Raw genomic sequence first — 72,089 nt, 5'->3', positions numbered from 1 at the left:
GAAAAATCTAGGTCCTCGATTAGTACTTCTCATAAAGGTCTTTGAGCTGCTTTTTGTCTGATCCCTCACCTAGGACCTGTTTGTCTGGGAGACCCTACCAGGGGGCATAGAAGCCCAAGTACCGATGGATGGACGAGCGATAACCTGCTGCCACCTGTCCGCCGCAGCTAAAACCATCCTACTGGTGTGTTTTTGATAACAAGGTAATTTCCGTGCAATCAGAGTCACTTGTACCTTGATGTGTCATTTTCTGTTTGAATTGCTTTATATATATATTTATAAAGTCCGAAATTAAATAGCGTCACAGTCAGCATCACAGACACTATCGTTGACCACATGTACCGCCGCATGCTAGCTAGCTAAGTTTTCTTCATTTTTGTCATAGTCATCTCAAAAAGATGATAACTTGCAACATATGTGCTACGACTTGCAGCAATGTATTTGCGTATGTTAGACACATGCGAAGTCTCAGTTGAATGCCTAATGCATCGTTTAAGTGTGCTTTCCCTGAATGCACAAGAGTTTTTTCCAACTTCTCAGCCTTCAAAACTCACAGCCGTCACCATAAATATGGCAAGAGTAGGACTGATCTGTATAGCGCAGAAGGTTTACCTTGTAATATTGTCTCATGTAGAGCGAAGTGCGATGATATACGGGGCCTTCTCCTGCATTTGAAAAGTCATATTACCGAAGGTAGGACAGTTACGTGCCCCTTCAGTCAATGTGAAAAAAGACTAGGGTCTGGAAGGAAAAAGCACAAGATTGTCAACAAGCTGTCCCACCACTCTGGTCGCTTTGGTGTAGAACACATTAAAGCCTTCTACAGAAAGCTAGGAGTATCCAACAATGATTTCAAATTAGAAATTGTCACAGCTGATGAGGTGCTTAAAAAATTGAGCGCGCTCCACCCAAACAAGGCCACCGACCTTGATAATATTCCCTTCAGATTCCTCAGGGACTCTTCCTCCATCATCACGCACATAATAAACCTTTCAATTTCACACGGCCAAGTACGAAAATATTTTAAGACAACAAGAGTAACTCCCCTCTTTGAAAAAGGAAGCAAATTGGAACCTGGCAACTACCGACCTGTTTTTATTCTCAGTTCCATTTCGAAAGTAATGGAAACAATCGTTTATGAACAGGTTGATAGTTGCCTTGCCACTAATAAACTCATATACAAATTCCAATCCGGCTTCAGAACTAACCACTCCACTGACACATGCCTTCTCTATCTGACCGACCACATCAAACATGAGGTGGACGCGGGCAAACACTGCGGCATGGTCATGCTGGACCTTCAGAAGGCCTTTGACAGCGTTCACCAGGCTATACTGTTGGATAAGCTCAGAGCAATCGGATTCAACAAAACCTCATCGACCTGGATGCAATCTTACTTGAGGGGAGAGAACAGGTGGTAGAGGTGAACGGCACCATGCCCCCCCCCCCCCCCCCCCCCCCTCTCAGTGAGGTGTGGAGTCCCCCAAGGCAGAATATTGGGGCCTTCACTGTTCCTAATATACATAAACAACTTGTCATCGGCATGCAACTGTGAATTGTTTTTGTTTGCGGATGACTCGGCCTTGCTGGTATCAGACAAGGGACAAGTCACAGGTGGAGAAAATCCTCAGTGCTGAACTCTGCAGAACTTGCACCTGGCTCGCTGACAACAAGCTATCCATACACTTGGGTAAAACGGAATCCATCCTGTTTGGGTCCCACATCAACCATAAGAAAGTCAATGACTTCACTATAAAAGTGGGTGTCATTGTTATCACCAGGAAGGATGAGGTCACCTACCTAGGTTCCATTCTAGAGGCTAATCTTTCCTGCGATAAAATGGCAACCAAGCTAATCAAAAAGGTCAACCAATGAACGAGATTTCTCTGTAGAATCTCCTCTCTGGTCAACAAAAGCACCATGAGGATTCTGGCGGGAACTCTCGTTCAACCCTTTTTCGATAACGCATGCAACTCCTGGTACCCTAGCACCCCCAAAACCCTCAATTATAAACTCCAAACATCCCAGAACAAGCAAGTCAGATTACTTCTAGACCTCCACCCCAGATCCCACCTCAGCCCACTTCTCAAAAGTGGGCTGGCTCAGGGTGGAGGACAGAGTAAAACAACTTGCACTGAGCCTAGTCTATAAAATCCGCTACACTTCCCTGATACCGAAGTACATGTCAAACTACTTCCTTAACGTTAATGACCGCCATAACCGCAACACCAGGGGGAGCTCCACTAACCACATTAAACCCAGATTCCGATCTAATAAAGGTCTTAACTCATTCTCTTTCTATGCCACATCAATGTGGAATGCGCTCCCAACAGGTATAAAAGAAAGGGCATCTCTATCCTCCTTCAAAACCGCAATAAAAGTACACCTCCAGGCAGCTACAACCCTAAACTAACACCCTCCCGGATTGTTAATAATCAAATGTAAACAATCAAATGCAGATACTTTTGCTTATGCCTTCTGAGCTCTCTCTCTCTCTCTCTCTATGTCCACTACTTGCTGTACATATCCTACCAAGTCAGACCTACAATGTTCCAATATCCATTTCTCTGTTCTCAATTGTTGATGACTGATGATAACAACCAAACTTAACACCCCCCTCCCCCTCCACACCCTGGATTGTAAATAATGTAAATAATTCAATGTGATTATCTTGTGTGATGACTGTATTATGATAATAGTATATATATATGGTAGTGTATATCTGTATCATGAATCAATTTAAGTGGATCCCGACTTCAACAAGTTGAAAAACTTATTTGGGTGTTACCATTTAGTGGTCAATTGTACGGAATATGTACTTCACTGTGCAACCTACTAATAAAAGTCGCAATCAATCAATCAATCAAAGTCCGGCCTTCATGCCAAGAGCCTAAATCTCTAATGTGAGTGACTTCATTAGATACTTTGCTCGCCGGGAAATAGTAGCAACAGGACTACTGCAATTTAACGACAAGCCTCAAAATTTCAGAGCTTGGAAACGCTCCTTTAAAAATGCAATACATGGATTAGATTTAACAACAAGTGAGGAGATGGACTTGATGTTAAAGTGGCTTGGCAAAGAATCCTCTGAACACGTAGAACAAATTAGAGCCATACACATTAACAACCCAACCAAAGGTCTCAATATGATGTGGGACAGGCTTGAGCAATGTTATGGCTCAGTTGAAGAGATTGAGGATACACTCTTCAAAAGAATTGATATGTTCCCCAAAATCACATCCAAAGACTACACAAAACTAAGGAAGTTAGTGACCTGCTCATGGAAATGCAGAGTGCTAAAGCTGAATTGAGACCTTCCTGGTCTTGCGTTTTTGGATACCGCAAGAGGACTAAATCCAATTGTGCAGAAACTTCCCTTCAATTTGCAAGAAAGGTGGATCACAGTAGGAGCTAAATACAAATGCACACAACGTGTCCCCTTCCCACCATTCCAAGAAGCTAACTCAAGAAATTACCCAAGCTTTAACTTTACATCGTTCCCTGACGTACCCAAACTCGACAAACTGCCATGGAGAGCATATAAACAAAAATAAATGTCAATGCACAAAACTGATGTTGTCTCCAGTTACAATTTAGATACACAAAGAACGGCAAACAAAGCTGTTAACAGCGACAAGCTTTGCCCAATTCACATGAAACCTCATCCCCTCTCGAAGTGCAGATCATTTCGAATGAAAACACTCGATGATCGAAAAGCATTCTTAAAAGAGGACCACATTTGCTTCAAATGCTGTTCTTCATCTACACACAATGCAAAAAACTGTATGGTCAAGATACAGTGCTCTGAGTGTCTTGATGAAAAACACTGCACTGCTCTTCACCCAGGACCAGCACCCTGGTTTAAAGAAACTGAACCTGCAGCAGAGTATGGCGGGGAGAGTGACTCCGCTAAGTCGGAGGAGATCACGTCCAAGTGCACACAGGTTTGTGGCGTGAACGAAGCAGGCAGATCCTGCTCTAAAATTAGTCTTGTTAAAGTGTACCCAGCAGGCCATCCTGAACAAGCAGTAAGGCTCTATGCCATCCATGATGAACAAAGTAACAGGTCGTTAGTATGTCCTGAGTTTTTTGAATTGTTCAATGACCGTGGCCCTAGTTCCCCTTACTCACTAAGGACATGTGCTGGTACTAAAAAAGCAATGGACAGGAGAGCTACAGGATATGTAGTGGCAGCCTTGGATGGTTCAGTCCACATCCCATTGCCTAGCCTCATTGAATGTATAAATATCCCAAACGATAGAGATGAAATTCCCATACCCAGTGCAGCTATGCAACACAGTCACCTAAAGTCAGTAGCTCACCTTATCCCTGACCTGGACTGGATGTTATTAGAGTTCACAAAGTCCATAAACAGATAAGTGGCCTTAACAACGCACCCTATGCACGAAAATTGGACCTCGGGTGGATCATAGTAGGAAACGTGTGTTTAGGTGATGTCCACAAAACTCTCGCTGTGAAGACGCTTTTTCACAAATACAACTGAGAAGGGGCGTCCTACAATGTTTGAGCCATGTCCCAATGTATTTAATGTAATAGCGAGACATTGTGAGCTACAAGTTCCATTCAGCTTCAGCACTCAACTTGTGGATAGCGCTTGTGAACCTGATCATTTAGGATGTAATGTGTTCAAACAAACCAGGCATGACAATTACATCGCACCCTCCATTCAGGACAAAGCCTTCTTGAAAATAATGGAAGAAGGATACAGACAAGAGCTGGAAAGTTCCATTACAATTCAAGTCGCCACGTCAAAAACTCCTTAACAACAGAATTTCACCATTTAATTACAGTAACCGAATGGCAGCTAATGGTTCCAGTATAAAACTGTTTTTTTAAAAACTGCTATGCAGTATGAATACATTTGCATAGCCGTTTTTAAAAACAGTTGTATACTGGAACCATTAGCTGCCAGTAGGTTACTGTAATTAAATGGTGAAATTTCTTACAATGTGAGATAATGTGAAAAAAGCAATAAAAAATGATTCAAACAACTCCTAAACCAAACATGCAAAATGTCTAAAAATGCCTGTAATATTGAACATATGTGAGTTTCACTAGAATCAGTTGTTTTTGTAAGGTTTGCAAATACAAATATTAGATTTTAAACATAATGACAGTATAACTGCCACGCTCAATATGAAACCACACATGAAAATTGTCTAATAATTAATTAAGAAATGTATCTTTGTGAGTTTTACTAGAAACAATTTCTTTTGTAAGGGTTGCAAACACAAAAGTTATTTTTTTTTACTCAATATGACAGTAAAACTGCCACGCTCAATATATCAATTATTTAAACATAACTGCTAAACTACACATGAAAAATGGCTAATAATGCCTCAAATAATGCATTCTTGTGAGTTTTGCTCGAAACATATGCTTTTTTAAGGCTTGCAAACACAAAAAGTAGTTTTTTACTCAATATGACAATAATGTTCTTAGATTATCTGAGAAAATGCGAAAAAAGCAATAAAAATGTATTCCATCATTCCTAAACCAAACATGCGAAATGTCTACAAAAAAAATTAAGAAATGTGTCTTTGAGAGTTTTACTAGAAACAATTTATTTTGTAAGGTTTGCAAACACACAAGTTATTTTTTTTACTCAATATGACAGTGTAACTGCCACGCTCACTCAATATGTCAGTTATTTAAACATAACTCCTAAACTACACATTAAAAATGGCTAATAATGCCTCAAATAATGCATTCTTGTGAGTTTTAATCGAAACATATGCTTTTTTAAGGCTTGCAAACACAAAAAGTATTTTTTTACTCAATATGACAATAATGTTCTTAGAATCCTGAGATAATGCGAAAAAAGCAATAAAAATGTATTCAATCATAATTCCTAAACCAAACATGCAACTTGTCTAAAAATGCCTGTAATATTGAATCCATGTGAGTTTTACTAGAATCAGATAATTTTTTGTAAGGTTTGCAAATACAAAAATTAGGTTTTACTCACTATGACAGTATACTGTCACACTCAATATGACAGTTATTAAACATAACTAGTAAACCGCCCATGCAAAATGGCTATAAATGTCTGAAATAATGCATCATTGGGAGTTTTACTCCAAACACATGCTTTTTTAAGGCCTGCAAACACAAAAAGTAGTTTTTTACTCAATATGACTGTAATGTTCTTAGAATCCTGAGATAATGCGAAAAAAGCAATACAAATGTATTCAAGCATAACTCCTAAACAACAGATCCAAAAGGGCTAATAATACCTGGAGATATGTATCTTTGTCAGTTTTACTAGAAAAATAATGTTTTGTAAGGATTGCAAAGACACAAGTTAGTTTTTTTTATTCAATATGACAGTATAACTGTCATACTAAATATGAAAGTTATATAAAAATGACTCCAAAACCAAACATGCATTATGTCTAAAAATGCCTGTAATATGGAATATATGTGAGTTTTACCAGAATCGGGTATTTTGGTAAGGTTTACAAATAAAAAATTATGTTTTACTCATAATGACAGTATAACTGCCACAAACAATATGACAGTTTTTTCAAACATAACTCCTTAACCACAAATGCAAAATGGCTAATATTGCCTGGAGAAATGTAACTTTGTGAGTTTTACTGGAAAAAACATATTTTGTAAGGTTTGCAAAAACAGAAAGTAGTTTTTTACTCAATATGACAATTATGTTCTTAGAATCCTGAGATAATGCGAAAAAAGCAATAAAAATGTATTCCATCATAATTCCTAAACCAAACATGCAAGATGTCTAAAAATGAATTAAGAAATGTATCTTCGTGAGTTTTACTAGAAACATTTTCTTTTGTAAGGTTTGCAAACACACAAGTTAATTCTTTTTACTAATATGACAGTTTAACTGCCACGCTATATGTAAGTTATTTAAAAATAACTCCTAAACTACACATGAAAAATGGCTAATAATGCCTCAAATAATGCATTCTTGTGAGTTTTGCTCGAAACATATGCTTTTTTAAGGCTTGCAAACACAAAAAGTAGTTTTTTTACTCAATATGACAATAATGTTCTTAGAATCATGAGATAATGCGAAAAAAGCAATACAAAAGTATTCAATCATAATTCCTAAACCAAACATGCAACTTGTCTAAAAATGCCTGTAATATTGAATCCATGTGAGTTTTACTAGAATAAGTTGTTTTTGTTTTTTTTAAAAATACAAAACTTGGGTTTTACTCACTATGACAGTATACTGTCACACTCAATATGAAAGTTATTAAACATAACTAGTAAACCACACATGCAAAATGGCTAATAATGCCTGAAATAATGCATCATTGGGAGTTTTACTCTAAACATATGCTTTTTTAAGGCTTGCAAAAACAAAAAGTAGTTTTTTACTCAATATGATAGTAATGTTCTTGGAATCCTGAGATAATGCGAAAAAAGCAATAAAAATGTATTCAAACATATATCCTAAACAACACATGCAAAATGGCTATTAAAGCCTAGAGACATGTATCTTTGTTAGTTTTACTAGAAAAATTATCTTTTGTAAGGTTTGCAAGGACACAAATTAGTTTTTTTAATTCAATACGACAGTATAACTGTCATACAGAATATGAAAGTTATTTGAACATAACTCCAAAACCAACTATACTATCCTTCTAAAAAGGCCTTTAATACATGTGAGTTTTACTAGAAACAGTTTTTTTGTAAGGTTTGCAAATACAAAAATTAGGTTTTACTCACTATGACAGTATACTGTCACATTTAATATGACAGTTTTTAAACATAACTCCTAAACAACACATGCGAAATTGCTAATAATGACTGGAGAAATGTATCTTTGTTAGTTTTACTAGAATAATGATCTTTTGTAGAGTTTGCAAAGACAGAAGTTGGTCGTTTTACTCAATATGACTACATATGAAAGTTATATAAACATTACTCCAAAATTCAAACATGCAATATGTCTAAAAATGCCTGTAATATTGAATCTATGTGACTTTTTCCAGAATCAGGTATTTTGGTAAAGTTCACAAATACAAAAATTAGGTGTTAGTCATAATGACAATTTTACTGCCACATTCAATATGACAGTTATTTAAACATAACTCTTAAACCACACGTGTAAAATGGCTAATATTGCCTGGAAAATTTATCTTTGTGAGTTTTACTGAAAAAAATATTTTGTTAGGTTTGTAAAGACACAAGTTAGTTTTTTTTACTCAATATGACAGTATAACTGTCATACTAAATATGAAAGTTATATAAACATAACTCCAAAAGCAAACATGCATTATGTCTAAAAATGCCTGTAATATTGTATTCATGTGAGTTTAACTAGAATCAGTTGTTTTTGTAAGGTTTGCAAATACAATATATGGGTTTTTCTTAATATGACAGTATACTGTCACACTCAATCTGACAGTTATTTAAACATAACTCCTAAACCACACATACAAAACGGCTAATAATGCCTGGAGAAATGTATCTTTGTGAGTTTTACTAGAAAAATATATTTTGTAAGGTTTGCAAAGACACAAGTTAGTTGTTTCACTCAATATGACGGTATCATACTAAATCCAATTTGCTTCCGCTTATCCGAGGTCGGGTTGCGGGGGCAGCAGCATAGGCAGAGAAGCCCAGACTTCCCTCTCCCCAGCCAATTTGTCCAGCTCTTCTCGGGGGATCCCGAGGCATTCCCAGGCCAGCCGGGAGACATAGTCTTCCAAATGTGTCCTGGGTCTTCCCCGTGGCCTCCTGCCGGTCGGACTTGCCCTAAACACCTCCCGAGGGAGGCATTCGGGTGGCATCCTGAGCAGATGCCCGAACCACCTCATCTGGCTCCTCTCAATGTGGAGGAGCAGCAGATTTACTCTGAGTTCCTCCCGGATGACAGAGCTTCTCACCCTATCTCTAGGCAGAGACCCGCCACCCGGCGGAGGAAACTCATTTCGGCCGCTTGTACCCGTGATCTTGTCCTTTCGGTCATAACCCAAAGCTCATGACCATAGGTGAGGATGGGAACGTAGATCGACCGGTAAATTGAGAGCTTTGCCTTACGGCTCAGCTCCTTCTTCACCACAACGGATCGATACAGCGTCCTCATTACTGAAGATGCCGCACCGATCCGCCTGTGGATCTCACGATCCACTGTTCCCTCACTCGTGAACAAGACTCCTAGGTTCTTGAACTCTTCCACTTGGGGCAAGATCTCCTCCCCAACCTGTAGATGGCACTCCACCCTTTTCCGGGTGAGAACCATGGACTCAGACTTGGAGGTGCTGATTCTCATCCCAGTCGCTTCACACTCTGCTGCGAACCGATCCAATGAGAGCTGAAGATCCTGGCCAGTTGAAGCCATCAGGACCACATTATCTGCAAAAAGCAGAGACCTAATCCTGCAGCCAACAAACCGGATCCCCTCAACACCATGACTGCGCCTACAAATTCTGTCCATAAAAGTTATGAACAGTATCGGTGACAAAGGGCAGCCTTGGCGTAGTCCAACCCTCACTGGAAAGGGGTCCGACTTACTGCCGGCAAAGCGGACCAAGCTCTGACACTGATCATACAGGGAGCGACCCGCCACAATCAGACAGTCCGATACCCCATACTCTCTGAGCACTCCCCACAGGACTTCCCGGGATAGGGTCGAATGCCTTCTCAGTCCACAAAGCACATGTAGACTGGTTAGGCAAACTCCCATGCACACTCAACGACCCTGCCGAGAATACAGAGCTGGTCTAGAGTTCCACGACCAGGATTAAAACCACACTGTTTGTCCTGGATCCGAGGTTCGACTATCCGGCGTAGCCTCCTCTCCAGTACACATGAAAAGACCTTACCGGGAAGGCTGAGGAGTGTGTTCCACGATAGTTGGAACACACCCTCCGGTTCCCCTTCTTACAGAGAGGAACCACCACCCCGGTCTCCCAATCCAGAGGTACCGCCCCCAATGTCCACGCCATGTTGCAGAGTCTTGTCAACCAAGACAGCCCCACAGCATCCAGAGCCACCGAAGAGCTTTTTAACTACCTCAGCAACTTCAGCCCCAGAAATAGGAGAACCCACCACAGATTCCCTAGGCACTGCTTAATCATAGGAAGACATGTTGGTGGGATTGAGGAGGTCTTCGAAGTATTCCCTCCACCGATCCACAACAGCCGCAGTAGAGGTCAGCAGCACACATTACACGGTGTTGACAGTAAATAGGCTCTTTCTTCAGTTTGACGGCTTCCCTCACTGCTGGTGTCCACGACATGCACCAAACACCTTGAGGCCACAGCTCCAATCAGCCGCCTCGACAAGAGAGGCACGGAAAATGGTCCAGCACCTCCCTCGTGACATGTTCAAAGTTCTTCCGGAGGTGGGAATTGAAACTCTCTCTGACAGGAGACTCTGCGAGGCATTCCCAGCAGACCCTCACAATGCATTTGGGCCTGCCAGGTCTATCCGGCATCCTCCCCCACCATCGGAGCCAGCTCACCACCAGGTGGTGATCGGTAGAAAGCTCTGCCCCTCTCGTCACCCGAGTGTCCAAAACATGAGGCCGCAAATCCGATGACACAACTACAAAGTCAATCATGGAACTGCGGCCGAGGGTGTCCTGGTGCCAAGTTCACATATGGACACCCTTATGTTTGAACATTGTGTTTGTTATGTACAATCCGTGACGAGTACAAAAGTCCAATAACAAAGCACCACTTGGGTTCAGATCCGGGTGGCCATTTTTCCCAATCACGCCTCTCCAGGTTTCACTGTCGTTGCCAACATGAGCGTTGAAGCCCCCCAGCAGAACAAGGGAATCACCCGAGGGAGCACTCTCCAGTACTCCCTCAAGGCAATCCAAAGAAGTGGGTACTCTGAGCTGCTGTTTGGTGCGTAAACACAAACAACAGTCAGGACCCGTCCCCCAACCCGAAGGCGAAGGAAGCTACCATCTCGTCTACTGTGTTAAAGTCCAACGTGCAGGCTTTGAGCCGTTGGCAACAATAATTGCCTCCCCAGCCTGTCGCCTCTCATTGCTTGCAATGCCAGAGTGGAAGAGAGTCCGGCCCCTCTAGAGAGAACATGTTCCAGAGCCCTTGCTGTGCATAGAAGTGAGTCCAACAATATCTAGCCGGAACTTCTCCTTCCTTTCCAGCGAGGTGACGTTCCACGTCTCAAGAGCTAGCTTATGTCGCCGATGATTGGACCGCCAAGTGCCCTGCCTTCGGCTGCTGCCCAGCTCACACTGCACCCGATCTCTATGACCCAGCCCATGAGTGGTGAGCCCATTGGAGGGGGGACCCACATTGCCTCTTCGAGCTGAGCCTGAGTCCCATGGGGACAGGCCCGGCCACCAGGCGCTTGCCATCGTGCCCCACCTCTGGGCCTGGCTCCAGAGTGGAGCCCCGGTGACCCGCGTCAGGGCGAGGAAAAATCTAGGTCCTCGATTAGTACTTCTCATAAAGGTCTTTGAGCTGCTTTTTGTCTGATCCCTCACCTAGGACCTGTTTGTCTGGGAGACCCTACCAGGGGGCATAGAAGCCCAAGTACCGATGGATGGACGAGCGATAACCTGCTGCCACCTGTCCGCCGCAGCTAAAACCATCCTACTGGTGTGTTTTTGATAACAAGGTAATTTCCGTGCAATCAGAGTCACTTGTACCTTGATGTGTCATTTTCTGTTTGAATTGCTTTATATATATATTTATAAAGTCCGAAATTAAATAGCGTCACAGTCAGCATCACAGACACTATCGTTGACCACATGTACCGCCGCATGCTAGCTAGCTAAGTTTTCTTCATTTTTGTCATAGTCATCTCAAAAAGATGATAACTTGCAACATATGTGCTACGACTTGCAGCAATGTATTTGCGTATGTTAGACACATGCGAAGTCTCAGTTGAATGCCTAATGCATCGTTTAAGTGTGCTTTCCCTGAATGCACAAGAGTTTTTTCCAACTTCTCAGCCTTCAAAACTCACAGCCGTCACCATAAATATGGCAAGAGTAGGACTGATCTGTATAGCGCAGAAGGTTTACCTTGTAATATTGTCTCATGTAGAGCGAAGTGCGATGATATACGGGGCCTTCTCCTGCATTTGAAAAGTCATATTACCGAAGGTAGGACAGTTACGTGCCCCTTCAGTCAATGTGAAAAAAGACTAGGGTCTGGAAGGAAAAAGCACAAGATTGTCAACAAGCTGTCCCACCACTCTGGTCGCTTTGGTGTAGAACACATTAAAGCCTTCTACAGAAAGCTAGGAGTATCCAACAATGATTTCAAATTAGAAATTGTCACAGCTGATGAGGTGCTTAAAAAATTGAGCGCGCTCCACCCAAACAAGGCCACCGACCTTGATAATATTCCCTTCAGATTCCTCAGGGACTCTTCCTCCATCATCACGCACATAATAAACCTTTCAATTTCACACGGCCAAGTACGAAAATATTTTAAGACAACAAGAGTAACTCCCCTCTTTGAAAAAGGAAGCAAATTGGAACCTGGCAACTACCGACCTGTTTTTATTCTCAGTTCCATTTCGAAAGTAATGGAAACAATCGTTTATGAACAGGTTGATAGTTGCCTTGCCACTAATAAACTCATATACAAATTCCAATCCGGCTTCAGAACTAACCACTCCACTGACACATGCCTTCTCTATCTGACCGACCACATCAAACATGAGGTGGACGCGGGCAAACACTGCGGCATGGTCATGCTGGACCTTCAGAAGGCCTTTGACAGCGTTCACCAGGCTATACTGTTGGATAAGCTCAGAGCAATCGGATTTAACAAAACCTCATCGACCTGGATGCAATCTTACTTGAGGGGAGAGAACAGGTGGTAGAGGTGAACGGCACCATGCCCCCCCCCCCCCTCTCAGTGAGGTGTGGAGTCCCCCAGGGCAGAATATTGGGGCCTTCACTGTTCCTAATATACATAAACAACTTGTCATCGGCATGCAACTGTGAATTGTTCTTGTTTGCGGATGACTCGGCCTTGCTGGTATCAGACAAGGGACAAGTCACAGGTGGAGAAAATCCTCAGTGCTGAACTCTGCAGAACTTGCACCTGGCTCGCTGACAACAAGCTATCCATACACTTGGGTAAAACGGAATCCATCCTGTTTGGGTCCCACATCAACCATAAGAAAGTCAATGACTTCACTATAAAAGTGGGTGTCATTGTTATCACCAGGAAGGATGAGGTCACCTACCTAGGTTCCATTCTAGAGGCTAATCTTTCCTGCGATAAAATGGCAACCAAGCTAATCAAAAAGGTCAACCAATGAACGAGATTTCTCTGTAGAATCTCCTCTCTGGTCAACAAAAGCACCATGAGGATTCTGGCGGGAACTCTCGTTCAACCCTTTTTCGATAACGCATGCACCTCCTGGTACCCTAGCACCCCCAAAACCCTCAATTCTAAACTCCAAACATCCCAGAACAAGCAAGTCAGATTACTTCTAGACCTCCACCCCAGATCCCACCTCAGCCCACTTCTCAAAAGTGGGCTGGCTCAGGGTGGAGGAGAGAGTAAAACAACTTGCACTGAGCCTAGTCTATAAAATCCGCTACACTTCCCTGATACCGAAGTACATGTCAAACTACTTCCTTAACGTTAATGACCGCCATAACCGCAACACCAGGGGGAGCTCCACTAACCACATTAAACCCAGATTCCGATCTAATAAAGGTCTTAACTCATTCTCTTTCTATGCCACATCAATGTGGAATGCGCTCCCAACAGGTATAAAAGAAAGGGCATCTCTATCCTCCTTCAAAACCGCAATAAAAGTACACCTCCAGGCAGCTACAACCCTAAACTAACACCCTCCCGGATTGTTAATAATCAAATGTAAACAATCAAATGCAGATACTTTTGCTTATGCCTTCTGAGCTCTCTCTCTCTCTCTCTCCATGTCCACTACTTGCTGTACATATCCTACCAAGTCAGACCTACAATGTTCCAATATCCATTTCTCTGTTCTCAATTGTTGATGACTGATGATAACAACCAAACTTAACACCCCCCTCCCCCTCCACACCCCGGATTGTAAATAATGTAAATAATTCAATGTGATTATCTTGTGTGATGACTGTATTATGATAATAGTATATATATGGTAGTGTATATCTGTATCATGAATCAATTTAAGTGGATCCCGACTTCAACAAGTTGAAAAACTTATTTGGGTGTTACCATTTAGTGGTCAATTGTACGGAATATGTACTTCACTGTGCAACCTACTAATAAAAGTCGCAATCAATCAATCAATCAAAGTCCGGCCTTCATGCCAAGAGCCTAAATCTCTAATGTGAGTGACTTCATTAGATACTTTGCTCGCCGGGAAATAGTAGCAACAGGACTACTGCAATTTAACGACAAGCCTCAAAATTTCAGAGCTTGGAAACGCTCCTTTAAAAATGCAATACATGGATTAGATTTAACAACAAGTGAGGAGATGGACTTGATGTTAAAGTGGCTTGGCAAAGAATCCTCTGAACACGTAGAACAAATTAGAGCCATACACATTAACAACCCAACCAAAGGTCTCAATATGATGTGGGACAGGCTTGAGCAATGTTATGGCTCAGTTGAAGGGATTGAGGATACACTCTTCAAAAGAATTGATATGTTCCCCAAAATCACATCCAAAGACTACACAAAACTAAGGAAGTTAGTGACCTGTTCATGGAAATGCAGAGTGCTAAAGCTGAATTGAGACCTTCCTGGTCTTGCGTTTTTGGATACCGCAAGAGGACTAAATCCAATTGTGCAGAAACTTCCCTTCAATTTGCAAGAAAGGTGGATCACAGTAGGAGCTAAATACAAATGCACACAACGTGTCCCCTTCCCACCATTCCAAGAAGCTAACTCAAGAAATGACCCAAGCTTTAACTTTACATCGTTCCCTGACGTACCCAAACTCGACAAACTGCCTTGGAGAGCATATAAACAAAAATAAATGTCAATGCACAAAAATGATGTTGTCTCCAGTTACAATTTAGATACACAAAGAACGGCAAACAAAGCTGTTAACAGCGACAAGCTTTGCCCAATTCACATGAAACCTCATCCCCTCTCGAAGTGCAGATCATTTCGAATGAAAACACTCGATGATCGAAAAGCATTCTTAAAAGAGGACCACATTTGCTTCAAATGCTGTTCTTCATCTACACACAATGCAAAAAACTGTATGGTCAAGATACAGTGCTCTGAGTGTCTTGATGAAAAACACTGCACTGCTCTTCACCCAGGACCAGCACCCTGGTTTAAAGAAACTGAACCTGCAGCAGAGTATGGCGGGGAGAGTGACTCCGCTAAGTCGGAGGAGATCACGTCCAAGTGCACACAGGTTTGTGGCGTGAACGAAGCAGGCAGATCCTGCTCTAAAATTAGTCTTGTTAAAGTGTACCCAGCAGGCCATCCTGAACAAGCAGTAAGGCTCTATGCCATCCATGATGAACAAAGTAACAGGTCGTTAGTATGTCCTGAGTTTTTTGAATTGTTCAATGACCGTGGCCCTAGTTCCCCTTACTCACTAAGGACATGTGCTGGTACTAAAAAAGCAATGGACAGGAGAGCTACAGGATATGTAGTGGCAGCCTTGGATGGTTCAGTCCACATCCCATTGCCTAGCCTCATTGAATGTATAAATATCCCAAACGATAGAGATGAAATTCCCATACCCAGTGCAGCTATGCAACACAGTCACCTAAAGTCAGTAGCTCACCTTATCCCTGACCTGGACTGGATGTTATTAGAGTTCACAAAGTCCATAAACAGATAAGTGGCCTTAACAACGCACCCTATGCACAAAAATTGGTCCTCGGGTGGATCATAGTAGGAAACGTGTGTTTAGGTGATGTCCACAAAACTCTCGCTGTGAAGACGCTTTTTCACAAATACAACTGAGAAGGGGCGTCCTACAATGTTTGAGCCATGTCCCAATGTATTTAATGTAATAGCGAGACATTGTGAGCTACAAGTTCCATTCAGCTTCAGCACTCAACTTGTGGATAGCGCTTGTGAACCTGATCATTTAGGATGTAATGTGTTCAAACAAACCAGGCATGACAATTACATCGCACCCTCCATTCAGGACAAAGCCTTCTTGAAAATAATGGAAGAAGGATACAGACAAGAGCTGGACAGTTCCATTACAATTCAAGTCGCCACGTCAAAAACTCCTTAACAACAGAATTTCACCATTTAATTACAGTAACCTAATGGCAGCTAATGGTTCCAGTATAAAACTGTTTTTTTAAAAACTGCTATGCAGTATGAATACATTTGCATAGCCGTTTTTAAAAACAGTTGTATACTGGAACCATTAGCTGCCAGTAGGATACTGTAATTAAATGGTGAAATTTCTTACAATGTGAGATAATGTGAAAAAAGCAATAAAAAATGATTCAAACAACTCCTAAACCAAACATGCAAAATGTCTAAAAATGCCTGTAATATTGAACCTATGTGAGTTTCACTAGAATCAGTTGTTTTTGTAAGGTTTGCAAATACAAATATTAGATTTTAAACATAATGACAGTATAACTGCCACGCTCAATATGAAACCACACATGAAAATTGTCTAATAATTAATTAAGAAATGTATCTTTGTGAGTTTTACTAGAAACAATTTCTTTTGTAAGGGTTGCAAACACAAAAGTTATTTTTTTTTACTCAATATGACAGTAAAACTGCCACGCTCAATATGTCAGTTAATTAAACACAACTCCTAAACTACACATTAAAAATGGCTAATAATGCCTCAAATAATGCATTCTTGTGAGTTTTAATCGAAACATATGCTTTTTTAAGGCTTGCAAACACAAAAAGTAGTTTTTTACTCAATATGACAATAATGTTCTTAGAATCCTGAGATAATGCGAAAAAAGCAATAAAAATGTATTCAATCATAATTCCTAAACCAAACATGCAACTTGTCTAAAAATGCCTGTAATATTGAATCCATGTGAGTTTTACTAGAATCAGATAATTTTTTGTAAGGTTTGCAAATACAAAAATTAGGTTTTACTCACTATGACAGTATACTGTCACACGCAATATGAGAGTTATTAAACATAACTAATAAACCACCCATGCAAAATGGCTAAAAATGTCTGAAATTATGCATCATTGGGAGTTTTACTCCAAACATATGCTTTTTTACGGCCTGCACACACAAAAAGTAATTTTTTACTCAATATGACTGTAATTTTCTTAGAATCCTGAGATAATGCAAAAAAAGCAATACAAATTTATTCAAACATAACTCCTAAACTACACATTAAAAATGGCTAATAATATCTCAAATGATGCATTCTTGTGAATTTTGCTCGATACATATGCTTTTTTGAGGCTTGCAAACACAAAAAGTAGTTTTTTACTCAATATGACAATTATGTTCTTAGAATCCTGAGATAATGCGAAAAAAGTAATAAAAATGTATTCAATCATAATTCCTAAACCAAACATGCAAATTGTCTAAAAATGCCTGTAATATTGAATCCTTGTGAGTTTTACTAGAATCACTTGTTTTTGTAAGGTTTGCAAATACAAAAATTAGGTTTTACTCACTATGACAGTATACTGTCACACTCAATATGACAGTTATTAAACATAACTAGTAAACCGCCCATGCAAAATGGCTATAAATGTCTGAAATAATGCATCATTGGGAGTTTTACTCCAAACACATGCTTTTTTAAGGCCTGCAAACACAAAAAGTAGTTTTTTACTCAATATGACTGTAATGTTCTTAGAATCCTGAGATAATGCGAAAAAAGCAATACAAATGTATTCAAGCATAACTCCTAAACAACAGATCCAAAAGGGCTAATAATACCTGGAGATATGTATCTTTGTCAGTTTTACTAGAAAAATAATGTTTTGTAAGGATTGCAAAGACACAAGTTAGTTTTTTTTATTCAATATGACAGTATAACTGTCATACTAAATATGAAAGTTATATAAAAATGACTCCAAAACCAAACATGCATTATGTCTAAAAATGCCTGTAATATGGAATATATGTGAGTTTTACCAGAATCGGGTATTTTGGTAAGGTTTACAAATAAAAAATTATGTTTTACTCATAATGACAGTATAACTGCCACAAACAATATGACAGTTTTTTCAAACATAACTCCTTAACCACAAATGCAAAATGGCTAATATTGCCTGGAGAAATGTAACTTTGTGAGTTTTACTGGAAAAAACATATTTTGTAAGGTTTGCAAAAACAGAAAGTAGTTTTTTACTCAATATGACAATTATGTTCCTAGAATCCTGAGATAATGCGAAAAAAGCAATAAAAATGTATTCCATCATAATTCCTAAACCAAACATGCAAGATGTCTAAAAATGAATTAAGAAATGTATCTTCGTGAGTTTTACTAGAAATATTTTCTTTTGTAAGGTTTGCAAACACACAAGTTAATTCTTTTTACTAATATGACAGTTTAACTGCCACGCTATATGTAAGTTATTTAAACATAACTCCTAAACTACACATGAAAAAAGGCTAATAATGCCTCAAATAATGCATTCTTGTGAGTTTTGCTCGAAACATATGCTTTTTTAAGGCTTGCAAACACAAAAAGTAGTTTTTTACTCAATATGACAATAATGTTCTTAGAATCCTGAGATAATGCGAAAAAAGCAATACAAATGTATTCAATCATAATTCCTAAACCAAACATGCAACTTGTCTAAAAATGCCTGTAATATTGAATCCATGTGAGTTTTACTAGAATAAGTTGTTTTTGTAATGTTTACAAATACAAAAATTGGGTTTTACTCACTATGACAGTATACTGTCACACTCAATATGACAGTTATTAAACATAACTAGTAAACCACACATGCAAAATGGCTAATAATGCCTGAAATAATGCATCATTGGGAGTTTTACTCCAAACATATGCTTTTTTAAGGCTTGCAAAAACAAAAAGTAGTTTTTTACTCAATATGACAGTAATGTTCTTGGAATCCTGAGATAATGCGAAAAAAGCAATAAAAATGTATTCAAACATATATCCTAAACAACACATGCAAAATGGCTAATAAAGCCTAGAGACATGTATCTTTGTTAGTTTTACTAGAAAAACGATCTTTTGTAAGGTTTGCAAAGACACAAGTTAGTTTTTTTAATTCAATACGACAGTATAACTGTCATACAGAATATGAAAGTTATTTGAACATAACTCCAAAACCAACTATGCTATCCGTCTAAAAAGGCCTGTAATACATGTGAGTTTTACTAGAAACAGTTTTTTTGTAAGGTTTGCAAATACAAAAATTAGGTTTTACTCACTATGACAGTATACTGTCACATTTAATATGACAGTTTTTAAACATAACTCCTAAACAACACATGCGAAATTGCTAATAATGACTGGAGAAATGTATCTTTGTTAGTTTTACTAGAATAATGATATTTTGTAGAGTTTGCAAAGACAGAAGTTGGTCTTTTTACTCAATATGACTACATATGAAAGTTATATAAACATTACTCCAAAATTCAAACATGCAATATGTCTAAAAATGCCTGTAATATTGAATCTATGTGACTTTTTCCAGAATCGGGTATTTTGATAAAGTTCACAAATACAAAAATTAGGTGTTACTCATAATGACAAGTTTACTGCCACATTCAATATGACAGTTATTTAAACATAACTCTTAAACCACACGTGTAAAATGGCTAATATTGCCTGGAAAATTTATCTTTGTGAGTTTTACTGAAAAAAATATTTTGTTAGGTTTGTAAAGACACAAGTTAGTTTTTTTTACTCAATATGACAGTATATAACTGTCATACTAAATATGAAAGTTATATAAACATAACTCCAAAAGCAAACATGCATTATGTCTAAAAATGCCTGTGATATTGTATTCATGTGAGTTTAACTAGAATCAGTTGTTTTTGTAAGGTTTGCAAATACAATATATGGGTTTTTCTTAATATGACAGTATACTGTCACACTCAATCTGACAGTTATTTAAACATAACTCCTAAACCACACATGCAAAACGGCTAATAATGCCTGGAGAAATGTATCTTTGTGAGTTTTACTAGAAAAAATATATTTTGTAAGGTTTGCAAAGACACAAGTTAGTTGTTTTACTCAATATGACAGTATAACTGTCATACTAAATCCATCCATCCATCCATTTTCTTCCGCTTATCCGAGGTCGGGTTGCAGGGTCAGCAGCCTAAGCAGAGAAGCCCAGACTTCCCTCTCCCCAGCCACTTTGTCCAGCTCTTCTCGGGGGATCCCGAGGCATTCCCAGGCCAGCCGGGAGACATAGTCTTCCAAATGTGTCCTGGGTCTTCCCCGTGGCCTCCTGCCGGTCGGACTTGCCCTAAACACCTCCCGAGGGAGGCGTTTGGGTGGCATCCTGAGCAGATGTCCGAACCACCTCATCTGGCTCCTCTCAATGTGGAGGAGCAGCAGCTTTACTCTGAGTTCCTCCCGGATGACGGAGCTTCTCACCCTATCTCTAGGGAGAGACCCGCCACCCGGCGGAGGAAACTCATTTCGGCCGCTTGTACCCGTGATCTTGTCCTTTCGGTCATAACCCAAAGCTCATGACCATAGGTGAATTGGGAACGCAGATCGACCGGTAAATTGAGAGCTTTGCCTTACGGCTCAGCTCCTTCTTCACCACAACGGATCGATACAGCGTCCTCATTACTGAAGATGCCGCACCGATCCGCCTGTGGATCTCACGATCCACTGTTCCCTCACTCGTGAACAAGACTCCTAGGTTCTTGAACTCTTCCACTTGGGGCAAGATCTCCTCCCCAACCTGTAGATGGCACTCCACCCTTTTACGGGCGAGAACCATGGACTCAGACTTGGAGGGGCTGATTCTCATCCCAGTCGCTTCACACTCTGCTGCGAACCGATCCAATGAGAGCTGAAGATCCTGGCCAGTTGAAGCCATCAGGACCACATTATCTGCAAAAAGCAGAGACCTAATCCTGCAGCCAACAAACCGGATCCCCTCAACACCATGACTGCGCCAAGAAATTCTGTCCATAAAAGTTATGAACAGTATCGGTGACAAAGGGCAGCCTTGGCGGAGTCCAACCATCACTGGAAAGGGGTCCGACTTACTGCCGGCAAAGCGGAAACAAGCTCTGACACTGATCATACAGGGAGCGACCCGCCACAATCAGACAGTCCGATACCCCATACTCTCTGAGCACTCTCCACAGGACTTCCCGGGATAGGGTCGAATGCCTTCTCAGTCCACAAAGCACATGTAGACTGGTTAGGCAAACTCCCATGCACACTCAACGACCCTGTGGAGAATACAGAGCTGGTCTAGAGTTCCACGACCAGGACGAAAACCACACTGTTTGTCCTGGATCCCAGGTTCGACTATCCGGCGTAGCCTCCTCTCCAGTACACATGAAAAGACCTTACCGGGAAGGCTGAGGAGTGTGTTCCACGATAGTTGGAACACACCCTCCGGTTCCCCTTCTTACAGAGAGGAACCACCACCCAGGTCTCCCAATCCAGAGGTACCGCCCCCAATGTCCACGCCATGTTGCAGAGTCTTGTCAACCAAGACAGCCCCACAGCATCCAGAGCCACCGGGGAGCTTTTTAACTACCTCAGCAACCTCAGCCCCAGAAATAGGAGAACCCACCACAGATTGCCTAGGCACTGCTTAATCATAGGAAGACATGTTGGTGGGATTGAGGAGGTCTTCGAAGTATTCCCTCCACCGATCCACAACAGCCGCAGTAGAGGTCAGCAGCACACATTACACGGTGTTGACGGTAAATAGGCTCTTTCTTCAGTTTGACGGCTTCCCTCACTGCTGGTGTCCACCAGCGGGTTCTAAGATTACCGCCACGACATGCACCAAACACCTTGAGGCCACAGCTCCAATCAGCCGCCTCGACAAGAGAGGCACGGAAAATGGTCCAGCACCTCCCTCGTGACATGTTCAAAGTTCTTTCGGAGGTGGGAATTGAAACTCTCTCTGACAGGAGACTCTGCTAGGCGTTCCCAGCAGACCCTCACAATGCATTTGGGCCTGGATCCTCCCCCACCATCGGAGCCAGCTCACCACCAGGTGGTGATCGGTAGAAAGCTCTGCCCCTCTCGTCACCCGAGTGTCCAAAACATGAGGCCGCAAATCCGATGACACAACTACAAAGTAAATCATGGAACTGCGGCCGAGGGTGTCCTGGTGCCAAGTGCACATATGGACACCCTTATGTTTGAACATTGTGTTTGTTATGGACAATCCGTGACGAGTACAAAAGTCCAATAACAAAGCACCACTTGGGTACAGATCCGGGTGGCCATTTTTCCCAATCACGCCTCTCCAGGTTTCACTGTCGTTGCCAACATGAGCGTTGAAGCCCCCCAGCAGAACAAGGGAATCACCCGAGGGAGCACTCTCCAGTACTCCTTCAAGGGAATCCAAAGAAGCGGGTACTCTGAGCTGCTGTTTGGTGCGTAAACACAAACAACAGTCAGGACCCGTCCCCCAACCCGAAGGCGGAGAAAGCTACCATCTCGTCTACTGTGTTAAAGTCCAATGTGCAGGCTTTGAGCCGGGGCCTGTCGCTCTCATTGCTTGCAATGCCAGAGTGGAAGAGAGTACGGCCCCTCTAAGAGAACAGGTTCCAGATCCCTTGCTGTGCGTAGAAGTGAGTCCAACTATATCTACCTGGAACTTCTCCTTCCCTCCCAGCGAGGTGACGTTCCACGTCTCAAGAGCTAGCTTATGTCGCCGATGATTGGACCGCCAAGTGCCCTGCCTTCGGCTGCTGCCCAGCTCACACTGCACCCGACCTCTATGACCCAGCCCATGAGTGGTGAGCCCTTTGGAGGGGGGACCCACATTGCCTCTTCGAGCTGAGCCTGAGTCCCATTGGGACAGGCCCGGCCACCAGGCGCTCGCCATCGTGCCCCATCTCTGGGCCTGGCTCCAGAGGGGAGCCCCGATGACCCGCGTCAGGGCGAGGAAAAATCTAGGTCCTCGATTTGTACTTCTCATAAAAGTCTTTGAGCTGCTTTTTGTCTGATCCCTCACCTAGGACCTGTTTGTCTGGGAGACCCTACCAGGGGGCATAGAAGCCCAATACCGATGGATGGACGAGCGTAATATTGTATCTATGTGAGTTTTACTAGAATCCGTTTTTTTGTAAGGTTTGCAAATAGAAAAATTAGGTTTTACTCACTATGACAGTATACTGTCACACTCAATATGACAGTTTTTAAACATAACTCCTAAACAACACATGCGAAATTGCTAATAATGACTGGAGAAATGTATCTTTGTTAGTTTTACTAGAATAATGATATTTTGTACGGTTTGCAAAGACACAAGTTGGTTGTTTTACTCAATATGACTACATATGAAAGTTATATAAACATTACTCCAAAATTCAAACATGCAATATGTCTAAAAATGCCTGTAATATTGAATCTATGTGAGTTTTACCAGAATCGGGTATTTTGGTAAGGTTTACAAATACAAAAATTAGGTGTTACTCATAATGACAGTTTTACTGCCACATTCAATATGACAGTTATTTAAACATAACTCTTAAACCACACATGGGGCGGCGTGACGAAGTTGGTAGAGTGGCCGTGCCAGCAATCGGAGGGTTGCTGGTTACTGGGGTTCAATCCCCACCTTCTACCATCTTAGTCACGTCCGTTGTGTCCTTGGGCAAGACACTTCACCCTTGCTCCTGATGGCTGCTGGTTAGCGCCTTGCATGGCAGCTCCCGCCGCCAGTGTGTGAATGTGTGTGTGAATGGGTGAATGTGGAAATACTGTCAAAGCGCTTTGAGTACCTTGAAGGTAGAAAAGCGCTATACAAGTATAACCCATTTATCATTTATTATTTTACATGTAAAATGGCTAATATTGCCTGGAAAATTTATCTTTGTGAGTTTTACTGAAAAAAAAATATTTTGTAAGGTTTGTAAAGACACAAGTTAGTTTTTTTTACTCAATATGACAGTATAACTGTCATACTAAAAATGAAAGTTATATAAACATAACTCCAAAAGCAAACATGCATTATGTCTAAAAATGCCTGTAATATTGTATTCATGTGAGTTGAACTAGAATCAGTTGTTTTTGTAAGGTTTGCAAATACAAAATATGGGTTTTTCGCACTATGACAGTATACTGTCAAACTCAATCTGACAGTTATTTAAACATAACTCCTAAACCACACATGAAAATGACTAATAATGCCTGGAGAAATGTATCTTTGTGAGTTTTACTAGAAAAAATATATTTTGTAAGGTTTGCAAAGACACAAGTTAGTTGTTTTACTCAATATGACAGTATAACTGTCATACTAAATCCATCCATCCATCCATTTTCTTCCGCTTATCCGAGGTCGGGTTGCAGGGGCAGCAGCCTAAGCAGAGAAGCCCAGACTTCCCTCTCCCCAGCCACGTTGTCCAGCTCTTCTCGGGGGATCCCGAGGCATTCCCAGGCCAGCCGGGAGACATAGTCTTCCAAATGTGTCCTGGGTCTTCCCCGTGGCCTCCTGCCGGTCGGACTTGCCCTAAACACCTCCCGAGGGAGGCGTTCGGGTGGCATCCTGAGCAGATGCCCGAACCACCTCATCTGGCTCCTCTCAATGTGGAGGAGCAGCAGCTTTACTCTGAGTTCCTCCCGGATGACGGAGCTTCTCACCCTATCTCTAGGGAGAGACCCGCCACCCGGCGGAGGAAACTCATTTCGGCCGCTTGTACCCGTGATCTTGTCCTTTCGGTCATAACCCAAAGCTCATGACCATAGGTGAATTGGGAACGTAGATCGACCGGTAAATTGAGAGCTTTGCCTTACGGCTCAGCTCTTTATTCACCACAACGGATCGATACAGCGTCCTCATTACTGAAGATGCCGCACCGATCCGCCTGTGGATCTCACGATCCACTGTTCCCTCACTCGTGAACAAGACTCCTAGGTTCTTGAACTCTTCCACTTGGGGCAAGATTTCCTCCCCAAACTGTAGATGGCACTCCACCCTTTTCCGGGCGAGAACCATGGACTCAGACTTGGAGGTGCTGATTCTCATCCCAGTCGCTTCACACTCGGCTGCGAACCGATCCAATGAGAGCTGAAGATCCTGGCCAGTTGTAGCCATCAGGACCACATTATCTGCAAAAAGCAGAGACCTAATACTGCAGCCACCAAACCAGATCCCATCAACACCATGACTGCGCCTAGAAATTCTGTCCATAAAAGTTATGAACAGAATCGGTGACAAAGGGCAGCCTTGGCGGAGTCCAACCCTCACTGGAAAGGGGTCCGACTTACTGCCGGCAATGCGGACCAAGCTCTGACACTGATCATACAGGGAGCGACCCGCCACAATCAGACAGACCCATACTCTCTGAGCACTCCCCACAGGACTTCCCGGGATACGATCGAATGCCTTCTCAGTCCACAAAGCACATGTAGACTGGTTAGGCAAACTCCCATGCACACTCAAGGACCCTGCCGAGAATATAGAGCTGGTCTAGAGTTCCACGACCAGGACGAAAACCACACTGTTCGTCCTGGATCCGAGGTTCGACTATCCGGCGTAGCCTCCTCTCCAGTACACATGAAAAGACCTTACCGGGAAGGCTGAGGAGTGTGATCCACGATAGTTGGAACACACCCTCCGGTTCCCCTTCTTACAGAGAGTAACCACCACCCCGGTCTCCCAATCCAGAGGTACGGCCCCCAATGTCCACGCCATGTTGCAGAGTCTTGTCAACCAAGACAGCCCCACAGCATCCAGAGCCACCGAGGAGCTTTTTTGAACTACCTCAGCAACTTCAGCCCCAGAAATAGGAGAACCCACCACAGATTCCCCAGGCACTGCTTAATCATAGGAAGACATGTTGGTGGGATTGAGGAGGTCTTCGAAGTATTCCCTCCACCGATCCACAACAGCCGCAGTAGAGGTCAACAGCACACATTACACGGTGTTGACAGTAAATTGCTCTCCCCCAACCCCACCCCCCCAGATAGGCTCTTTCTCATTGCTGGTGTCCACCAGCGGGTTCTAAGATTACCGCCACGACATGCACCAAATACCTTGAGGCCACAGCTCCAATCAGCCGCCTCGACAAGAGAGGCACGGAAAATGGTCCAGCACCTCCCTCGTGACATGTTCAAAGTTCTTCCGGAGGTGGGAATTGAAACTTTCTCTGACAGGAGACTCTGCGAGGCGTTCCCAGCTGACCCTCACAATGCATTTGGGCCTGCCAGGTCTATCCGGCATCCTCCCCCACCATCGGAGCCAGCTCACCACCAGGTGGTGATCGGTAGAAAGCTCTGCCCCTCTCGTCACCCGAGTGTCCAAAACATGAGGCCGCAAATCCGATGACACAACTACAAAGTCAATCATGGAACTGCGGCCGAGGGTGTCCTGGTGCCAAGTTCACATATGGACACCCTTATGTTTGAACATTGTGTTTGTTATGTACAATCCGTGAGGAGTACAAAAGTCCAATAACAAAGCACCACTTGGGTTCAGATCCGGGTGGCCATTTTTCCCAATCACGCCTCTCCAGGTTTCACTGTCGTTGCCAACATGAGCGTTGAAGCCCCCCAGCAGAACAAGGGAATCACCCGAGGGAGCACTCTCCAGTACTCCCTCAAGGCAATCCAAAGAAGTGGGTACTCTGAGCTGCTGTTTGGTGCGTAAACACAAACAACAGTCAGGACCCGTCCCCCAACCCGAAGGCGGAGGAAGCTACCATCTCGTCTACTGTGTTAAAGTCCAACGTGCAGGCTTTGAGCCGTTGGCAACAATAATTGCCTCCCCAGCCTGTCGCCTCTCATTGCTTGCAATGCCAGAGTGGAAGAGAGTCCGGCCCCTCTAGAGAGAACATGTTCCAGAGCCCTTGCTGTGCATAGAAGTGAGTCCAACAATATCTAGCCGGAACTTCTCCTTCCTTTCCAGCGAGGTGACGTTCCACGTCTCAAGAGCTAGCTTATGTCGCCGATGATTGGACCGCCAAGTGCCCTGCCTTCGGCTGCTGCCCAGCTCACACTGCACCCGATCTCTATGACCCAGCCCATGAGTGGTGAGCCCATTGGAGGGGGGACCCACATTGCCTCTTCGAGCTGAGCCTGAGTCCCATGGGGACAGGCCCGGCCACCAGGCGCTTGCCATCGTGCCCCACCTCTGGGCCTGGCTCCAGAGTGGAGCCCCGGTGACCCGCGTCAGGGCGAGGAAAAATCTAGGTCCTCGATTAGTACTTCTCATAAAGGTCTTTGAGCTGCTTTTTGTCTGATCCCTCACCTAGGACCTGTTTGTCTGGGAGACCCTACCAGGGGGCATAGAAGCCCAAGTACCGATGGATGGACGAGCGATAACCTGCTGCCACCTGTCCGCCGCAGCTAAAACCATCCTACTGGTGTGTTTTTGATAACAAGGTAATTTCCGTGCAATCAGAGTCACTTGTACCTTGATGTGTCATTTTCTGTTTGAATTGCTTTATATATATATTTATAAAGTCCGAAATTAAATAGCGTCACAGTCAGCATCACAGACACTATCGTTGACCACATGTACCGCCGCATGTTAGCTAGCTAAGTTTTCTTCATTTTTGTCATAGTCATCTCAAAAAGATGATAACTTGCAACATATGTGCTACGACTTGCAGCAATGTATTTGCGTATGTTAGACACATGCGAAGTCTCAGTTGAATGCCTAATGCATCGTTTAAGTGTGCTTTCCCTGAATGCACAAGAGTTTTTTCCAACTTCTCAGCCTTCAAAACTCACAGCCGTCACCATAAATATGGCAAGAGTAGGACTGATCTGTATAGCGCAGAAGGTTTACCTTGTAATATTGTCTCATGTAGAGCGAAGTGCGATGATATACGGGGCCTTCTCCTGCATTTGAAAAGTCATATTACCGAAGGTAGGACAGTTACGTGCCCCTTCAGTCAATGTGAAAAAAGACTAGGGTCTGGAAGGAAAAAGCACAAGATTGTCAACAAGCTGTCCCACCACTCTGGTCGCTTTGGTGTAGAACACATTAAAGCCTTCTACAGAAAGCTAGGAGTATCCAACAATGATTTCAAATTAGAAATTGTCACAGCTGATGAGGTGCTTAAAAAATTGAGCGCGCTCCACCCAAACAAGGCCACCGACCTTGATAATATTCCCTTCAGATTCCTCAGGGACTCTTCCTCCATCATCACGCACATAATAAACCTTTCAATTTCACACGGCCAAGTACGAAAATATTTTAAGACAACAAGAGTAACTCCCCTCTTTGAAAAAGGAAGCAAATTGGAACCTGGCAACTACCGACCTGTTTTTATTCTCAGTTCCATTTCGAAAGTAATGGAAACAATCGTTTATGAACAGGTTGATAGTTGCCTTGCCACTAATAAACTCATATACAAATTCCAATCCGGCTTCAGAACTAACCACTCCACTGACACATGCCTTCTCTATCTGACCGACCACATCAAACATGAGGTGGACGCGGGCAAACACTGCGGCATGGTCATGCTGGACCTTCAGAAGGCCTTTGACAGCGTTCACCAGGCTATACTGTTGGATAAGCTCAGAGCAATCGGATTTAACAAAACCTCATCGACCTGGATGCAATCTTACTTGAGGGGAGAGAACAGGTGGTAGAGGTGAACGGCACCATGCCCCCCCCCCTCTCAGTGAGGTGTGGAGTCCCCCAAGGCAGAATATTGGGGCCTTCACTGTTCCTAATATACATAAACAACTTGTCATCGGCATGCAACTGTGAATTGTTCTTGTTTGCGGATGACTCGGCCTTGCTGGTATCAGACAAGGGACAAGTCACAGGTGGAGAAAATCCTCAGTGCTGAACTCTGCAGAACTTGCACCTGGCTCGCTGACAACAAGCTATCCATACACTTGGGTAAAACGGAATCCATCCTGTTTGGGTCCCACATCAACCATAAGAAAGTCAATGACTTCACTATAAAAGTGGGTGTCATTGTTATCACCAGGAAGGATGAGGTCACCTACCTAGGTTCCATTCTAGAGGCTAATCTTTCCTGCGATAAAATGGCAACCAAGCTAATCAAAAAGGTCAACCAATGAACGAGATTTCTCTGTAGAATCTCCTCTCTGGTCAACAAAAGCACCATGAGGATTCTGGCGGGAACTCTCGTTCAACCCTTTTTCGATAACGCATGCACCTCCTGGTACCCTAGCACCCCCAAAACCCTCAATTCTAAACTCCAAACATCCCAGAACAAGCAAGTCAGATTACTTCTAGACCTCCACCCCAGATCCCACCTCAGCCCACTTCTCAAAAGTGGGCTGGCTCAGGGTGGAGGACAGAGTAAAACAACTTGCACTGAGCCTAGTCTATAAAATCCGCTACACTTCCCTGATACCGAAGTACATGTCAAACTACTTCCTTAACGTTAATGACCGCCATAACCGCAACACCAGGGGGAGCTCCACTAACCACATTAAACCCAGATTCCGATCTAATAAAGGTCTTAACTCATTCTCTTTCTATGCCACATCAATGTGGAATGCGCTCCCAACAGGTATAAAAGAAAGGGCATCTCTATCCTCCTTCAAAACCGCAATAAAAGTACACCTCCAGGCAGCTACAACCCTAAACTAACACCCTCCCGGATTGTTAATAATCAAATGTAAACAATCAAATGCAGATACTTTTGCTTATGCCTTCTGAGCTCTCTCTCTCTCTCTCTCTATGTCCACTACTTGCTGTACATATCCTACCAAGTCAGACCTACAATGTTCCAATATCCATTTCTCTGTTCTCAATTGTTGATGACTGATGATAACAACCAAACTTAACACCCCCCTCCCCCTCCACACCCTGGATTGTAAATAATGTAAATAATTCAATGTGATTATCTTGTGTGATGACTGTATTATGATAATAGTATATATATGGTAGTGTATATCTGTATCATGAATCAATTTAAGTGGATCCCGACTTCAACAAGTTGAAAAACTTATTTGGGTGTTACCATTTAGTGGTCAATTGTACGGAATATGTACTTCACTGTGCAACCTACTAATAAAAGTCGCAATCAATCAATCAATCAAAGTCCGGCCTTCATGCCAAGAGCCTAAATCTCTAATGTGAGTGACTTCATTAGATACTTTGCTCGCCGGGAAATAGTAGCAACAGGACTACTGCAATTTAACGACAAGCCTCAAAATTTCAGAGCTTGGAAACGCTCCTTTAAAAATGCAATAAATGGATTAGATTTAACAACAAGTGAGGAGATGGACTTGATGTTAAAGTGGCTTGGCAAAGAATCCTCTGAACACGTAGAACAAATTAGAGCCATACACATTAACAACCCAACCAAAGGTCTCAATATGATGTGGGACAGGCTTGAGCAATGTTATGGCTCAGTTGAAGGGATTGAGGATACACTCTTCAAAAGAATTGATATGTTCCCCAAAATCACATCCAAAGACTACACAAAACTAAGGAAGTTAGTGACCTGCTCATGGAAATGCAGAGTGCTAAAGCTGAATTGAGACCTTCCTGGTCTTGCGTTTTTGGATACCGCAAGAGGACTAAATCCAATTGTGCCGAAACTTCCCTTCAATTTGCAAGAAAGGTGGATCACAGTAGGAGCTAAATACAAATGCACACAACGTGTCCCCTTCCCACCATTCCAAGAAGCTAACTCAAGAAATGACCCAAGCTTTAACTTTACATCGTTCCCTGACGTACCCAAACTCGACAAACTGCCATGGAGAGCATATAAACAAAAATAAATGTCAATGCACAAAACTGATGTTGTCTCCAGTTACAATTTAGATACACAAAGAACGGCAAACAAAGCTGTTAACAGCGACAAGCTTTGCCCAATTCACATGAAACCTCATCCCCTCTCGAAGTGCAGATCATTTCGAATGAAAACACTCGATGATCGAAAAGCATTCTTAAAAGAGGACCACATTTGCTTCAAATGCTGTTCTTCATCTACACACAATGCAAAAAACTGTATGGTCAAGATACAGTGCTCTGAGTGTCTTGATGAAAAACACTGCACTGCTCTTCACCCAGGACCAGCACCCTGGTTTAAAGAAACTGAACCTGCAGCAGAGTATGGCGGGGAGAGTGACTCCGCTAAGTCGGAGGAGATCACGTCCAAGTGCACACAGGTTTGTGGCGTGAACGAAGCAGGCAGATCCTGCTCTAAAATTAGTCTTGTTAAAGTGTACCCAGCAGGCCATCCTGAACAAGCAGTAAGGCTCTATGCCATCCATGATGAACAAAGTAACAGGTCGTTAGTATGTCCTGAGTTTTTTGAATTGTTCAATGACCGTGGCCCTAGTTCCCCTTACTCACTAAGGACATGTGCTGGTACTAAAAAAGCAATGGACAGGAGAGCTACAGGATATGTAGTGGCAGCCTTGGATGGTTCAGTCCACATCCCATTGCCTAGCCTCATTGAATGTATAAATATCCCAAACGATAGAGATGAAATTCCCATACCCAGTGCAGCTATGCAACACAGTCACCTAAAGTCAGTAGCTCACCTTATCCCCGACCTGGACTGGATGTTATTAGAGTTCACAAAGTCCATAAACAGATAAGTGGCCTTAACAACGCACCCTATGCACGAAAATTGGACCTCGGGTGGATCATAGTAGGAAACGTGTGTTTAGGTGATGTCCACAAAACTCTCGCTGTGAAGACGCTTTTTCACAAATACAACTGAGAAGGGGCGTCCTACAATGTTTGAGCCATGTCCCAATGTATTTAATGTAATAGCGAGACATTGTGAGCTACAAGTTCCATTCAGCTTCAGCACTCAACTTGTGGATAGCGCTTGTGAACCTGATCATTTAGGATGTAATGTGTTCAAACAAACCAGGCATGACAATTACATCGCACCCTCCATTCAGGACAAAGCCTTCTTGAAAATAATGGAAGAAGGATACAGACAAGAGCTGGAAAGTTCCATTACAATTAAAGTCGCCACGTCAAAAACTCCTTAACAACAGAATTTCACCATTTAATTACAGTAACCGAATGGCAGCTAATGGTTCCAGTATAAAACTGTTTTTTTTAAAAACTGCTATGCAGTATGAATACATTTGCATAGCCGTTTTTAAAAAACAGTTGTATACTGGAACCATTAGCTGCCAGTAGGTTACTGTAATTAAATGGTGAAATTTCTTACAATGTGAGATAATGTGAAAAAAGCAATAAAAAATGATTCAAACAACTCCTAAACCAAACATGCAAAATGTCTAAAAATGCCTGTAATATTGAACATATGTGAGTTTCACTAGAATCAGTTGTTTTTGTAAGGTTTGCAAATACAAATATTAGATTTTAAACATAATGACAGTATAACTGCCACGCTCAATATGAAACCACACATGAAAATTGTCTAATAATTAATTAAGAAATGTATCTTTGTGAGTTTTACTAGAAACATTTTCTTTTGTAAGGGTTGCAAACACAAAAGTTATTTTTTTTTACTCAATATGACAGTAAAACTGCCACGCTCAATATATCAATTATTTAAACATAACTGCTAAACTACACATGAAAAATGGCTAATAATGCCTCAAATAATGCATTCTTGTGAGTTTTGCTCGAAACATATGCTTTTTTAAGGCTTGCAAACACAAAAAGTAGTTTTTTACTCAATATGACAATAATGTTCTTAGATTATCTGAGAAAATGCGAAAAAAGCAATAAAAATGTATTCCATCATTCCTAAACCAAACATGCAAAATGTCTACAAAAAAAATTAAGAAATGTGTCTTTGAGAGTTTTACTAGAAACAATTTATTTTGTAAGGTTTGCAAACACACAAGTTATTTTTTTTACTCAATATGACAGTGTAACTGCCACGCTCACTCAATATGTCAGTTATTTAAACATAACTCCTAAACTACACATTAAAAATGGCTAATAATGCCTCAAATAATGCATTCTTGTGAGTTTTTATCGAAACATATGCTTTTTTAAGGCTTGCAAACACAAAAAGTATTTTTTTACTCAATATGACAATAATGTTCTTAGAATCCTGAGATAATGCGAAAAAAGCAATAAAAATGTATTCAATCATAATTCCTAAACCAAACATGCAACTTGTCTAAAAATGCCTGTAATATTGAATCCATGTGAGTTTTACTAGAATCAGATAATTTTTTGTAAGGTTTGCAAATACAAAAATTAGGTTTTACTCACTATGACAGTATACTGTCACACGCAATATGAGAGTAATTAAACATAACTAATAAACCACCCATGCAAAATGGCTAAAAATGTCTGAAATAATGCATCATTGGGAGTTTTACTCCAAACACATGCTTTTTTAAGGCCTGCAAACACAAAAAGTAGTTTTTTACTCAATATGACTGTAATGTTCTTAGAATCCTGAGATAATGCGAAAAAAGCAATACAAATGTATTCAAGCATAACTCCTAAACAACAGATCCAAAAGGGCTAATAATACCTGGAGATATGTATCTTTGTCAGTTTTACTAGAAAAATAATGTTTTGTAAGGATTGCAAAGACACAAGTTAGTTTTTTTTATTCAATATGACAGTATAACTGTCATACTAAATATGAAAGTTATATAAAAATGACTCCAAAACCAAACATGCATTATGTCTAAAAATGCCTGTTATATGGAATATATGTGAGTTTTACCAGAATCGGGTATTTTGGTAAGGTTTACAAATAAAACATTATGTTTTACTCATAATGACAGTATAACTGCCACAAACAATATGACAGTTTTTTCAAACATAACTCCTTAACCACAAATGCAAAATGGCTAATATTGCCTGGAGAAATGTAACTTTGTGAGTTTTACTGGAAAAAACATATTTTGTAAGGTTTGCAAAAACAGAAAGTAGTTTTTTACTCAATATGACAATTATGTTCTTAGAATCCTGAGATAATGCGAAAAAAGCAATAAAAATGTATTCCATCATAATTCCTAAACCAAACATGCAAGATGTCTAAAAATGAATTAAGAAATGTATCTTCGTGAGTTTTACTAGAAACATTTTCTTTTGTAAGGTTTGCAAACACACAAGTTAATTCTTTTTACTAATATGACAGTTTAACTGCCACGCTATATGTAAGTTATTTAAACATAACTCCTAAACTACACATGAAAAATGGCTAATAATGCCTCAAATAATGCATTCTTGTGAGTTTTGCTCGAAACATATGCTTTTTTAAGGCTTGCAAACACAAAAAGTAGTTTTTTTACTCAATATGACAATAATGTTCTTAGAATCCTGAGATAATGCGAAAAAAGCAATACAAATGTATTCAATCATAATTCCTAAACCAAACATGCAACTTGTCTAAAAATGCCTGTAATATTGAATCCATGTGAGTTTTACTAGAATAAGTTGTTTTTGTTTTTTTTAAAAATACAAAACTTGGGTTTTACTCACTATGACAGTATACTGTCACACTCAATATGAAAGTTATTAAACATAACTAGTAAACCACACATGCAAAATGGCTAATAATGCCTGAAATAATGCATCATTGGGAGTTTTACTCTAAACATATGCTTTTTTAAGGCTTGCAAAAACAAAAAGTAGTTTTTTACTCAATATGATAGTAATGTTCTTGGAATCCTGAGATAATGCGAAAAAAGCAATAAAAATGTATTCAAACATATATCCTAAACAACACATGCAAAATGGCTAATAAAGCCTAGAGACATGTATCTTTGTTAGTTTTACTAGAAAAATTATCTTTTGTAAGGTTTGCAAGGACACAAATTAGTTTTTTTAATTCAATACGACAGTATAACTGTCATACAGAATATGAAAGTTATTTGAACATAACTCCAAAACCAACTATACTATCCTTCTAAAAAGGCCTTTAATACATGTGAGTTTTACTAGAAACAGTTTTTTTGTAAGGTTTGCAAATACAAAAATTAGGTTTTACTCACTATGACAGTATACTGTCACATTTAATATGACAGTTTTTAAACATAACTCCTAAACAACACATGCGAAATTGCTAATAATGACTGGAGAAATGTATCTTTGTTAGTTTTACTAGAATAATGATCTTTTGTAGAGTTTGCAAAGACAGAAGTTGGTCGTTTTACTCAATATGACTACATATGAAAGTTATATAAACATTACTCCAAAATTCAAACATGCAATATGTCTAAAAATGCCTGTAATATTGAATCTATGTGACTTTTTCCAGAATCAGGTATTTTGGTAAAGTTCACAAATACAAAAATTAGGTGTTACTCATAATGACAATTTTACTGCCACATTCAATATGACAGTTATTTAAACATAACTCTTAAACCACACGTGTGAAATGGCTAATATTGCCTGGAAAATTTATCTTTGTGAGTTTTACTGAAAAAAATATTTTGTTAGGTTTGTAAAGACACAAGTTAGTTTTTTTTACTCAATATGACAGTATAACTGTCATACTAAATATGAAAGTTATATAAACATAACTCCAAAAGCAAACATGCATTATGTCTAAAAATGCCTGTAATATTGTATTCATGTGAGTTTAACTAGAATCAGTTGTTTTTGTAAGGTTTGCAAATACAATATATGGGTTTTTCTTAATATGACAGTATACTGTCACACTCAATCTGACAGTTATTTAAACATAACTCCTAAACCACACATACAAAACGGCTAATAATGCCTGGAGAAATGTATCTTTGTGAGTTTTACTAGAAAAATATATTTTGTAAGGTTTGCAAAGACACAAGTTAGTTGTTTCACTCAATATGACGGTATCATACTAAATCCAATTTGCTTCCGCTTATCCGAGGTCGGGTTGCGGGGGCAGCAGCATAGGCAGAGAAGCCCAGACTTCCCTCTCCCCAGCCAATTTGTCCAGCTCTTCTCGGGGGATCCCGAGGCATTCCCAGGCCAGCCGGGAGACATAGTCTTCCAAATGTGTCCTGGGTCTTCCCCGTGGCCTCCTGCCGGTCGGACTTGCCCTAAACACCTCCCGAGGGAGGCATTCGGGTGGCATCCTGAGCAGATGCCCGAACCACCTCATCTGGCTCCTCTCAATGTGGAGGAGCAGCAGATTTACTCTGAGTTCCTCCCGGATGACAGAGCTTCTCACCCTATCTCTAGGCAGAGACCCGCCACCCGGCGGAGGAAACTCATTTCGGCCGCTTGTACCCGTGATCTTGTCCTTTCGGTCATAACCCAAAGCTCATGACCATAGGTGAGGATGGGAACGTAGATCGACCGGTAAATTGAGAGCTTTGCCTTACGGCTCAGCTCCTTCTTCACCACAACGGATCGATACAGCGTCCTCATTACTGAAGATGCCGCACCGATCCGCCTGTGGATCTCACGATCCACTGTTCCCTCACTCGTGAACAAGACTCCTAGGTTCTTGAACTCTTCCACTTGGGGCAAGATCTCCTCCCCAACCTGTAGATGGCACTCCACCCTTTTCCGGGTGAGAACCATGGACTCAGACTTGGAGGTGCTGATTCTCATCCCAGTCGCTTCACACTCTGCTGCGAACCGATCCAATGAGAGCTGAAGATCCTGGCCAGTTGAAGCCATCAGGACCACATTATCTGCAAAAAGCAGAGACCTAATCCTGCAGCCAACAAACCGGATCCCCTCAACACCATGACTGCGCCTACAAATTCTGTCCATAAAAGTTATGAACAGTATCGGTGACAAAGGGCAGCCTTGGCGTAGTCCAACCCTCACTGGAAAGGGGTCCGACTTACTGCCGGCAAAGCGGACCAAGCTCTGACACTGATCATACAGGGAGCGACCCGCCACAATCAGACAGTCCGATACCCCATACTCTCTGAGCACTCCCCACAGGACTTCCCGGGATAGGGTCGAATGCCTTCTCAGTCCACAAAGCACATGTAGACTGGTTAGGCAAACTCCCATGCACACTCAACGACCCTGCCGAGAATACAGAGCTGGTCTAGAGTTCCACGACCAGGATTAAAACCACACTGTTTGTCCTGGATCCGAGGTTCGACTATCCGGCGTAGCCTCCTCTCCAGTACACATGAAAAGACCTTACCGGGAAGGCTGAGGAGTGTGTTCCACGATAGTTGGAACACACCCTCCGGTTCCCCTTCTTACAGAGAGGAACCACCACCCCGGTCTCCCAATCCAGAGGTACCGCCCCCAATGTCCACGCCATGTTGCAGAGTCTTGTCAACCAAGACAGCCCCACAGCATCCAGAGCCACCGAAGAGCTTTTTAACTACCTCAGCAACTTCAGCCCCAGAAATAGGAGAACCCACCACAGATTCCCTAGGCACTGCTTAATCATAGGAAGACATGTTGGTGGGATTGAGGAGGTCTTCGAAGTATTCCCTCCACCGATCCACAACAGCCGCAGTAGAGGTCAGCAGCACACATTACACGGTGTTGACAGTAAATAGGCTCTTTCTTCAGTTTGACGGCTTCCCTCACTGCTGGTGTCCACGACATGCACCAAACACCTTGAGGCCACAGCTCCAATCAGCCGCCTCGACAAGAGAGGCACGGAAAATGGTCCAGCACCTCCCTCGTGACATGTTCAAAGTTCTTCCGGAGGTGGGAATTGAAACTCTCTCTGACAGGAGACTCTGCTAGGCGTTCCCAGCAGATCCTCACAATGCATTTGGGCCTGCCAGGTCTGTCCGGCATCCACCACCACCATCGGAGCCAGCTCACTACCAGGTGGTGATCGGTAGAAAGCTCTGCCCCTTTCGTCACCCGAGTGTCCAAAACATGAGGCCGCAAATCCGATGACACAACTACAAAGTCAATCATGGAACTGCGGCCGAGGGTGTCCTGGTGCCAAGTGCACATATGGACACCCTTATGTTTGAACATTGTGTTTGTTATGGACAATCCGTGACGAGTACAAAAGTCCAATAACAAAGCACCACTTGGGTACAGATCCGGGTGGCCATTTTTCCCAATCACGCCTCTCCAGGTTTCACTGTCGTTGCCAACATGAGCGTTGAAGCCCCCCAGCAGAACAAGGGAATCACCCGAGGGAGCACTCTCCAGTACTCCCTCAAGGGAATCCAAAGAAGCGGGTACTCTGAGCTGCTGTTTGGTGCGTAAACACAAACAACAGTCAGGACCCGTCCCCCAACCCGAAGGCGGAGAAAGCTACCATCTCGTCTACTGTGTTAAAGTCCAATGTGCAGGCTTTGAGCCGGGGCCTGTCGCTCTCATTGCTTGCAATGCCAGAGTGGAAGAGAGTACGGCCCCTCTAAGAGAACAGGTTCCAGATCCCTTGCTGTGCGTAGAAGTGAGTCCAACTATATCTACCTGGAACTTCTCCTTCCCTCCCAGCGAGGTGACGTTCCACGTCTCAAGAGCTAGCTTATGTCGCCGATGATTGGACCGCCAAGTGCCCTGCCTTCGGCTGCTGCCCAGCTCACACTGCACCCGACCTCTATGACCCAGCCCATGAGTGGTGAGCCCTTTGGAGGGGGGACCCACATTGCCTCTTCGAGCTGAGCCTGAGTCCCATTGGGACAGGCCCGGCCACCAGGCGCTCGCCATCGTGCCCCATCTCTGGGCCTGGCTCCAGAGGGGAGCCCCGATGACCCGCGTCAGGGCGAGGAAAAATCTAGGTCCTCGATTTGTACTTCTCATAAAAGTCTTTGAGCTGCTTTTTGTCTGATCCCTCACCTAGGACCTGTTTGTCTGGGAGACCCTACCAGGGGGCATAGAAGCCCAATACCGATGGATGGACGTGCGTAATATTGTATCTATGTGAGTTTTACTAGAATCCGTTTTTTTGTAAGGTTTGCAAATAGAAAAATTAGGTTTTACTCACTATGACAGTATACTGTCACACTCAATATGACAGTTTTTAAACATAACTCCTAAACAACACATGCGAAATTGCTAATAATGACTGGAGAAATGTATCTTTGTTAGTTTTACTAGAATAATGATATTTTGTACGGTTTGCAAAGACACAAGTTGGTTGTTTTACTCAATATGACTACATATGAAAGTTATATAAACATTACTCCAAAATTCAAACATGCAATATGTCTAAAAATGCCTGTAATATTGAATCTATGTGAGTTTTACCAGAATCGGGTATTTTGGTAAGGTTTACAAATACAAAAATTAGGTGTTACTCATAATGACAGTTTTACTGCCACATTCAATATGACAGTTATTTAAACATAACTCTTAAACCACACATGGGGCGGCGTGACGAAGTTGGTAGAGTGGCCGTGCCAGCAATCGGAGGGTTGCTGGTTACTGGGGTTCAATCCCCACCTTCTACCATCTTAGTCACGTCCGTTGTGTCCTTGGGCAAGACACTTCACGCTTGCTCCTGATGGCTGCTGGTTAGCGCCTTGCATGGCAGCTCCCGCCATCAGTGTGTGAATGTGTGTGTGAATGGGTGAATGTGGAAATACTGTCAAAGCGCTTTGAGTACCTTGAAGGTAGAAAAGCGCTATACAAGTATAACCCATTTATCATTTATTATTTTACATGTAAAATGGCTAATATTGCCTGGAAAATTTATCTTTGTGAGTTTTACTGAAAAAAAAATATTTTGTAAGGTTTGGAAAGACACAAGTTAGTTTTTTTTACTCAATATGACAGTATAACTGTCATACTAAAAATGAAAGTTATATGAACATAACTCCAAAAGCAAACATGCATTATGTCTAAAAATGCCTGTAATATTGTATTCATGTGAGTTGAACTAGAATCAGTTGTTTTTGTAAGGTTTGCAAATACAAAATATGGGTTTTTCGCACTATGACAGTATACTGTCAAACTCAATCTGACAGTTATTTAAACATAACTCCTAAACCACACATGAAAATGACTAATAATGCCTGGAGAAATGTATCTTTGTGAGTTTTACTAGAAAAAATATATTTTGTAAGGTTTGCAAAGACACAAGTTAGTTGTTTTACTCAATATGACAGTATAACTGTCATACTAAATCCATCCATCCATCCATTTTCTTCCGCTTATCCGAGGTCGGGTTGCAGGGGCAGCAGCCTAAGCAGAGAAGCCCAGACTTCCCTCTCCCCAGCCACGTTGTCCAGCTCTTCTCGGGGGATCCCGAGGCATTCCCAGGCCAGCCGGGAGACATAGTCTTCCAAATGTGTCCTGGGTCTTCCCCGTGGCCTCCTGCCGGTCGGACTTGCCCTAAACACCTCCCGAGGGAGGCGTTCGGGTGGCATCCTGAGCAGATGCCCGAACCACCTCATCTGGCTCCTCTCAATGTGGAGGAGCAGCAGCTTTACTCTGAGTTCCTCCCGGATGACGGAGCTTCTCACCCTATCTCTAGGGAGAGACCCGCCACCCGGCGGAGGAAACTCATTTCGGCCGCTTGTACCCGTGATCTTGTCCTTTCGGTCATAACCCAAAGCTCATGACCATAGGTGAATTGGGAACGTAGATCGACCGGTAAATTGAGAGCTTTGCCTTACGGCTCAGCTCTTTATTCACCACAACGGATCGATACAGCGTCCTCATTACTGAAGATGCCGCACCGATCCGCCTGTGGATCTCACGATCCACTGTTCCCTCACTCGTGAACAAGACTCCTAGGTTCTTGAACTCTTCCACTTGGGGCAAGATCTCCTCCCCAAACTGTAGATGGCACTCCACCCTTTTCCGGGCGAGAACCATGGACTCAGACTTGGAGGTGCTGATTCTCATCCCAGTCTCTTCACACTCGGCTGCGAACCGATCCAATGAGAGCTGAAGATCCTGGCCAGTTGTAGCCATCAGGACCACATTATCTGCAAAAAGCAGAGACCTAATACTGCAGCCACCAAACCGGATCCCCTCAACACCATGACTGCGCCTAGAAATTCTGTCCATAAAAGTTATGAACAGAATCGGTGACAAAGGGCAGCCTTGGCGGAGTCCAACCCTCACTGGAAAGGGGTCCGACTTACTGCCGGCAATGCGGACCAAGCTCTGACACTGATCATACAGGGAGCGACCCGCCACAATCAGACAGACCCATACTCTCTGAGCACTCCCCACAGGACTTCCCGGGATACGGTCGAATGCCTTCTCAGTCCACAAAGCACATGTAGACTGGTTAGGCAAACTCTCATGCACACTCAAGGACCCTGCCGAGAATATAGAGCTGGTCTAGAGTTCCACGACCAGGACGAAAACCACACTGTTTGTCCTGGATCCGAGGTTCGACTATCCGGCGTAGCCTCCTCTCCAGTACACATGAAAAGACCTTACCGGGAAGGCTGAGGAGTGTGATCCACGATAGTTGGAACACACCCTCCGGGTCCCCTTCTTAAAGAGAGGAACCACCACCCCGGTCTCCCAATCCAGAGGTACTGCCCCCAATGTCCACGCCATGTTGCAGAGTCTTGTCAACCAAGACAGCCCCACAGCGTCCAGAGCCACCGAGGAGCTTTTTTGAACTACCTCAGCAACTTCAGCCCCAGAAATAGGAGAACCCACCACAGATTCCCTAGGCACTGCTTAATCATAGGAAGACATGTTGGTGGGATTGAGGAGGTCTTCGAAGTATTCCCTCCACCGATCCACAACAGCCGCAGTAGAGGTCAACAGCACACATTACACGGTGTTGACAGTAAATTGCTCTCCCCCAACCCCACCCCCCCAGATAGGCTCTTTCTCATTGCTGGTGTCCACCAGCGGGTTCTAAGATTACCGCCACGACATGCACCAAATACCTTGAGGCCACAGCTCCAATCAGCCGCCTCGACAAGAGAGGCACGGAAAATGGTCCAGCACCTCCCTCGTGACATGTTCAAAGTTCTTCCGGAGGTGGGAATTGAAACTCTCTCTGACAGGAGACTCTGCGAGGCATTCCCAGCAGACCCTCACAATGCATTTGGGCCTGCCAGGTCTATCCGGCATCCTCCCCCACCATCGGAGCCAGCTCACCACCAGGTGGTGATCGGTAGAAAGCTCTGCCCCTCTCGTCACCCGAGTGTCCAAAACATGAGGCCGCAAATCCGATGACACAACTACAAAGTCAATCATGGAACTGCGGCCGAGGGTGTCCTGGTGCCAAGTTCACATATGGACACCCTTATGTTTGAACATTGTGTTTGTTATGTACAATCCGTGACGAGTACAAAAGTCCAATAACAAAGCACCACTTGGGTTCAGATCCGGGTGGCCATTTTTCCCAATCACGCCTCTCCAGGTTTCACTGTCGTTGCCAACATGAGCGTTGAAGCCCCCCAGCAGAACAAGGGAATCACCCGAGGGAGCACTCTCCAGTACTCCCTCAAGGCAATCCAAAGAAGTGGGTACTCTGAGCTGCTGTTTGGTGCGTAAACACAAACAACAGTCAGGACCCGTCCCCCAACCCGAAGGCGGAGGAAGCTACCATCTCGTCTACTGTGTTAAAGTCCAACGTGCAGGCTTTGAGCCGTTGGCAACAATAATTGCCTCCCCAGCCTGTCGCCTCTCATTGCTTGCAATGCCAGAGTGGAAGAGAGTCCGGCCCCTCTAGAGAGAACATGTTCCAGAGCCCTTGCTGTGCATAGAAGTGAGTCCAACAATATCTAGCCGGAACTTCTCCTTCCTTTCCAGCGAGGTGACGTTCCACGTCTCAAGAGCTAGCTTATGTCGCCGATGATTGGACCGCCAAGTGCCCTGCCTTCGGCTGCTGCCCAGCTCACACTGCACCCGATCTCTATGACCCAGCCCATGAGTGGTGAGCCCATTGGAGGGGGGACCCACATTGCCTCTTCGAGCTGAGCCTGAGTCCCATGGGGACAGGCCCGGCCACCAGGCGCTTGCCATCGTGCCCCACCTCTGGGCCTGGCTCCAGAGTGGAGCCCCGGTGACCCGCGTCAGGGCGAGGAAAAATCTAGGTCCTCGATTAGTACTTCTCATAAAGGTCTTTGAGCTGCTTTTTGTCTGATCCCTCACCTAGGACCTGTTTGTCTGGGAGACCCTACCAGGGGGCATAGAAGCCCAAGTACCGATGGATGGACGAGCGATAACCTGCTGCCACCTGTCCGCCGCAGCTAAAACCATCCTACTGGTGTGTTTTTGATAACAAGGTAATTTCCGTGCAATCAGAGTCACTTGTACCTTGATGTGTCATTTTCTGTTTGAATTGCTTTATATATATATTTATAAAGTCCGAAATTAAATAGCGTCACAGTCAGCATCACAGACACTATCGTTGACCACATGTACCGCCGCATGCTAGCTAGCTAAGTTTTCTTCATTTTTGTCATAGTCATCTCAAAAAGATGATAACTTGCAACATATGTGCTACGACTTGCAGCAATGTATTTGCGTATGTTAGACACATGCGAAGTCTCAGTTGAATGCCTAATGCATCGTTTAAGTGTGCTTTCCCTGAATGCACAAGAGTTTTTTTCAACTTCTCAGCCTTCAAAACTCACAGCCGTCACCATAAATATGGCAAGAGTAGGACTGATCTGTATAGCGCAGAAGGTTTACCTTGTAATATTGTCTCATGTAGAGCGAAGTGCGATGATATACGGGGCCTTCTCCTGCATTTGAAAAGTCATATTACCGAAGGTATGACAGTTACGTGCCCCTTCAGTCAATGTGAAAAAAGACTAGGGTCTGGAAGGAAAAAGCACAAGATTGTCAACAAGCTGTCCCACCACTCTGGTCGCTTTGGTGTAGAACACATTAAAGCCTTCTACAGAAAGCTAGGAGTATCCAACAATGATTTCAAATTAGAAATTGTCACAGCTGATGAGGTGCTTAAAAAATTGAGCGCGCTCCACCCAAACAAGGCCACCGACCTTGATAATATTCCCTTCAGATTCCTCAGGGACTCTTCCTCCATCATCACGCACATAATAAACCTTTCAATTTCACACGGCCAAGTACGAAAATATTTTAAGACAACAAGAGTAACTCCCCTCTTTGAAAAAGGAAGCAAATTGGAACCTGGCAACTACCGACCTGTTTTTATTCTCAGTTCCATTTCGAAAGTAATGGAAACAATCGTTTATGAACAGGTTGATAGTTGCCTTGCCACTAATAAACTCATATACAAATTCCAATCCGGCTTCAGAACTAACCACTCCACTGACACATGCCTTCTCTATCTGACCGACCACATCAAACATGAGGTGGACGCGGGCAAACACTGCGGCATGGTCATGCTGGACCTTCAGAAGGCCTTTGACAGCGTTCACCAGGCTATACTGTTGGATAAGCTCAGAGCAATCGGATTTAACAAAACCTCATCGACCTGGATGCAATCTTACTTGAGGGGAGAGAACAGGTGGTAGAGGTGAACGGCACCATGCCCCCCCCCTCTCAGTGAGGTGTGGAGTCCCCCAAGGCAGAATATTGGGGCCTTCACTGTTCCTAATATACATAAACAACTTGTCATCGGCATGCAACTGTGAATTGTTCTTGTTTGCGGATGACTCGGCCTTGCTGGTATCAGACAAGGGACAAGTCACAGGTGGAGAAAATCCTCAGTGCTGAACTCTGCAGAACTTGCACCTGGCTCGCTGACAACAAGCTATCCATACACTTGGGTAAAACGGAATCCATCCTGTTTGGGTCCCACATCAACCATAAGAAAGTCAATGACTTCACTATAAAAGTGGGTGTCATTGTTATCACCAGGAAGGATGAGGTCACCTACCTAGGTTCCATTCTAGAGGCTAATCTTTCCTGCGATAAAATGGCAACCAAGCTAATCAAAAAGGTCAACCAATGAACGAGATTTCTCTGTAGAATCTCCTCTCTGGTCAACAAAAGCACCATGAGGATTCTGGCGGGAACTCTCGTTCAACCCTTTTTCGATAACGCATGCACCTCCTGGTACCCTAGCACCCCCAAAACCCTCAATTCTAAACTCCAAACATCCCAGAACAAGCAAGTCAGATTACTTCTAGACCTCCACCCCAGATCCCACCTCAGCCCACTTCTCAAAAGTGGGCTGGCTCAGGGTGGAGGACAGAGTAAAACAACTTGCACTGAGCCTAGTCTATAAAATCCGCTACACTTCCCTGATACCGAAGTACATGTCAAACTACTTCCTTAACGTTAATGACCGCCATAACCGCAACACCAGGGGGAGCTCCACTAACCACATTAAACCCAGATTCCGATCTAATAAAGGTCTTAACTCATTCTCTTTCTATGCCACATCAATGTGGAATGCGCTCCCAACAGGTATAAAAGAAAGGGCATCTCTATCCTCCTTCAAAACCGCAATAAAAGTACACCTCCAGGCAGCTACAACCCTAAACTAACACCCTCCCGGATTGTTAATAATCAAATGTAAACAATCAAATGCAGATACTTTTGCTTATGCCTTCTGAGCTCTCTCTCTCTCTCTCTATGTCCACTACTTGCTGTACATATCCTACCAAGTCAGACCTACAATGTTCCAATATCCATTTCTCTGTTCTCAATTGTTGATGACTGATGATAACAACCAAACTTAACACCCCCCTCCCCCTCCACACCCCGGATTGTAAATAATGTAAATAATTCAATGTGATTATCTTGTGTGATGACTGTATTATGATAATAGTATATATATGGTAGTGTATATCTGTATCATGAATCAATTTAAGTGGATCCCGACTTCAACAAGTTGAAAAACTTATTTGGGTGTTACCATTTAGTGGTCAATTGTACGGAATATGTACTTCACTGTGCAACCTACTAATAAAAGTCGCAATCAATCAATCAATCAAAGTCCGGCCTTCATGCCAAGAGCCTAAATCTCTAATGTGAGTGACTTCATTAGATACTTTGCTCGCCGGGAAATAGTAGCAACAGGACTACTGCAATTTAACGACAAGCCTCAAAATTTCAGAGCTTGGAAACGCTCCTTTAAAAATGCAATAAATGGATTAGATTTAACAACAAGTGAGGAGATGGACTTGATGTTAAAGTGGCTTGGCAAAGAATCCTCTGAACACGTAGAACAAATTAGAGCCATACACATTAACAACCCAACCAAAGGTCTCAATATGATGTGGGACAGGCTTGAGCAATGTTATGGCTCAGTTGAAGGGATTGAGGATACACTCTTCAAAAGAATTGATATGTTCCCCAAAATCACATCCAAAGACTACACAAAACTAAGGAAGTTAGTGACCTGCTCATGGAAATGCAGAGTGCTAAAGCTGAATTGAGACCTTCCTGGTCTTGCGTTTTTGGATACCGCAAGAGGACTAAATCCAATTGTGCCGAAACTTCCCTTCAATTTGCAAGAAAGGTGGATCACAGTAGGAGCTAAATACAAATGCACACAACGTGTCCCCTTCCCACCATTCCAAGAAGCTAACTCAAGAAACGACCCAAGCTTTAACTTTACATCGTTCCCTGACGTACCCAAACTCGACAAACTGCCATGGAGAGCATATAAACAAAAATAAATGTCAATGCACAAAACTGATGTTGTCTCCAGTTACAATTTAGATACACAAAGAACGGCAAACAAAGCTGTTAACAGCGACAAGCTTTGCCCAATTCACATGAAACCTCATCCCCTCTCAAAGTGCAGATCATTTCGAATGAAAACACTCGATGATCGAAAAGCATTCTTAAAAGAGGACCACATTTGCTTCAAATGCTGTTCTTCATCTACACACAATGCAAAAAACTGTATGGTCAAGATACAGTGCTCTGAGTGTCTTGATGAAAAACACTGCACTGCTCTTCACCCAGGACCAGCACCCTGGTTTAAAGAAACTGAACCTGCAGCAGAGTATGGCGGGGAGAGTGACTCCGCTAAGTCGGAGGAGATCACGTCCAAGTGCACACAGGTTTGTGGCGTGAACGAAGCAGGCAGATCCTGCTCTAAAATTAGTCTTGTTAAAGTGTACCCAGCAGGCCATCCTGAACAAGCAGTAAGGCTCTATGCCATCCATGATGAACAAAGTAACAGGTCGTTAGTATGTCCTGAGTTTTTTGAATTGTTCAATGACCGTGGCCCAAGTTCCCCTTACTCACTAAGGACATGTGCTGGTACTAAAAAAGCAATGGACAGGAGAGCTACAAGATATGTAGTGGCAGCCTTGGATGGTTCAGTCCACATCCCATTGCCTAGCCTCATTGAATGTATAAATATCCCAAACGATAGAGATGAAATTCCCACACCCAGTGCAGCTATGCAACACAGTCACCTTATCCCTGACCTGGACTGTAATGCCCCTATACTCATGCTTCTCGGACGGGATGTTATTAGAGTTCACAAAGTCCATAAACAGATAAGTGGCCTTAACAACGCACCCTATGCACAAAAATTGGACCTCGGGTGGGTCATAGTAGGAAACGTGTGTTTAGGTGATGTCCACAAAACTCTCGCTGTGAAGACGCTGTTCACAAATACAACTGAGAAGGGGCGTCCTACAATGTTTGAGCCATGTCCCAATGTATTTAATGTAATAGCGAGACATTGTGAGCTACAAGTTCCATTCAGCTTCAGCACTCAACTTGTGGATAGCGCTTGTGAACCTGATCATTTAGGATGTAATGTGTTCAAACAAACCAGGCATGACAATTACATCGCACCCTCCATTCAGGACAAAGCCTTCTTGAAAATAATGGAAGAAGGATACAGACAAGAGCTGGACAGTTCCATTACAATTCAAGTCGCCACGTCAAAAACTCCTTAACAACAGAATTTCACCATTTAATTACAGTAACCTAATGGCAGCTAATGGTTCCAGTATAAAACTGTTTTTTAAAAACTGCTATGCAGTATGAATACATTTGCATAGCAGTTTTTAAAAACAGTTGTATACTGGAACCATTAGCTGCCAGTAGGTTACTGTAATTAAATGGTGAAATTTCTTACAGTGTGAGATAATGTGAAACAAGCAATAAAAAATGATTCAAACAACTCCTAAACCAAACATGCAAAATGTCTAAAAATGCCTGTAATATTGAACATATGTGAGTTTCACTAAAATCAGTTGTTTTTGTAAGGTTTGCAAATACAAATATTAGATTTTAAACATAATGACAGTATAACTGCCACGCTCAATATGAAACCACACATGAAAATTGTCTAATAATTAATTAAGAAATTTATCTTTGTGAGTTTTACTAGAAACATTTTCTTTTGTAAGGGTTGCAAACACAAAAGTTATTTTTTTTTACTCAATATGACAGTAAAACTGCCACGCTCAATATGTCAGTTATTTAAACATAACTGCTAAACTACACATGAAAAATGGCTAATAATGCCTCAAATAATGGATTCTTGTGAGTTTTGCTCGAAACATATGCTTTTTTAAGGCTTGCAAACACAAAAAGTAGTTTTTTACTCAATATGACAATAATGTTCTTAGATTATCTGAGAAAATGCGAAAAAAGCAATAAAAATGTATTCCATCATAATTCCTAAACCAAACATGCAAAATGTCTACAAAAAAAATTAAGAAATGTGTCTTTGTGAGTTTTACTAGAAACAATTTATTTTGTAAGGTTTGCAAACACACATGTTTTTTTTTTTTACTGAATATGACAGTGTAACTGCCACGTTCAATATGTCAGTTATTTAAACATAACTCCTAAACTACACATTAAAAATGGCTAATAATGCCTCAAATGATGCATTCTTGTGAGTTTTGCTCGATCCATATGCTTTTTTGAGGCTTGCAAACACAAAAAGTAGTTATTTTTACTCAATATGACAATTATGTTCTTATAATCCTGGGATAATGCGAAAAAAGCAATAAAAATGTATTGAATCATAATTCCTAAACCAAACATGCAAAATGTCTAAAAATGCCTGTAATATTGAATCCTTGTGAGTTTTACTAGAATCAGTTGTTTTTGTAAGGTTTGCAAATACAACAATTAGGTTTTACTCACTATGACAGTATACTGTCACACTCAATATGACAGTTATTAAACATAACTAGTAAACCGCCCATGCAAAATGGCTATAAATGTCTGAAATAATGCATCATTGGGAGTTTTACTCCAAATATATGCTTTTTTAAGGCCTGCAAACACAAAAAGTAGTTTTTTACTCAATATGACTGTAATGTTCTTAGAATCCTGAGATAATGCAAAAAAAGCAATACAAATGTATTCAAACATAACTCCTAAACAACAGATGTAAAATGGCTAATAATACCTGGAGATATGTATCTTTGTTAGTTTTACTAGAAAAATAATGTTTTGTAAGGATTGCAAAGACACAAGTTAGTTTTTTTATTCAATATGACAGTATAACTGTCATACTAAATATGAAAGTTATATAAAAATAACTCCAAAACCAAACATTGATTATGTTTAAAAATGCCTGTAATATGGAATATATGTGAATTTTACCAGAATAAGGTATTTTGGTAAGGTTTACAAATACAAAAATTATGTTTTACTCATAATGACAGTATAACTGCCACAAACAATATGACACTTTTTTCAAACATAACCCCTTAACCACAAATGCAAAATGGCTAATATTGCCTGGAGAAATGTAACTTTGTGAGTTTTACTGGAAAAAACATATTTTGTAAGGTTTGCAAAAACAGAATGTAGTTTTTTACTCAATATGACAATTATGTTCTTAGAATCCTGAGATAATGCGAAAAAAGCAATAAAAATGTATTCAATCATAATTCCTAAACCAAACATGCAAAATGTCTAAAAATGCCTGTAATATTGAATCCTTGTGAGTTTTACTAGAATCAGTTGTTTTTGTAAGGTTTGCAAATACAAAAATTAGGTTTTACTCACTATGACAGTATACTGTCACACTCAATATGACAGTTATTAAACATAACTAGTAAACCGCACATGCAAAATGGCTATAAATGTCTGAAATAATGCATCATTGGGAGTTTTACTCCAAATATATGCTTTTTTAAGGCCTGCAAACACAAAAAGTAGTTTTTTACTCAATATGACTGTAATGTTCTTAGAATCCTGAGATAATGCAAAAAAAGCAATACAAATGTATTCAAACATAACTCCTAAACAACAGATGTAAAATGGCTAATAATACCTGGAGATATGTATCTTTGTTAGTTTTACTAGAAAAATAATGTTTTGTAAGGATTGCAAAGACACAAGTTAGTTTTTTTATTCAGTATGACAGTATAACTGTCATACTAAATATGAAAGTTATATAAAAATAACTCCAAAACCAAACATTGATTATGTTTAAAAATGCCTGTAATATGGAATATATGTGAATTTTACCAGAATAAGGTATTTTGGTAAGGTTTACAAATACAAAAATTATGTTTTACTCATAATGACAGTATAACTGCCACAAACAATATGACACTTTTTTCAAACATAACCCCTTAACCACAAATGCAAAATGGCTAATATTGCCTGGAGAAATGTAACTTTGTGAGTTTTACTGGAAAAAACATATTTTGTAAGGTTTGCAAAAACAGAATGTAGTTTTTTACTCAATATGACAATTATGTTCTTAGAATCCTGAGATAATGCGAAAAAAGCAATAAAAATGTATTCAATCATAATTCCTAAACCAAACATGCAAAATGTCTAAAAATGCCTGTAATATTGAATACTTGTGAGTTTTACTAGAATCAGTTGTTTTTGTAAGGTTTGCAAATACAAAAATTAGGTTTTACTCACTATGACAGTATACTGTCACACTCAATATGACAGTTATTAAACATAACTAATAAACCGCCCATGCAAAATGGCTATAAATGTCTGAAATAATGCATCATTGGGAGTTTTACTCCAAATATATGCTTTTTTAAGGCCTGCAAACACAAAAAGTAGTTTTTTACTCAATATGACTGTAATGTTCTTAGAATCCTGAGATAATGCAAAAAAAGCAATACAAATGTATTCAAACATAACTCCTAAACAACAGATGTAAAATGGCTAATAATACCTGGAGATATGTATCTTTGTTAGTTTTACTAGAAAAATAATGTTTTGTAAGGATTGCAAAGACACAAGTTAGTTTTTTTTATTCAATATGACAGTATAACTGTCATACTAAATATGAAAGTTATATAAAAATAACTCCAAAACCAAACATTGATTATGTTTAAAAATGCCTGTAATATGGAATATATGTGAATTTTACCAGAATAAGGTATTTTGGTAAGGTTTACAAATACAAAAATTATGTTTTACTCAAAATGACAGTATAACTGCCACAAACAATATGACACTTTTTTCAAACATAACCCCTTAACCACAAATGCAAAATGGCTAATATTGCCTGGAGAAATGTAACTTTGTGAGTTTTACTGGAAAAAACATATTTTGTAAGGTTTGCAAAAACAGAAAGTAGTTTTTTACTCAATATGACAATTATGTTCTTAGAATCCTGAGATAATGCGAAAAAAGCAATAAAAATGTATTCCATCATAATTCCTAAACCAAACATGCAAGATGTCTAAATGAATTAAGAAATGTATCTATGAGTTTTACTAGAAACATTTTCTTTTGTAAGGTTTGCAAACACACAAGTTAATTTTTTTTTTACTAATATGACAGTTTAACTGCCACGCTCAATATGTAAGTTATTAAACATAACTCCTAAACTACACATGAAAAATGGCTAATAATGCCTCAAATAATGCATTCTTGTGAGTTTTGCTCGAAACATATGCTTTTTTAAGGCTTGCAAACACAAAAAGTAGTTTTTTACTCAATATGACAATAATGTTCTTAGAATCCTGAGATAATGCGAAAAAAAGCAATACAAATGTATTCAATCATAATTCCTAAACCAAACATGCAACTTGTCTAAAAATGCCTGTAATATTGAATCCATGTGAGTTTTACTAGAATAAGTTGTTTTTGTAATGTTTACAAATACAAAAATTAGGTTTAACTCACTATGACAGTATACTGTCACACTCAATAAGACAGTTATTAAACATAACTAGTAAACCACACATGCAAAATGGCTAATAATGCCTGAAATAATGCATCATTGGGAGTTTTACTCTAAACATATGCTTTTTTAAGGCTTGCAAAAACAAAAAGTAGTTTTTTACTCAATATGACAGTAATGTTCTTGGAATCCTGAGATAATGCGAAAAAAGCAATAAAAATGTATTCAAACATATATCCTAAACAACACATGCAAAATGGCTAATAAAGCCTAGAGACATGTATCTTTGTTAGTTTTACTAGAAAAATGATCTTTTGTAAGGTTTGCAAAGACACAAGTTAGTTTTTTTAATTCAATACGACAGTATAACTGTCATACAGAATATGAAAGTTATTTGAACATAACTCCAAAACCAACTATGCTATCCGTCTAAAAAGGCCTGTAATACATGTGAGTTTTACTAGAAACAGTTTTTTTGTAAGGTTTGCAAATACAAAAATTAGGTTTTACTCACTATGACAGTATACTGTCACATTTAATATGACAGTTTTTAAACATAACTCCTAAACAACACATGCGAAATTGCTAATAATGACTGGAGAAATGTATCTTTGTTAGTTTTACTAGAATAATGATCTTTTGTAGAGTTTGCAAAGACAGAAGTTGGTCGTTTTACTCAATATGACTACATATGAAAGTTATATAAACATTACTCCAAAATTCAAACATGCAATATGTCTAAAAATGCCTGTAATATTGAATCTATGTGACTTTTTCCAGAATCAGGTATTTTGGTAAAGTTCACAAATACAAAAATTAGGTGTTACTCATAATGACAATTTTACTGCCACATTCAATATGACAGTTATTTAAACATAACTCTTAAACCACACGTGTAAAATGGCTAATATTGCCTGGAAAATTTATCTTTGTGAGTTTTACTGAAAAAAATATTTTGTTAGGTTTGTAAAGACACCAGTTAGTTTTTTTTACTCAATATGACAGTATAACTGTCATACTAAATATGAAAGTTATATAAACATAACTCCAAAAGCAAACATGCATTATGTCTAAAAATGCCTGTAATATTGTATTCATGTGAGTTTAACTAGAATCAGTTGTTTTTGTAAGGTTTGCAAATACAATATATGGGTTTTTCTTAATATGACAGTATACTGTCACACTCTATCTGACAGTTATTTAAACATAACTCCTAAACCACACATGCAAAACGGCTAATAATGCCTGGAGAAATGTATCTTTGTGAGTTTTACTAGAAATATATATTTTGTAAGGTTTGCAAAGACACAAGTTAGTTGTTTCACTCAAAATGACGGTATCATACTAAATCCTATTTGCTTCCGCTTATCCGAGGTCGGGTTGCGGGGGCAGCAGCCTAGGCAGAGAAGCCCAGACTTCCCTCTCCCCAGCCAATTTGTCCAGCTCTTCTCGGGGGATCCCGAGGCATTCCCAGGCCAGCCGGGAGACATAGTCTTCCAAATGTGTCCTGGGTCTTCCCCGTGGCCTTCTGCCGGTAGGACTTGCCCTAAACACCTCCCGAGGGAGGCATTCGGGTGGCATCCTGAGCAGATGCCCGAACCACCTCATCTGGCTCCTCTCAATGTGGAGGAGCAGCAGATTTACTCTGAGTTCCTCCCCGATGACAGAGCTTCTCACCCTATCTCTAGGCAGAGACCCGCCACCCGGCGGAGGAAACTCATTTCGGCCGCTTGTACCCGTGATCTTGTCCTTTCGGTCATAACCCAAAGCTCATTACCATAGGTGAATTGGGAACGTAGATCGACCGGTAAATTGAGAGCTTTGCCTTACGGCTCAGCTCCTTCTTCACCACAACGGATCGATACAGCGTCCTCATTACTGAAGATGCCGCACCGATCCGCCTGTGGATCTCACGATCCACTGTTCCCTCACTCGTGAACAAGACTCCTAGGTTCTTGAACTCTTCCACTTGGGGCAAGATCTCCTCCCCAAACTGTAGATGGCACTCCACCCTTTTCCGGGCGAGAACCATGGACTCAGACTTGGAGGTGCTGATTCTCATCCCAGTCGCTTCACACTCGGCTGCGAACCGATCCAATGAGAGCTGAAGATCCTGGCCAGTTGTAGCCATCAGGACCACATTATCTGCAAAAAGCCTAGACCTAATACTGCAGCCACCAAACCGGATCCCCTCAACACCATGACTGCGCCTAGAAATTCTGTCCATAAAAGTTATGAACAGAATCGGTGACAAAGGGCAGCCTTGGCGGAGTCCAACCCTCACTGGAAAGGGGTCCGACTTACTGCCGGCAATGCGGACCAAGCTCTGACACTGATCATACAGGTAGCGACCCGCCACAATCAGACAGACCCATACTCTCTGAGCACTCCCCACAGGACTTCCAGGGATACGGTCGAATGCCTTGTCAGTCCACAAAGCACATGTAGACTGGTTAGGCAAACTCCCATGCACACTCAAGGACCCTGCCGAGAATATAGAGCTGGTCTAGAGTTCCACGACCAGGACGAAAACCACACTGTTCGTCCTGGATCCGAGGTTCGACTATCCGGCGTAGCCTCCTCTCCAGTACACATGAAAAGACCTTACCGGGAAGGCTGAGGAGTGTGATCCACGATAGTTGGAACACACCCTCCGGTTCCCCTTCTTAAAGAGAGGAACCACCACCCCGGTCTCCCAATCCAGAGGTACTGCCCCCAATGTCCACGCCATGTTGCAGAGTCTTGTCAACCAAGACAGCCCCACAGCATCCAGAGCCACCGAGGAGCTTTTTTGAACTACCTCAGCAACTTCAGCCCCAGAAATAGGAGAACCCACCACAGATTCCCCAGGCACTGCTTAATCATAGGAAGACATGTTGGTGAGATTGAGGAGGTCTTCGAAGTATTCCCTCCACCGATCCACAACAGCCGCAGTAGAGGTCAACAGCACACATTACACGGTGTTGACAGTAAATTGCTCTCCCCCAACCCCACCCCCCCAGATAGGCTCTTTCTCATTGCTGGTGTCCACCAGCGGGTTCTAAGATTACCGCCACGACATGCACCAAATACCTTGAGGCCACAGCTCCAATCAGCCGCCTCGACAAGAGAGGCACGGAAAATGGTCCAGCACCTCCCTCGTGACATGTTCAAAGTTCTTCCGGAGGTGGGAAATGAAACTCTCTCTGACAGGAGACTCTGCGAGGCGTTCCCAGCAGACCCTCACAATGCATTTGGGCCTGCCAGGTCTATCCGGCATCCTCCCCCACCATCGGAGCCAGCTCACCACCAGGTGGTGATCGGTAGAAAGCTCTGCCCCTCTCGTCACCCGAGTGTCCAAAACATGACGCCGCAAATCCGATGACACAACTACAAAGTCAATCATGGAACTGCGGCCAAGGGTGTCCTGGTGCCAAGTGCACATATGGACACCCTTATGTTTGAACATTGTGTTTGTTATGTACAATCTGTGACGAGTACAACAGTCCAATAACAAAGCACCACTTGGGTTCAGATCCGGGTGGCCATTTTTCCCAATCACGCCTCTCCAGGTTTCACTGTCGTTGCCAACATGAGCGTTGAAGCCCCCCAGCAGAACAAGGGAATCACCCGAGGGAGCACTCTCCAGTACTCCCTCAAGGCAATCCAAAGAAGTGGGTACTCTGAGCTGCTGTTTGGTGCGTAAACACAAACAACAGTCAGGACCCGTCCCCCAACCCGAAGGCGGAGGAAGCTACCATCTCGTCTACTGTGTTAAAGTCCAACGTGCAGGCTTTGAGCCGGTGGCAACAAAAATTGCCTCCCCAGCCTGTCGCCTCTCATTGCTTGCAATGCCAGAGTGGAAGAGAGTCCGGCCCCTCTAGAGAGAACATGTTCCAGAGCCCTTGCTGTGCGTAGAAGTGAGTCCAACAATATCTAGCCGGAACTTCTCCTTCCTTTCCAGCGAGGTGACGTTCCACGTCTCAAGAGCTAGCTTATGTCGCCGATGATTGGACCGCCAAGTGCCCTGCCTTCGGCTGCTGCCCAGCTCACACTGCACCCGATCTCTATGACCCAGCCCATGAGTGGTGAGCCCATTGGAGGGGGGACCCACATTGCCTCTTCGAGCTGAGCCTGTGTCCCATGGGGACAGGCCCGGCCACCAGGCGCTTGCCATCGTGCCCCACCTCTGGGCCTGGCTCCAGAGGGGAGCCCCGGTGACCCGCGTCAGGGTGAGGAAAAATCTAGGTCCTCGATTTGTACTTCTCATAAAGGTCTTTGAGCTGCTTTTTGTCTGATCCCTCACCTAGGACCTGTTTGTCTGGGAGACCCTACCAGGGGGCATAGAAGCCCAAGTACCGATGGATGGACGAGCGATAACCTGCTGCCACCTGGCCGCCGCAGCTAAATCCATCTTACTGGTGTGTTTTTGATAACAAGGTCATTCCCGTGCAATCAGAGTCACTTGTACCTTGATGTGTCATTTTCTGTTTGAATTGCTTTATATATATATATTCATAAAGTCCGAAATTAAATAGCGTCACAGTCAGCATCACAGACACTATCGTTGACCACATGTACCGCCGCATGCTAGCTAGCTAAGTTTTCTTCATTTTTGTCATAGTCATCTCAAAAAGATGATAACTTGCAACATATGTGCTATGACTTGCAGCAATGTATTTGCGTATGTTAGACACATGCGAAGACTCAGTTGAATGCCTAATGCATCGTTTAAGTGTGCTTTCACTGAATGCACAAGAGTTGTTTCCAACTTCTCAGCCTTCAAAACTCACAGCCGTCACCATAAATATGGCAAGAGTAGGACTGATCTGTATAGCGCAGAAGGTTTACCTTGTAATATTGTCTCATGTAGAGCGAAGTGCGATGATACACGGGGCCTTCTCCTGCATTTGAAAAGTCATATTACCGAAGTTAGGACAGTTACGTGCCCCTTCAGTCATTGTGAAAAAAGATTTACAGTCAAGTCTACTTTCACATCGCACGTGTCAAGGAAGCTCTACGGCTACACTGAACGAAGTTTGACTTGCTCAATAGAAAATCCAAGCAGCTCCTGTGCAACACTGATGATGACTATTGTGATACGCAACTTGAGAATTCAGGATATTCCTGTTATGAATACATGGAGGTCTACCCCGAAAAAACAGATGAAGGTCAATTCCTCAGAAACGTAGCCTTGTTTTATATGAAACTACGAGCGAAATTGCTACTTCCACCCTCTACTGTTCAAACCATCATTGATCACTAGCAAGAATTACATGACACAAATCAGTCACTTTTGCTGTCAAAACATAAAGACAAGTTGACACTGCTTGCGCTTAATGAAGCCGCTGTAAGTACTGTGATTGATACCCTGAAAAGTGAGGATCTCCACAGTGCCAGCAATACACACACACACTCAAAACTGACCATAAAAGAAAAACATTTTACAAAAATAACTTTAAATATGTGGACCCACTCCCAATTTGTCTTGGTCAGAATGCATCAGGCAAAGAATGTTTTCTACAATATGTGCCAGTGAAAAACACCATTGAGTCACTGTTATCCTTAAAGTCTGTGAGGGAGCAAATACAGCAAGTAAAAACTAGAATCCAACCTGATAATGTTATTCAGGATTTGTGGGATGGCACAAATATTTAAAAGAACATGCTGCTCAAAGACAGGACAGACAGCTTAGGCATAATTATTTATCAAGATTCCTTTGAAGTGGCAAATCCACTAGGGTCTGGAAGGAAAAAGCAAAAGATTGTCAACAAGCTGTCCCACCACTCTGGTCGCTTTGGTGTAGAACACATTAAAGCCTTCTACAGAAAGCTAGGAGTATCCAAAATTGATTTCAAATTAGAAATTGTCACAGCTGATGAGGTGCTTAAAAAATTGAGCGCGCTCCACCCAAACAAGGCCACCGGCCTTGATAATATTCCCTTCAGATTCCACAGGGACTCTTCCTCCATCATCACGCACATAATAAACCTTTCAATTCACATGGCCAAGTACAAAAAGATTTTAAGACAGCAAGAGTAACTCCCCTCCTTGAAAAAGGAAGCAAATTGGAACCTGGCAACTACCGACCTGTTTCTATTCTCAGTTCCATTTTGAAAGTAATGGAAAAAAATCGTTTATGAACAGGTTGATAGTTGCCTTGCCACTAATAAACTCATATACAAATTCCAATCCGGCTTCAGAACTAACCACTCCACTGACACATGCCTTCTCTATCTGACCGACCACATCAAACATGAGGTGGACGCGGGCAAATACTGCGGCATGGTCATGCTGGACCTTCAGAAGGCATTTGACAGCGTTCACCAGGCTATACTGTTGGATAAGCTCAGAGCAATCGGATTTAACAAAACCTCATCGAGCTGGATGCAATCTTACTTGAGGGGAGAGAACAGGTGGTAGAGGTGAACGGCACCATGCCCCCCCGCCCCCTCTCTGAGTGAGCTGTGGAGTCCCCCAAGGCAGTATATTGGGGCCTTTACTGTTCCTAATATACATAAACGACTTGTCATCGGCATGCAACTGTGAATTGTTCTTGTTTGCGGATGACTCGGCCTTGCTGGTATCAGACAAGGGACAAGTCACAGGTGGAGAAAATCCTCAGTGCTGAACTCTGCAGAACTTGCACCTGGCTCGCTGACAACAAGCTATCCATACACTTGGGTAAAACGGAATCCATCCTGTTTGGGTCCCACATCAACCATAAGAAAGTCAATGACTTCACTATAAAAGTGGGTGTCATTGTTATCACCAGGAAGGATGAGGTCACCTACCTAGGTTCCATTCTAGAGGCTAATCTTTCCTGCGATAAAATGGCAACCAAGCTAATCAAAAAGGTCAACCAACGAACGAGATTTCTCTGTAGAATCTCCTCTCTGGTCAACAAAAGCACCATGAGGATTCTGGCGGGAACTCTCGTTCAACCCTTTTTCGATAACGCATGCACCTCCTGGTACCCTAGCACCTCCAAAACCCTCAATTCTAAACTCCAAACATCCCAGAACAAGCAAGTCAGATTACTTCTAGACCTCCACCCCATATCCCACCTCACTCCTACCCACTTCTCAAAAGTGGGCTGGCTCAGGGTGGAGGACAGAGTAAAACAACTTGCACTGAGCCTAGTCTATAAAATCCGCTACACTTCCCTGATACCGAAGTACATGTCAAACTACTTCCTTAACGTTAATGACCGCCATAACCGCAACACCAGGGGGAGCTCCACTAACCACATTAAACCCAGATTCCGATCTAATAAAGGTCTTAACTCATTCTCTTTCTATGCCACATCAATGTGGAATGCGCTCCCAACAGGTATAAAAGAAAGGGCATCTCTATCCTCCTTCAAAACCGCAATAAAAGTACACCTCCAGGCAGCTACAACCCTAAACTAACACCCTCCCGGATTGTTAATAATCAAATGTAAACAATCAAATTCAGATACTTTTGCTTATGCCTTCTGAGCTCTCTCTCTCTCTCTCTCTCTATGTCCACTACTTGCTGTACATATCCTACCAAGTCAGACCTACAATGTTCCAATATCCATTTCTCTGTTCTCAATTGTTGATGACTGATGATAACAACCAAACTTAACACCCCCCTCCCCCTCCACACCCCGGATTGTAAATAATGTAAATAATTCAATGTGATTATCTTGTGTGATGACTGTATTATGATAATAGTATATATATGGTAGTGTATATCTGTATCATGAATCAATTTAAGTGGATCCCGACTTCAACAAGTTGAAAAACTTATTTGGGTGTTACCATTTAGTGGTCAATTGTACGGAATATGTACTTCACTGTGCAACCTACTAATAGAAGTCGCAATCAATCAATCAATCAAAGTCCGGCTTCATGCCAAGAGCCTAAATCTCTAATGTGAGTGACTTCATTAGATACTTTGCTCGCCGGGAAATAGTAGCAACAGGACTACTGCAATTTAACGACAAGCCTCAAAATTTCAGAGCTTGGAAACGCTCCTTTAAAAATGCAATAAATGGATTAGATTTAACAACAAGTGAGGAGATGGACTTGATGTTAAAGTGGCTTGGCAAAGAATCCTCTGAACACGTAGAACAAATTAGAGCCATACACATTAACAACCCAACCAAAGGTCTCAATATGATGTGGGACAGGCTTGAGCAATGTTATGGCTCAGTTGAAGGGATTGAGGATACACTCTTCAAAAGAATTGATATGTTCCCCAAAATCACATCCAAAGACTACACAAAACTAAGGAAGTTAGTGACCTGCTCATGGAAATGCAGAGTGCTAAAGCTGAATTGAGACCTTCCTGGTCTTGCGTTTTTGGATACCGCAAGAGGACTAAATCCAATTGTGCAGAAACTTCCCTTCAATTTGCAAGAAAGGTGGATCACAGTAGGAGCTAAATACAAATGCACACAACGTGTCCCCTTCCCACCATTCCAAGAAGCTAACTCAAGAAATGACCCAAGCTTTAACTTTACATCGTTCCCTGACGTACCCAAACTCGACAAACTGCCTTGGAGAGCATATAAACAAAAATAAATGTCAATGCACAAAACTGATGTTGTCTCCCGTTACAATTTAGATACACAAAGAACGGCAAACAAAGCTGTTAACAGCGACAAGCTTTGCCCAATTCACATGAAACCTCATCCCCTCTTGAAGTGCAGATCATTTCGAATGAAAACACTCGATGATCGAAAAGCATTCTTAAAAGAGGACCACATTTGCTTCAAATGCTGTTCTTCATCTACACACAATGCAAAAAACTGTATGGTCAAGATACAGTGCTCTGAGTGTCTTGATGAAAAACACTGCACTGCTCTTCACCCAGGACCAGCACCCTGGTTTAAAGAAACTGAACCTGCAGCAGAGTATGGCGGGGAGAGTGACTCCGCTAAGTCGGAGGAGATCACGTCCAAGTGCACACAGGTTTGTGGCGTGAACGAAGCAGGCAGATCCTGCTCTAAAATTAGTCTTGTTAAAGTGTACCCAGCAGGCCATCCTGAACAAGCAGTAAGGCTCTATGCCATCCATGATGAACAAAGTAACAGGTCGTTAGTATGTCCTGAGTTTTTTTAATTGTTCAATGACCGTGGCCCAAGTTCCCCTTACTCACTAAGGACATGTGCTGGTACTAAAAAAGCAATGGACAGGAGAGCTACAAGATATGTAGTGGCAGCCTTGGATGGTTCAGTCCACATCCCATTGCCTAGCCTCATTGAATGTATAAATATCCCAAACGATAGAGATGAAATTCCCACACCCAGTGCAGCTATGCAACACAGTCACCTTATCCCTGACCTGGACTGTAATGCCCCTATACTCATGCTTCTCGGACGGGATGTTATTAGAGTTCACAAAGTCCATAAACAGATAAGTGGCCTTAACAACGCACCCTATGCACAAAAATTGGACCTCGGGTGGGTCATAGTAGGAAACGTGTGTTTAGGTGATGTCCACAAAACTCTCGCTGTGAAGACGCTGTTCACAAATACAACTGAGAAGGGGCGTCCTACAATGTTTGAGCCATGTCCCAATGTATTTAATGTAATAGCGAGACATTGTGAGCTACAAGTTCCATTCAGCTTCAGCACTCAACTTGTGGATAGCGCTTGTGAACCTGATCATTTAGGATGTAATGTGTTCAAACAAACCAGGCATGACAATTACATCGCACCCTCCATTCAGGACAAAGCCTTCTTGAAAATAATGGAAGAAGGATACAGACAAGAGCTGGACAGTTCCATTACAATTCAAGTCGCCACGTCAAAAACTCCTTAACAACAGAATTTCACCATTTAATTACAGTAACCTAATGGCAGCTAATGGTTCCAGTATAAAACTGTTTTTTAAAAACTGCTATGCAGTATGAATACATTTGCATAGCAGTTTTTAAAAACAGTTGTATACTGGAACCATTAGCTGCCAGTAGGTTACTGTAATTAAATGGTGAAATTTCTTACAGTGTGAGATAATGTGAAACAAGCAATAAAAAATGATTCAAACAACTCCTAAACCAAACATGCAAAATGTCTAAAAATGCCTGTAATATTGAACATATGTGAGTTTCGCTAAAATCAGTTGTTTTTGTAAGGTTTGCAAATACAAATATTAGATTTTAAACATAATGACAGTATAACTGCCACGCTCAATATGAAACCACACATGAAAATTGTCTAATAATTAATTAAGAAATGTATCTTTGTGAGTTTTACTAGAAACATTTTCTTTTGTAAGGGTTGCAAACACAAAAGTTATTTTTTTTTACTCAATATGACAGTAAAACTGCCACGCTCAATATGTCAGTTATTTAAACATAACTGCTAAACTACACATGAAAAATGGCTAATAATGCCTCAAATAATGGATTCTTGTGAGTTTTGCTCGAAACATATGCTTTTTTAAGGCTTGCAAACACAAAAAGTAGTTTTTTACTCAATATGACAATAATGTTCTTAGATTATCTGAGAAAATGCGAAAAAAGCAATAGAAATGTATTCCATCATAATTCCTAAACCAAACATGCAAAATGTCTACAAAAAAAATTAAGAAATGTGTCTTTGTGAGTTTTACTAGAAACAATTTATTTTGTAAGGTTTGCAAACACACATGTTTTTTTTTTTTTACTGAATATGACAGTGTAACTGCCACGTTCAATATGTCAGTTATTTAAACATAACTCCTAAACTACACATTAAAAATGGCTAATAATGCCTCAAATGATGCATTCTTGTGAGTTTTGCTCGATCCATATGCTTTTTTGAGGCTTGCAAACACAAAAAGTAGTTATTTTTACTCAATATGACAATTATGTTCTTATAATCCTGGGATAATGCGAAAAAAGCAATAAAAATGTATTGAATCATAATTCCTAAACCAAACATGCAAAATGTCTAAAAATGCCTGTAATATTGAATCCTTGTGAGTTTTACTAGAATCAGTTGTTTTTGTAAGGTTTGCAAATACAACAATTAGGTTTTACTCACTATGACAGTATACTGTCACACTCAATATGACAGTTATTAAACATAACTAGTAAACCGCCCATGCAAAATGGCTATAAATGTCTGAAATAATGCATCATTGGGAGTTTTACTCCAAATATATGCTTTTTTAAGGCCTGCAAACACAAAAAGTAGTTTTTTACTCAATATGACTGTAATGTTCTTAGAATCCTGAGATAATGCAAAAAAAGCAATACAAATGTATTCAAACATAACTCCTAAACAACAGATGTAAAATGGCTAATAATACCTGGAGATATGTATCTTTGTTAGTTTTACTAGAAAAATAATGTTTTGTAAGGATTGCAAAGACACAAGTTAGTTTTTTTTATTCAATATGACAGTATAACTGTCATACTAAATATGAAAGTTATATAAAAATAACTCCAAAACCAAACATTGATTATGTTTAAAAATGCCTGTAATATGGAATATATGTGAATTTTACCAGAATAAGGTATTTTGGTAAGGTTTACAAATACAAAAATTATGTTTTACTCATAATGACAGTATAACTGCCACAAACAATATGACACTTTTTTCAAACATAACCCCTTAACCACAAATGCAAAATGGCTAATATTGCCTGGAGAAATGTAACTTTGTGAGTTTTACTGGAAAAAACATATTTTGTAAGGTTTGCAAAAACAGAATGTAGTTTTTTACTCAATATGACAATTATGTTCTTAGAATCCTGAGATAATGCGAAAAAAGCAATAAAAATGTATTCAATCATAATTCCTAAACCAAACATGCAAAATGTCTAAAAATGCCTGTAATATTGAATACTTGTGAGTTTTACTAGAATCAGTTGTTTTTGTAAGGTTTGCAAATACAAAAATTAGGTTTTACTCACTATGACAGTATACTGTCACACTCAATATGACAGTTATTAAACATAACTAATAAACCGCCCATGCAAAATGGCTATAAATGTCTGAAATAATGCATCATTGGGAGTTTTACTCCAAATATATGCTTTTTTAAGGCCTGCAAACACAAAAAGTAGTTTTTTACTCAATATGACTGTAATGTTCTTAGAATCCTGAGATAATGCAAAAAAAGCAATACAAATGTATTCAAACATAACTCCTAAACAACAGATGTAAAATGGCTAATAATACCTGGAGATATGTATCTTTGTTAGTTTTACTAGAAAAATAATGTTTTGTAAGGATTGCAAAGACACAAGTTAGTTTTTTTATTCAATATGACAGTATAACTGTCATACTAAATATGAAAGTTATATAAAAATAACTCCAAAACCAAACATTGATTATGTTTAAAAATGCCTGTAATATGGGATATATGTGAATTTTACCAGAATAAGGTATTTTGGTAAGGTTTACAAATACAAAAATTATGTTTTACTCATAATGACAGTATAACTGCCACAAACAATATGACACTTTTTTCAAACATAAACCCTTAACCACAAATGCAAAATGGCTAATATTGCCTGGAGAAATGTAACTTTGTGAGTTTTACTGGAAAAAACATATTTTGTAAGGTTTGCAAAAACAGAATGTAGTTTTTTACTCAATATGACAATTATGTTCTTAGAATCCTGAGATAATGCGAAAAAAGCAATAAAAATGTATTCAATCATAATTCCTAAACCAAACATGCAAAATGTCTAAAAATGCCTGTAATATTGAATCCTTGTGAGTTTTACTAGAATCAGTTGTTTTTGTAAGGTTTGCAAATACAAAAATTAGGTTTTACTCACTATGACAGTATACTGTCACACTCAATATGACAGTTATTAAACATAACTAGTAAACCGCACATGCAAAATGGCTATAAATGTCTGAAATAATGCATCATTGGGAGTTTTACTCCAAATATATGCTTTTTTAAGGCCTGCAAACACAAAAAGTAGTTTTTTACTCAATATGACTGTAATGTTCTTAGAATCCTGAGATAATGCAAAAAAAGCAATACAAATGTATTCAAACATAACTCCTAAACAACAGATGTAAAATGGCTAATAATACCTGGAGATATGTATCTTTGTTAGTTTTACTAGAAAAATAATGTTTTGTAAGGATTGCAAAGACACAAGTTAGTTTTTTTATTCAATATGACAGTATAACTGTCATACTAAATATGAAAGTTATATAAAAATAACTCCAAAACCAAACATTGATTATGTTTAAAAATGCCTGTAATATGGAATATATGTGAATTTTACCAGAATAAGGTATTTTGGTAAGGTTTACAAATACAAAAATTATGTTTTACTCGTAATGACAGTATAACTGCCACAAACAATATGACACTTTTTTCAAACATAACCCCTTAACCACAAATGCAAAATGGCTAATATTGCCTGGAGAAATGTAACTTTGTGAGTTTTACTGGAAAAAACATATTTTGTAAGGTTTGCAAAAACAGAATGTAGTTTTTTACTCAATATGACAATTATGTTCTTAGAATCCTGAGATAATGCGAAAAAAGCAATAAAAATGTATTCAATCATAATTCCTAAACCAAACATGCAAAATGTCTAAAAATGCCTGTAATATTGAATACTTGTGAGTTTTACTAGAATCAGTTGTTTTTGTAAGGTTTGCAAATACAAAAATTAGGTTTTACTCACTATGACAGTATACTGTCACACTCAATATGACAGTTATTAAACATAACTAATAAACCGCCCATGCAAAATGGCTATAAATGTCTGAAATAATGCATCATTGGGAGTTTTACTCCAAATATATGCTTTTTTAAGGCCTGCAAACACAAAAAGTAGTTTTTTACTCAATATGACTGTAATGTTCTTAGAATCCTGAGATAATGCAAAAAAAGCAATACAAATGTATTCAAACATAACTCCTAAACAACAGATGTAAAATGGCTAATAATACCGGGAGATATGTATCTTTGTTAGTTTTACTAGAAAAATAATGTTTTGTAAGGATTGCAAAGACACAAGTTAGTTTTTTTTATTCAATATGACAGTATAACTGTCATACTAAATATGAAAGTTATATAAAAATAACTCCAAAACCAAACATTGATTATGTTTAAAAATGCCTGTAATATGGAATATATGTGAATTTTACCAGAATAAGGTATTTTGGTAAGGTTTACAAATACAAAAATTATGTTTTACTCATAATGACAGTATAACTGCCACAAACAATATGACACTTTTTTCAAACATAACCCCTTAACCACAAATGCAAAATGGCTAATATTGCCTGGAGAAATGTAACTTTGTGAGTTTTACTGGAAAAAACATATTTTGTAAGGTTTGCAAAAACAGAATGTAGTTTTTTACTCAATATGACAATTATGTTCTTAGAATCCTGAGATAATGCGAAAAAAGCAATAAAAATGTATTCAATCATAATTCCTAAACCAAACATGCAAAATGTCTAAAAATGCCTGTAATATTGAATACTTGTGAGTTTTACTAGAATCAGTTGTTTTTGTAAGGTTTGCAAATACAAAAATTAGGTTTTACTCACTATGACAGTATACTGTCACACTCAATATGACAGTTATTAAACATAACTAATAAACCGCCCATGCAAAATGGCTATAAATGTCTGAAATAATGCATCATTGGGAGTTTTACTCCAAATATATGCTTTTTTAAGGCCTGCAAACACAAAAAGTAGTTTTTTACTCAATATGACTGTAATGTTCTTAGAATCCTGAGATAATGCAAAAAAAGCAATACAAATGTATTCAAACATAACTCCTAAACAACAGATGTAAAATGGCTAATAATACCTGGAGATATGTATCTTTGTTAGTTTTACTAGAAAAATAATGTTTTGTAAGGATTGCAAAGACACAAGTTAGTTTTTTTATTCAATATGACAGTATAACTGTCATACTAAATATGAAAGTTATATAAAAATAACTCCAAAACCAAACATTGATTATGTTTAAAAATGCCTGTAATATGGGATATATGTGAATTTTACCAGAATAAGGTATTTTGGTAAGGTTTACAAATACAAAAATTATGTTTTACTCATAATGACAGTATAACTGCCACAAACAATATGACACTTTTTTCAAACATAAACCCTTAACCACAAATGCAAAATGGCTAATATTGCCTGGAGAAATGTAACTTTGTGAGTTTTACTGGAAAAAACATATTTTGTAAGGTTTGCAAAAACAGAATGTAGTTTTTTACTCAATATGACAATTATGTTCTTAGAATCCTGAGATAATGCGAAAAAAGCAATAAAAATGTATTCAATCATAATTCCTAAACCAAACATGCAAAATGTCTAAAAATGCCTGTAATATTGAATCCTTGTGAGTTTTACTAGAATCAGTTGTTTTTGTAAGGTTTGCAAATACAAAAATTAGGTTTTACTCACTATGACAGTATACTGTCACACTCAATATGACAGTTATTAAACATAACTAGTAAACCGCACATGCAAAATGGCTATAAATGTCTGAAATAATGCATCATTGGGAGTTTTACTCCAAATATATGCTTTTTTAAGGCCTGCAAACACAAAAAGTAGTTTTTTACTCAATATGACTGTAATGTTCTTAGAATCCTGAGATAATGCAAAAAAAGCAATACAAATGTATTCAAACATAACTCCTAAACAACAGATGTAAAATGGCTAATAATACCTGGAGATATGTATCTTTGTTAGTTTTACTAGAAAAATAATGTTTTGTAAGGATTGCAAAGACACAAGTTAGTTTTTTTATTCAATATGACAGTATAACTGTCATACTAAATATGAAAGTTATATAAAAATAACTCCAAAACCAAACATTGATTATGTTTAAAAATGCCTGTAATATGGAATATATGTGAATTTTACCAGAATAAGGTATTTTGGTAAGGTTTACAAATACAAAAATTATGTTTTACTCGTAATGACAGTATAACTGCCACAAACAATATGACACTTTTTTCAAACATAACCCCTTAACCACAAATGCAAAATGGCTAATATTGCCTGGAGAAATGTAACTTTGTGAGTTTTACTGGAAAAAACATATTTTGTAAGGTTTGCAAAAACAGAATGTAGTTTTTTACTCAATATGACAATTATGTTCTTAGAATCCTGAGATAATGCGAAAAAAGCAATAAAAATGTATTCAATCATAATTCCTAAACCAAACATGCAAAATGTCTAAAAATGCCTGTAATATTGAATACTTGTGAGTTTTACTAGAATCAGTTGTTTTTGTAAGGTTTGCAAATACAAAAATTAGGTTTTACTCACTATGACAGTATACTGTCACACTCAATATGACAGTTATTAAACATAACTAATAAACCGCCCATGCAAAATGGCTATAAATGTCTGAAATAATGCATCATTGGGAGTTTTACTCCAAATATATGCTTTTTTAAGGCCTGCAAACACAAAAAGTAGTTTTTTACTCAATATGACTGTAATGTTCTTAGAATCCTGAGATAATGCAAAAAAAGCAATACAAATGTATTCAAACATAACTCCTAAACAACAGATGTAAAATGGCTAATAATACCGGGAGATATGTATCTTTGTTAGTTTTACTAGAAAAATAATGTTTTGTAAGGATTGCAAAGACACAAGTTAGTTTTTTTTATTCAATATGACAGTATAACTGTCATACTAAATATGAAAGTTATATAAAAATAACTCCAAAACCAAACATTGATTATGTTTAAAAATGCCTGTAATATGGAATATATGTGAATTTTACCAGAATAAGGTATTTTGGTAAGGTTTACAAATACAAAAATTATGTTTTACTCAAAATGACAGTATAACTGCCACAAACAATATGACACTTTTTTCAAACATAACCCCTTAACCACAAATGCAAAATGGCTAATATTGCCTGGAGAAATGTAACTTTGTGAGTTTTACTGGAAAAAACATATTTTGTAAGGTTTGCAAAAACAGAAAGTAGTTTTTTACTCAATATGACAATTATGTTCTTAGAATCCTGAGATAATGCGAAAAAAGCAATAAAAATGTATTCCATCATAATTCCTAAACCAAACATGCAAGATGTCTAAATGAATTAAGAAATGTATCTATGAGTTTTACTAGAAACATTTTCTTTTGTAAGGTTTGCAAACACACAAGTTAATTTTTTTTTACTAATATGACAGTTTAACTGCCACGCTCAATATGTAAGTTATTAAACATAACTCCTAAACTACACATGAAAAATGGCTAATAATGCCTCAAATAATGCATTCTTGTGAGTTTTGCTCGAAACATATGCTTTTTTAAGGCTTGCAAACACAAAAAGTAGTTTTTTACTCAATATGACAATAATGTTCTTAGAATCCTGAGATAATGCGAAAAAAAGCAATACAAATGTATTCAATCATAATTCCTAAACCAAACATGCAACTTGTCTAAAAATGCCTGTAATATTGAATCCATGTGAGTTTTACTAGAATAAGTTGTTTTTGTAATGTTTACAAATACAAAAATTAGGTTTAACTCACTATGACAGTATACTGTCACACTCAATAAGACAGTTATTAAACATAACTAGTAAACCACACATGCAAAATGGCTAATAATGCCTGAAATAATGCATCATTGGGAGTTTTACTCTAAACATATGCTTTTTTAAGGCTTGCAAAAACAAAAAGTAGTTTTTTACTCAATATGACAGTAATGTTCTTGGAATCCTGAGATAATGCGAAAAAAGCAATAAAAATGTATTCAAACATATATCCTAAACAACACATGCAAAATGGCTAATAAAGCCTAGAGACATGTATCTTTGTTAGTTTTACTAGAAAAATGATCTTTTGTAAGGTTTGCAAAGACACAAGTTAGTTTTTTTAATTCAATACGACAGTATAACTGTCATACAGAATATGAAAGTTATTTGAACATAACTCCAAAACCAACTATGCTATCCGTCTAAAAAGGCCTGTAATACATGTGAGTTTTACTAGAAACAGTTTTTTTGTAAGGTTTGCAAATACAAAAATTAGGTTTTACTCACTATGACAGTATACTGTCACATTTAATATGACAGTTTTTAAACATAACTCCTAAACAACACATGCGAAATTGCTAATAATGACTGGAGAAATGTATCTTTGTTAGTTTTACTAGAATAATGATCTTTTGTAGAGTTTGCAAAGACAGAAGTTGGTCGTTTTACTCAATATGACTACATATGAAAGTTATATAAACATTACTCCAAAATTCAAACATGCAATATGTCTAAAAATGCCTGTAATATTGAATCTATGTGACTTTTTCCAGAATCAGGTATTTTGGTAAAGTTCACAAATACAAAAATTAGGTGTTACTCATAATGACAATTTTACTGCCACATTCAATATGACAGTTATTTAAACATAACTCTTAAACCACACGTGTAAAATGGCTAATATTGCCTGGAAAATTTATCTTTGTGAGCTTTACTGAAAAAAATATTTTGTTAGGTTTGTAAAGACACCAGTTAGTTTTTTTTACTCAATATGACAGTATAACTGTCATACTAAATATGAAAGTTATATAAACATAACTCCAAAAGCAAACATGCATTATGTCTAAAAATGCCTGTAATATTGTATTCATGTGAGTTTAACTAGAATCAGTTGTTTTTGTAAGGTTTGCAAATACAATATATGGGTTTTTCTTAATATGACAGTATACTGTCACACTCAATCTGACAGTTATTTAAACATAACTCCTAAACCACACATGCAAAACGGCTAATAATGCCTGGAGAAATGTATCTTTGTGAGTTTTACTAGAAATATATATTTTGTAAGGTTTGCAAAGACACAAGTTAGTTGTTTCACTCAAAATGACGGTATCATACTAAATCCAATTTGCTTCCGCTTATCCGAGGTCGGGTTGCGGGGGCAGCAGCCTAGGCAGAGAAGCCCAGACTTCCCTCTCCCCAGCCAATTTGTCCAGCTCTTCTCGGGGGATCCCGAGGCATTCCCAGGCCAGCCGGGAGACATAGTCTTCCAAATGTGTCCTGGGTCTTCCCCGTGGCCTTCTGCCGGTCGGACTTGCCCTAAACACCTCCCGAGGGAGGCATTCGGGTGGCATCCTGAGCAGATGCCCGAACCACCTCATCTGGCTCCTCTCAATGTGGAGGAGCAGCAGATTTACTCTGAGTTCCTCCCCGATGACAGAGCTTCTCACCCTATCTCTAGGCAGAGACCCGCCACCCGGCGGAGGAAACTCATTTCGGCCGCTTGTACCCGTGATCTTGTCCTTTCGGTCATAACCCAAAGCTCATTACCATAGGTGAATTGGGAACGTAGATCGACCGGTAAATTGAGAGCTTTGCCTTACGGCTCAGCTCCTTCTTCACCACAACGGATCGATACAGCGTCCTCATTACTGAAGATGCCGCACCGATCCGCCTGTGGATCTCACGATCCACTGTTCCCTCACTCGTGAACAAGACTCCTAGGTTCTTGAACTCTTCCACTTGGGGCAAGATCTCTTCCCCAACCTGTAGATGGCACTCCACCCTTTTCCGGGCGAGAACCATGGACTCAGACTTGGAGGTGCTGATTCTCATCCCAGTCGCTTCACACTCTGCTGCGAACCGATCCAATGAGAGCTGAAGATCCTGGCCAGTTGAAGCCATCAGGACCACATTATCTGCAAAAAGCAGAGACCTAATCCTGCAGCCAAAAAACCGGATCCCCTCAACACCATGACTGCGCCTACAAATTCTGTCCATAAAAGTTATGAACAGTATCGGTGACAAAGGGCAGCCTTGGCGTAGTCCAACCCTCACTGGAAAGGGGTCCGACTTACTGCCGGCAAAGCGGACCAAGCTCTGACACTGATCATACAGGGAGCGACCCGCCACAATCAGACAGTCCGATACCCCATACTCTCTGAGCACTCCCCACAGGACTTCCCGGGATAGGGTCGAATGCCTTCTCAGTCCACAAAGCACATGTAGACTGGTTAGGCAAACTCCCATGCACACTCAACGACCCTGCCGAGAATACAGAGCTGGTCTAGAGTTCCACGACCAGGATTAAAAACACACTGTTTGTCCTGGATCCGAGGTTCGACTATCCGGCGTAGCCTCCTCTCCAGTACACATGAAAAGACCTTACCGGGAAGGCTGAGGAGTGTGTTCCACGATAGTTGGAACACACCCTCCGGTTCCCCTTCTTACAGAGAGGAACCACCACCCCGGTCTCCCAATCCAGAGGTACCGCCCCCAATGTCCACGCCATGTTGCAGAGTCTTGTCAACCAAGACAGCCCCACAGCATCCAGAGCCACCGAGGAGCTTTTTAACTACCTCAGCAACTTCAGCCCCAGAAATAGGAGAACCCACCACAGATTCCCTAGGCACTGCTTAATCATAGGAAGACATGT

Source organism: Entelurus aequoreus, linkage group LG24, assembly GCF_033978785.1.
Source record: "Entelurus aequoreus isolate RoL-2023_Sb linkage group LG24, RoL_Eaeq_v1.1, whole genome shotgun sequence".
Classification (NCBI taxonomy): domain Eukaryota; kingdom Metazoa; phylum Chordata; class Actinopteri; order Syngnathiformes; family Syngnathidae; genus Entelurus; species Entelurus aequoreus.
Note: the sequence above shows the minus strand (reverse complement) of the source record.